The sequence below is a fragment of the Nannobrachium achirus genome (genome assembly GCF_963921795.1).
Source record: "Nannobrachium achirus genome assembly, chromosome: 5".
Taxonomy (NCBI): domain Eukaryota; kingdom Metazoa; phylum Chordata; class Actinopteri; order Myctophiformes; family Myctophidae; genus Nannobrachium; species Nannobrachium achirus.
Window position 1 is genome coordinate 14,607,769 of NC_137814.1, and position 60,281 is coordinate 14,668,049.

A 60,281-nucleotide genomic window follows, 5' to 3' on the forward strand; every position below is an offset into this window, starting at 1 on the left:
AAACCCATTGAAACTTCAACTCCATTTTAACCTTGAGAAAGTCATTGAAAACACCAGTTATTTTTCTGTTGACTCATACTGTCCTCCTAATATGTGAGCTGGCCGTGTTTTCTTTTCGATACCTTTTTTTTTCATTTATTTTTAATCATTTTGTATTGTATTACATTTTTTTCATATTCCCAAACACTGTTACAAATAAATGAAATAAGAAAAAAGAACAGGTGTTTCCAATGACATTATCATGGTTTAAATGGAGTTACAAGTTACAATGGGTTTGTATAGGAACTGATCCAGGATGTGGAGTGTCTGATAACATTTATATCAAATATCTAAATACTGACTGAAGCAAATTAAAATCTGTTCAGGGTGTTCACAAAAGCCTGATTAGACGATAAATGACCAAAAGTTGTTTAAATCTAGTTCAGAAAAAAAAGGCTGCCTAGTGCCTACAGCACTGCTTGATGTAGATTAAAGTAGTGATTTGTACTACATATACCCTAACCTTGACTGTTGCTTATACGTTTGTGCTTTCTACTCACTGCAGGTGTATCCATCAGAATAAGCAGAGAAGAGCTCATCTCTTGACGGAGTTGAACCCCTTGGTAAGTTCTTCATGGCAATTTATGTTTTCTAAGAAGAATCATGTTAAAACGTTTTCCTGTCAAGGACCCCAAAAATGTATATGTAATTGGCCATGGATCCCCAATTAAAACTATTTCATCCCCCCCAAAAAAAGATGAGATCTACAAGTTCACAACACGTTGCCTCACGTCATGTTATGAGCTTTTAGATCGTCTATTTTTGAGCAGACGATAAATAGGGCTTAAATGTTTAAACTGTTTACTTTAAATTGTTCCTCGTTTTGCTGGGGACCCCTAGAACCCTTTCAAGGACCCCTGGTGGTCCCCAGACCCTTTTTGAGGAGCCAATGCTTCTAATGTAATGGAATATTAGCAAAGTAAAATAAAAGTGAAGCAATTAGTTGACTGTAACCATTATTGTTTAGCAATGATCAAAATACTGAATGTTGCATTGAGATCTCACATGATGGAGAATATTATAAAGTCCTACATCTCTGTAACGTGTGCCTGTCAGTGCAACCATGGGGGATGCAGAGATGGCCGTGTTTGGCGGAGCTGCCTCGTACCTGAGGAAGTCCGACAAGGAGCGCATGGAGGCCTCAACGCGTTTCTTCGACATGAAGAAGGAAGTCTTCGTTCCCGACCCGGTGGAGGAGTTTGTCAAGGCATCCATCACCGGCCGAGAGGGAGGCAGGGTCACTGTGGAGACATATCATGGCAAGGTCAGTGATTTGTGATTCTGCTTAGGTCTATATGTTTTCGACATTGTATTTTAGGGCTGGGCCATATGGACTAAATGAACATTTTGGACAAATACTTTGATATTCATATTGTGATAATATTGTATTCAGGTAATGATATGAAATAAAATAAAAAGCTCTTCAGAGGTTCATTGAAATCTTGAAAAAAATAGTGCGAGCTACTGCAATTGGCTTTGTCCTTGTCAGTGATTAAAACAGGTCTTAAATGGCCTTTCTTAAATTAAAGTAATTTGCTGAGTGTGCTTACAAGAGGCAGCCAGCATTCCAGTCGTAAATGCGTTGCATCTCAGTTGGGGTCAGAGTTTATGTGTGAGTTCTCGTTTGGCTTCAGGTGTTGATCTCTGCTAAGCCGTGTATAAATTCAAGTCCGAGTCCTTGAGTGAGTGTGAATGACTGTCTATGTGGGACGGGAGGGGGGGATAGTTAGACGACTGAGTGATGAAGTGTGGCATCACAGACATGTGGCTATACTTTCTCTAGCAAGCTTTGGAAGCAGAGAGGCGCTGTTGACAAGGTTATTACACAAAGGCACATTGGACACCACATATATGCATTAGGCCTACTACACATATTTCTGGGTAATCACATTTCTAAAATTGCACACCTGACCTACAATAATAATACAATGTCAGCACTTTTTAACTGATTGCAGTGTGAGATTTTTATAACTTGTGAGACATTATGCATTTAATTACATTTTGATGTTAATATGTACTTTTACACAAGTTTATTTTTATTAAGACTTTTACTTTTAACATAGGGTTTCTCTACATTGCAGCATTGATTATTTTAGTTTTAAGTTAAACCCAAGTTTAAGACACTCTTGATGAAGGACCAAAACGTCTGTTATTTGAAATAAAAACGAGCAGCTGAGCAAGAGCAGAGTGTGGGATTTTTGTTCATGAAATAGTATTTCATGATTGCTTCAGTGTTAACTGTCCACCGCACCTGCATCCGAATCCAGTGGATGTGCGAATACTTCCTTTACATAGTTTTAAGTTAAAGAAAATTGTAAATGCCTATTGATATAATGCAGGGGTCTTCAACAGGGGGTCCGGGACCCCTAAGGGGTCCTCAGAGTTATTACAGGGGGTCCTCCAAATATTTGTTTGATAGAAACTTTTTTTCTTCTTTTTTTGGAGTGGTGAAAGCACTCCCAATAGACAGGTATGTCCGTGGGTGGGTGGGTGGCTGGGTGGCTGGCTGGCCGTGTCCGTAGCCTGGCAATACCTTGAGTGGCCACACACAACACACTAGTTAAAGGAGGGGCGCTGTTTTGTGCAGGCCAGGCACACTCAACACACACACACACATACACGCACGCACGCACGCACGCACGCACGTACGCACGTACGCACGCACGCTGCTCAGATTCACCACTCCACTTCGAACCGAGGTTTGATTTTTGGAGCTGTGGAACACAAGCTCCCAATAGACAGGTATGTCCGTGGGTATGTGGGTGGGTGGCTGGCTGGGTGGCTGGCTGGGTGGCTGGCCGTGTCCGTAGTCTGGCAATACCTTGAGTGGCCACACACAACACACTAGTTAAAGGAGGGGCGCTGTTTTGTGCAGGCCAGGCACACTCACCACTCACTCATAGGAACAGTTTACAGTTCACACACACACACACACACACACACACACACACACACACACACACACACACACACATAATTTATAGATCTAGAACACATAGAATTTATATATAGAACACTTAGAATTCATAGATCTAAAACACATAATCAAAAGCATAGATCTGGAACTGCTCAAATTCACAGCTCCACTTCGAACGAGGTTTGATTTTATATTAACCACTTGAACCATGTTGTCTTTATTCTGAGAACTTTAGCCAAAAATAGCAGATCTACAAGCTCACAATGCCTCGCAGCTTGTAGATCGGCTATTCTTTTGGCACAGAGCTTTGGTGTAGAGGGGGAAAAGAGCAGACTAAGTACAGAGTGAAAGGTGAAGTTTATTAAAGGGATATTACACTTTCAAAAAACTTTTGGTCATTGTATGGTCTAATCAGGCTTGTATGAACACCCTGAACAGTTTTTAATTTGCTTCATTCAGTATTTAGATATTTGATGTAAATGTTACCAGGCCCAACACGCCCAGGCCCTCTCCACATACACACCCATTGTAACTTCAAACTCCATTTTAACCATGATAGATTCATTAAAAACACACATTATTTTTTCTGGTGACTCATAATACCCTCCTAATACGTGAGCAGACCGTGTTTTTTCAATAACCTTTTTCTTTTATTTTTAATAATTCTTTGGGAAAATGGAAAACATTAAATACAATAATACTTTATTAAAAATAAATGAAAAAAGTTATTGAAAAAACACGGTCTGCTCACGTATTAGGAGGGTATTATGAGTCACCAGAAAAAATAATGGGTGTTTTTAATGAATCTATCATGGTTAAAATGGAGTTTGAAGTTACAATGGGTGTGTATGTGGAGAGGGCCTGGGCGTGTTGGAGCTGGTAACATTTACATCAAATATCTAAATACTGAATGAAGCAAATTAAAAACTGTTCAGGGTGTTCATACAAGCCTGATTAGACCATACAATGACCAAAAGTTTTTTGAAAGTGTAATATCCCTTTAAGTATTGACGGTTCACATGGTTAAATATCTGAAAACACACATTGACATGAATCCAAAATACACTGATGATCGATTGTGCTGTCAAACAATAAAACTACATGGAATCTATGAAAAGGTTGTGGGGGTCCCTGCTTCATCTCTCTCTCAGCTAAGGGGTCCTTGGCCTGAATACGCTGAAGACCCCTGATATAATGTGTTCTTATCGACAGGCTGTCACCTGCAAAGAGGTCGACGTTCTGCAGCAGAATCCTCCAAAGTTCGACAAAATTGAGGACATGGCCATGTTGACCTTCCTGCATGAGCCGGCCGTGCTGTTCAACCTCAAAGAGCGTTACGCGGCATGGATGATTTACGTGAGTAGAAAATAAAAGAACAATTGAATTTGATGCAAATTGATTTGATTGAATACTTAATTAGCAGTTCGAAGAAATAAAAGCACAGGAAGGTACAGTATAATACAAGATCTGCTAATAGGATTTAAACCCAATAAAGCACTATGGCTTCTTTCCAATGGGGTCCTTTTTACTCAATTCATTGAAAGTTGGGGGTAAGGGGAGAGCGGGGCTAGTTGTAAAACTGGATATACAGTATATCCAAAACTATCTGAACTGAACATAAAAAAATAAAAAGCTGTATGAGCTCACTCAAACGCAGCTATGGCAGGTTCCCAGTGGTCCCGTCAGCTCAAACCCTGTCAAAATATTTGAAAATGTTCCCCAGCATTTACCCATCCTAATTATTAGGAGAAGCTGCAATGAGTTAGTTGTACGTTACTGTAAGTGTATTGCTCAGAGACACTTTGACGCATAGACAGGGTGGCTTTGGGGGCGATCCAGGGAATTACTGATTTCCCGATGGCCTCTATCTACCCATTCAGCTAATTACATTTTCTATGGGCGCTCGGTGACTTGTGGTTAGAGACAGGGAGGTCAAATGGTCAAATCCCAGTCGGATCATAACAAAGACCCTGAAAAATGGGCCTCATGGGCATGGCTCGGCTAGGCTTACTTACTATGGGCGCCCGGGTGGCGCAGTGGTAAAGTAGCTGCCCACCCCGAAGGCTTCACATCCTCCCGGTGGGAGCTCCTCACTGGTAGGCGAGTCAGTAGAGGATACAACTGACAACAACACAGTAATGTGTGTGGGGAGGAATCAATTGGCGTAAGGACTTGAATTGTGGAGAGAAAGCGGTAAAAAAGCAACCAAAAATAATTAAAAACAGTGGATTGCGATCTCTGGGAAATCCAAAATAGTAATAGTGCATGTTATGTGTGTTTCTCAGACCTACTCTGGGCTGTTCTGTGTGACTGTCAACCCCTACAAGTGGCTGCCAGTCTACGATTCATCCGTGGTGCTGGCTTACAGAGGAAAGAAGAGGGCTGAAGCGCCTCCTCACATCTTCTCTATTTCTGACAACGCGTACCAGTACATGTTGGCAGGTATCTATAGTACATCTAATACAACTACAAAGTCCCACTATACTTTAGCTGTGTGTCGGTGTCACCCGCCCGAAAACAGCAGATCTACAAGCTCACAAGCATCGCATTTGTGAGCTATTTTCGACTCATAGCAGATCTACAAGCTCTCACGGTTGTTTTCTGCATGTGACACCCACGTGCAACTAAATGTAAATCAAGCTTAAACATGAATTGATTAAACATCTTGCACTGTATATATCTCATGTATTTATAAAGCCATCTGCTATTCTTGTCTGTCTAGACCGTGAAAACCAGTCAATCCTGATCACGTATGTAAACTATTATATCCACATACTGTACATCCAATACTGCATTCTTGAAATGAAGTTTGTATGTCATGTCCTCACTGTCAGGCAGAAACCTTGTATCTCCAGGTTTCAAATAAATGTGTATGTTTTTTAGAGCCCTGCTTCATCATACAAGACACACAAGACAAGGAAACAGCAGATCTACAAGCACACAACGCCTCAAGGTGCGAGGCGTTGTGTGCTTGTAGATCAGCTATTTTCACTAGTTTTAATCATTTTTAAAATGATAAACAGTCGATTTTGGACATACAAGGTTTCCACCAGACAACAGAGATGTTATGGTATGCTGTGCTATGTTGTGCAGTGTAAGCAACTATAGGCTACTGTATTTTAGAAAAAACTGTAACAAACAAAACAAAAAACAATGTGTGATTGCAGTGGAGAATCCGGTGCTGGGAAGACTGTCAACACAAAGCGAGTCATCCAGTACTTTGCAAGCATTGCAGCTGGAGGTGTTAAAAAAGATGCAAAGGTAATTTCTGTACTTTGGGAAAAGCAAATACCCTGACTCCCCAGATGGTGGCAGCATTGAGTTCACAAGTTAAGTTCAGAAGACTGTATTGTGAACAAATTAAAAAGCATGCCCAGGGGTCATCAATACTAAGCAGTGATGTACATTTACTTAAGTAGTGTACTGTACTTAAGTACAATTTCGACTGTGTGCTTTAATCGAATATTTCCAAATTCCAATACTTTTACTTCAACTCCACTACATCTGGGATCCAACTATTGTACTTTTACTCCACTATTTACTTTGCAGATATCAAGTATAATATTAAAAAACATACATAAACCACTTTAGCCTATATGTTATACCTTGGATATTTGAAAATAGACAATCTACAAGGTCACAACACGTCGTATTGCGACGCGTTGTGAGCTTGTAGATCTGCTATTTTCAAACTTTTGGTACTTTAAATATATTTTTATGCCAATACTTTCGTAATTGTACTTTTACTTGTAACAGAGTATTTCTACATTGCAGTATTAATACTTTTACTTGAGTAAAAAAAGTAGTACATTTTCCACCACTGTCAATAAGTCTGTACACGGTCAAATGTGTGGCAAAGACTTGCCCTTGTCCATGGCAAATTGAGATTTTCTGTTTTATAGGAGCCTACTATTTTTTTTTCTTTTTTTTTTACAGGGTACCCTGGAGGATCAAATCATCCAGGCTAACCCTGCTCTGGAGGCTTTTGGTAACGCCAAGACCATCAGGAATGACAACTCCTCCAGATTTGTGAGTAACTAATCAGAATATAAAACAGATATTCTGTAGCCCACTCATGAATACATTCAAATTGAACAAAGATGTAAAGAGATTTATTTTCTCAGGGTAAATTCATCCGAATTCATTTTGACACAAGAGGGAAATTGGCCTCCGCTGATATTGAGACATGTAAGTATAGGCCTACGTCCATTTGTTATATTTAATGGGATATTTCACTTTCACAAACAATTTGGGTCATTTTATCGTCTACTCAGGCTTTTGGGAGCACCCCTGACTTTTTTTTTTAAATGTGAAATATCTAACTTTTTTTGTTCTTTTTTTACAACAAGGGTTCATATTTTAGATTGTAATTAGAGAGAATAAAACATGAGTTTTAAAATGTTTTCATTTACATCTTTCTATTGTTTTAGAGATTTTAATGACCTTTGGGTTGGGGGCATGTGTGCAAGTGGCTAAACACAATAAGCCCATTCCCAAGATGCACCAAAATCTTTCATGGGCAGATGTGATTTATGAGGGCTAGTATAAAGAAATTGCTGTTGTATTGTGTCTAAAAAAGCACATTTAGGCACTTGCACGCATGCCCCCATGCACTGAAATCAAAGTCATTAAAATCGCTAAAACAATAGAAAGCAGTAAATGAAAACATTTTAACACTCATCTTTTCTTTTGTTGTAAAAAAACAAAGATGTCCTTTAGGAATCAAATTTACATTAAAGCCACAAATCATAGGCATGCAGTTTAACTCAAAGCAATGTTTTGGCTCTCTGTGAATCGTTTCAGATCTTCTGGAGAAGTCTCGGGTGACCTTTCAGCTCAAGGCTGAGAGAGATTACCACATCTTCTACCAGATTCTGTCCAATCAGAAGCCAGAACTCCTGGGTCAGTACAGGGGGGTCCTCAGAGTTACTATAGGGGGTCCTCCAAATCTTTGAGTGATATAGCATCCATATTCTAAGAACTACAGCCAAAGATAGCAGATCTACAAGCTCACAACGCTGCGAGGCGTTGTGAGCCATATGTAGATCAGATATTATTGGCAAAGAGCTTTGGTGTAGAGGGGGAAAAGAGCAGACTAAGTACAGAGTGAAAGGTCAAGTTTATTAAGTATTGACAGTTCAAGTGGTTAAATATCTGAAAACACACATTGACTTGAATCCAAAATACACTGATGATCGTGCTGTCAAACAATGAAACTATATGGAATCTATGAAAAGGATGTGGGGGTCCCTGCTTCATCTCTCTCAACTAAGGGGTCCTTGGCCTGAAAACGTTGAAGACCCCTGCTCTGTAGGATATTGGTGGGCCCCCACAGATACAGAACTGCTGAACATGTCACTTGGGTCTATAATGCATTTATAAGGCATTACAGTGCACTTGTAAGGCATTATAAGACTCATTACACATGTTTATAAACATGTATGACAACTTATAACGTTTAAAGTGCTGGTCATAATGCATTATAATAAGCTCAGTGGAACAGCCCATTAACTACCGCAATTTAGTTCGTTGTAAATTGTTTGTATTGAGTTTTAGGCATAATTAAAAATAACAAGTCTTAAAATGAGTGCATTATATGATGGATTATAAATGTGATTATAACGTAGACCGACCTTTAATTTAAAGTCTTAACAAATTATGTCAAAGTATATCCAAATTCCTCTCAAAAGTAAGAAGTACAAGAACAGAGCTTAGAAAATCCGCTTTCACTCTAATCGAATGACTGGTCAAACTGGAGATTATCTTCAACTGTTATAACTTTGCCTAAGCATGCCATGCTATGTTACAGTAAGCCCCTCTGCTTTGTACCGACTGTCCATCTGTCTAACCCTGTCTCTCCCCCGTCTCCGTTCTGCAGAGATGCTACTGGTCAGCAATAATCCCTACGATTACCCATTCATCTCCCAGGGGGAAACACAAGTGCAGTCCATTGACGATTCCGAAGAACTGATGGCAACAGATGTGAGCTTCTTTAACATTGTTCTCTTTTCAAGTTGTCCTTTAGTGTATAGTTAACTATGGACATACTGTACTAATGACTGTGTGTCAGCATGGCAGACAAAGACTGTGCACGTGTTTAAAGTCCAGACACTCACATATAGTAATACACCACTGTAATGGGAACCATTTGTGAGTCACAGACCATTTTTTGTTATGCGTCACGACTCAAGTAAAATCCCCCATTTTCTTTTCCTACATTAAAAATGATACAAAAAAATATACATGTTATGCATTTTAAAACAAAAAAATAAACAAATGTAAGAAATTCCATGAATAAAAAATCTGATTTGCAAGCTCACACTGTGCTTGTAGATCTGCTATTTTCACTAGTTTGAGTCCCAGGGCAAATTTCTAATTTATCTTTTGGGTCGCAAGCTAAAAAGGTTTGGGAACCACTAGAATACAATACATACAGTGTTATTACTAGTATCATGAGTGATCAAATCAATCAAATCAATCCCACCCAATAGAGTGCCTTCGACGTGCTGGGCTTCACTCAAGAAGAGAAGAACAGCATCTACAAGCTGACCGGTGCCATCATGCATCACGGGAACATGAAGTTCAAACAGAAGCAGCGAGAAGAGCAGGCAGAGGCTGATGGCACTGAAGGTGAGGCAGATGCCCTATTGCCAGTGGTGTAAAGTAACTAAGTGCATTTACTTAAGTACTGCACTTAACCCTGCAAGGCCCGAATTAATCTCTACTGGCCAAAAAAAAGGGAAAAAAATCTGATGGTGTTGTAGGAGTCCTAATCAGAGAAAAAAAAGGTTTTTGTAAGGTTTTATAGCCATTATTCATAAATCATAAACCATGCTCTAATTTACATGTTGGGGATATTTTTCACAATAATAACATATGTACATGTTCTAGACACTCTATGATCACCAACAAAAAAATATTACAGGCATTTTACTTATGTTTTAGTGAGGAATAGCTTCAGTGAAAAAGTGAGATGTTGTTCGTCCAGACTCTGGACTCCAGAGATCTTGAAGTTGTGTGAATGTCAGCCTCTGTGGGGGATATTCATATGCAAATATCGTGGCCAATGGCATTGTAATACTAAACAATAGGATCCAGTGGTGATGTTAATGTGAAAAAAGAACAGGAAAACAAATTATTTAAACTCTTTTTTTTTATATAAAATAAAAATGTGTCCAAAAAGCCACAGTGGGCCTTGCAGGGTTAAGCACAATTTTGAGGTGTTTGTACTTTTACTTCTACCGTATTGTACTTCTACCCAACTAAAAGTATTTGAACACTGTAGTTACTAGTTACTTTGTAGATTTACATTATTGTTGCAAAACAGTATACTGTGTATAGCTGGGCCTGTTGGCTTTTAACCTCTCTCTCTTAATCTTCTCTCTCAGATGCTGACAAAATTTCGTACCTGCAGGGTCTGAACTCTGCTGACCTCGTCAAGGGTCTCGCTCACCCAAGAGTCAAAGTGGGAAATGAGATGGTAACTAAGGGACAGACTGTTGACCAGGTTAGTGGGGTTCTGTTAACATGCCTATTTGAATGACCCCCTTCCTTAAATAAAGAACTATTTTGAATCACAACAAAATACAGATATTTATGATAAATAACAAATTGCACAACTAAACATCTTTCATGATGGGGGACATTTTTCTTCCAGTTTGCTTACGTTAAGAGTATGTTAATGTAGTATAACTTGTACAATTGGGACGGTTATAGCATACTTGTATTTAGTCTCCCTGGATTTCAATTGATACATTTAGATCCAGTGACTCGTTTGACAACCTTTGACACAATCCTGTTTCTGGCTTGAAAAAACATATCGACCTGAAGTTACAGTACATTTCTCCCATGATCAAGCAGGAATACACTGTTAGCTCAGTGGTAAAAAATGTCAGCACTCGTAGGAGACCAAGGTTCAAATATGTGGTAGGACAGGAAAGTTGAATATACTGTAGTGCACCTTTACAGTAACTTTAAAATACCAGTATTCATAGTTCCAGACAAAGAATGTATATAAAAATAATTTGGCATCCATATTATATCATATGGTGGTTTAATTTGATCACTGTGGTACAGGTGAACCATCTTCGCTCAACTCAAGGACAGTCTGGAGTAGTTCATGAAGATACAGGGTGCAGAGTCAGATAATACGTATTAAGAAGATACAACAACAACTGGCCCGTGTACCGAAACGTTCATGTTTGCTATACTGCTGCTGCGGATCATAAACATTATTGAAAAAGACTCCTAAGACTCCTACAAAGAGTGCTGATTGTACTGTATCTTCTTTATACAGGTGAACTATGCCATCGGAGCCCTATCCAAGGCTGTCTATGAGAGGATGTTCCTGTGGATGGTGGTGAGAATCAACGAGACGCTGGAGACCAAGCAGCCCCGTCAGTACTTCATTGGTGTGCTGGACATTGCTGGGTTTGAGATCTTTGATGTGCGTGTGCTATACAGAGTGAAATCAAATCAGTTGCTTTGGATTTTAATGGCATAATAAGGCCAAATCACACAAAAGGAATAGCACTATAGTACAGTATAATAGCATGCATGACCTTGAGTGTGAAATTGTTGTTTTTTTATCAAACCAGTTTACTCTATTATTAATGAGAGAACAGTGATTGTGTCATTTATTTACAAATAAATGTAATTTAATTCAAATATGAAGGCCTATACCGTATATTTAGGCAGCATATTTTAAAAAATGTAACAAGAAAAGTTAGCTTCATAATGTAATCTCTGCCTCCCTTCCAGGGCCTTCTGACTTGGCAAAGATTTAATAATAATGTAAACTATTAGAACAAATGGAGGACAAATGTCCTCTAGTTAAACAATTGGACAAATAAATGTTAATGTGGAAAATGTGGAAAGAACTAATTAAAAAATCACTATCTGACGCCATCTAGTTGACTTGGGCAAGGATGAGATTTTTTTTTCCTTCTTTTTTCCCATGATTATCTGTCTGTATTTATATCTGCCTCTACCTGCCTCAAATTCTACTCCCATAGCACTGCTGATTCATTCTGCCTTACTGCCTATGTTTGCAGCCTATTAGATTGCTTGTTATGTTCAAAATAATGTCTGTCAAGTCAATTAGTTGACTTAAATGCACATGCTTTTGAAGTAATTTTGTAATAGGCTGAGGACATAATAGGCAACAAGGCACACGAAACAGCTGTGTTAGGTGAGTAGAGTTAGGCAGAAATGTCAAAACATCGGCAATTATGCTATGGGACTAACGATATACAATTGGGCATTTTTACCTTTTGCAGTTCAACACCTTTGAGCAACTGTGCATCAACTTCACCAACGAGAAGCTGCAACAGTTTTTCAACCACCACATGTTTGTGCTGGAGCAGGAGGAGTACAAGAAGGAGGGCATTGAATGGACTTTTATTGACTTTGGCATGGACTTACAGGCTTGCATTGACCTGATTGAAAAGGTGAGAACTTGAAATATACTGTTTGTGGATAAGTAAAAGCCTTGTTGAAAGAAAACAAATATCATTGTGTTTCTCCAAACGTATATTCTTCTCCTCAGCCCATGGGTATCATGTCCATCCTTGAAGAGGAGTGCATGTTCCCCAAGGCCAGTGACATGACCTTTAAAACTAAGCTCTATGACAACCACCTGGGGAAGTCTGGCAACTTCCAGAAGCCCAGGGTTGTCAAAGGGAAACCAGAGGCTCATTTCTCCCTGGTTCACTATGCTGGTACTGTGGATTATAACATCATCAACTGGCTGGTGAAGAACAAGGACCCTTTGAATGAGACGGTTGTCGGACTTTACCAGAAGTCCTCCCTAAAGTTGCTTTCCGTTCTGTTTGCCAACTATGCTGGGGCAGACTCAGGTACTCGCTGATGTTTTGTAAAGCATATCATTATGATATTTAGAAGAAAATAATATACTCTGGTTAATATTGTCTGGTTCTGAGTTTGTGTAATTCTTCCTTAGCTGCGGCAGATGCTAAAGGAAAAAAAAAGAAGGGATCAACTTTCCAAACAGTGTCTTGCCTTCATCGGGTATGAATGTTCCTATGTAGCGTATTCTAGACACTGCAATCCAAAACAAAGGGTAAATGTATGTATGTTTTGCTGTATACTGTAACAGGAGAACCTGAACAAGCTGATGACCACCCTGAGGTGTACCCACCCTCACTTTGTGCGCTGCATCATCCCCAATGAGACCAAGACTCCTGGGGCCATGGAGAACCCTCTGGTGATGCACCAGCTGCGCTGTAACGGTGTGCTGGAAGGCATCAGGATCTGCAGGAAGGGCTTCCCCAACAGGATCCTCTATGGAGATTTCAGACAGAGGTAGCATTTAAAAAAAATATATATATATATATATATATATATATATATATATATATATATATATATATACAATCTAATAATCTAATAACATCCAAATCTTACTGTCTCAAATTTCATTTTCAAATATTTATTTTGAAGATATCGCATCCTGAATCCTGCTGCAATCCCAGACGGTCAGTTCATTGACAGCAGGAAAGGAGCTGAAAAACTTCTTGCCTCACTGGATATTGATCATAATCAATACAAGTTTGGACATACCAAGGTATAGTTTAAGGTTACACAGAGGTTGCGAAAATACAGTATGATGGCTCTACTGCACATTCATTATGTCAAAGAAGTGTAAAATGTAACACTTGCTGTTGCTAGGTGTTCTTCAAGGCTGGTTTACTGGGTCACCTGGAAGAAATGAGAGATGAGCGCCTCTCCAAAATCATAACTCATATCCAGGCCAGATCCCGCGGGCTATTATCTCGTGTTGAGTATCTGAGGATGGTGGAACGCAGGTATCCATTTGTTCCACCTTTAAATAGACACAAATGAATACATTGTTTTGTGTAATGTGTACATTTAGAATAAAAACGTCTTTTGACTTTCTAACTTTTCTTCCAGGGATGCATTGCTGGTGATCCAGTGGAATGTCCGCTCCTTCATGTCGGTCAAGAATTGGCCCTGGATGAAGCTGTTCTTCAAGATCAAACCTCTCCTGAGATCTGCAGAAACAGAGAAGGAGATGGCCAACATGAAGGAGGAATTCCTCAAGTTGAAAGAGGCTTTTGCGAAATCCGAGGCTTGTAAAAAAGAACTTGAGGAGAAAATGGTCTCTCTTCTCCAAGAGAAGAATGACCTGCAACTCCAAGTCCAGTCAGTGAGTATGCATTCCTGAGCTTATATGACACCAGATGTTTCTGATGAACACTTCATTGGTAAAATGTTAGTTAGGCTACTTTCCATCCTCACTTTGGTATCAGGTGTTAATAATATTTCTACCACTTTTTGTGGTCAAATGTTCAGATACTGGATTCTGATTGGCTTAAAACAGTGGTAAATCAGTCAACAACCTTGAGTTGGCTCATGGACCCCGCCCAGCGGCGCCCACTGTTGTGTTGCAGTTGTATAACTAAATAACCTTGCAAGTTACAGCTGTGTTTAACTTTTCTTTCATTTATGGTAGAAGTGGTAGAAAAGCAATTTACCATTCGAGGGTCGTGGGTTGTCAGGGTTATAGCACTCGGCTTCGCCTCGTGCCACAACCCTGAAACAGTAGTAAATCAGCCAACAACCCACTCCCTCTCATGGTAAATGGCTTACATATTCTTTGGCAGGACCAAGATAATCTCTGTGATGCAGAAGAAAGATGTGAGGGACTGATCAAGAACAAGATTCAGATGGAAGCAAAAGCCAAAGAGTTGTCAGAGAGGTTGGAGGATGAAGAGGAGGTCAATGCAGAACTGACTACTAAGAAGAGGAAACTTGAGGATGAGTGTTCTGAGTTGAAGAAGGATATTGATGACTTGGAACTAACTCTGGCGAAAGTGGAGAAAGAGAAGCATGCTACCGAGAACAAGGTAGGCCACAGTATATCAAAATAAATACACTCACTGCCATCTTTTGTGAAATATTTCAACTGATTAATGAGGCATGTAGTAATACCACCATTATTCTCAAATTGTAGGTGAAGAACATGACTGAGGAAATGGCTTCTCTGGATGAAATCATCGCCAAGCTGACCAAGGAGAAAAAGTGCTTACAAGAGGCTCTTCAGCAATCACTGGATGACCTGCAATCAGAGGAGGACAAAGTCAACTCCCTGACCAAGATGAAGATCAAGTTAGAGCAGCAAGTGGACGATGTGAGAATCCCAATAAAGTTTGGCGACCTTATCCCCATATGGTTGAGCGGAGCAGGGACATGCAGAGAATGTTAGAGAGGCAGGGGCTAACATTTCTAAAAGGGCCTTTTGGTGGGATATCGAAAATAGCAGACCCCCAAGCTCACAACGCGAGATGTGGCATAATGGCATGGATTTCTTCACATAGAGGGCAATTCTTTCAACATAAGATGCTGCATTCAAGTTCAGGAGAGTTTGGACAAGGCAATTCACTTGAATTCTTTCACCATAGTAAAAACTGCATTCATGGTCTGGAGAGGGCACTTTTTACAGATGGATAAAAGGGCAGGGGCTCAAGCCCTCTTTGATGTCTATGTGTGCACATGCCTGGAGCGGAGTCCCACAGGGCTCTATGCTTTAGTGTATTTTCTCTTTTCTGTCATTGTGGCGAAAGCTTTTGCTGAAAATAGCAGATCGACAAGCTTACAATGTGTCGCAGCGTGACGCGTTGCCACTGAAAGGCAGCAAAATGATTATTTTAGCCAGTAGATGCCGATGAACTTTAGGCCCAGAGCATTTCCTGTCTATAGGGTCTTTGGACAGGACTACAATTATCTATAATAATTCACAAATATATTGTGATTGCTTGAATTTGCAGCTCGAAGGGTCACTTGAGCAAGAGAAGAAGACTCGAATGGACCTAGAAAGAGCAAAGAGAAAGTTGGAGGGAGACTTAAAGTTGACCCAGGAGTGTATAATGGACCTTGAGAATGAAAAGCAACAGCAAGAGGAACGCCTGAAAAAGTATGATTTCACATCATTTGACGTCACACAATTATAATTATACTGGGTTCAAACATGTGTCTGGACCTGTATTGCTTGTTACCTCTCTTATTTTATTTCTCTCTCAGACTCTAATCATTTTATAATAAATACTTATGCAGGAAGGACTTTGAGATCAGTCAGCTCAACAGCAAGATTGAAGATGAGCAGGTCATGAACGTTCACCTTCAGAAGAAGCTGAAGGAACTGCTGGTAAGAATAGGCATCCGAGTTGTTTGTTTGTTTGTTTGTTTGTTTGTTTTTTGGGGGGGGCAAAGCTTGACAAAAATGTTGTATTCTGGTGCTTTAGGCCCGTATAGAGGAACTTGAAGAAGAGCTTGAGGCAGAGCGAGCTGCTCGAGCCAAGGTAGAGAAGCAGAGATCTGATTTAAGCAGAGAGCTGGAGGAAATCAGTGAGAGGCTGGAGGAGGCTGGTGGAGCAACAGTTTCCCAGATAGAGATGAACAAGAAGAGGGAGGCAGAGTTCCAGAAGATCCGCAGAGACCTTGAAGAGGCCACTCTGCAGCATGAGGCCACCACTGCCACACTGAGGAAGAAACAAGCTGACAGTGTGGCTGAACTAGGAGAGCAGATTGACAACCTGCAGAGAGTCAAACAGAAACTCGAGAAGGAGAAAAGCGAACTCAGACTGGAGTTGGATGATGTGGCCTCCAGCATGGGGCATATTGTGAAGAACAAGGTACTTTATTGTATTTGAAGTTAAGCCTGGTGCAAAGTATTTTTCTTCCCGCATAATATAAATGCTACTACGTAATCTTTAAACAATTCTGACAATGACCTGTGAACTACACTCTCTTGAAGACCACCTTGGAGAAAACCAGCAGAACTATGGAGGATCAAATGAATGAATACAGGAACAAGAGTGATGAATACCAAAGATCCATCAATGACTACTCCACCCAGAGGGCCAAGCTTCAAGCTGAAAATGGTCAGAATAGTGTATTCTTTTCAAATGTAATAATTAAGTGAATGTACTGTATGTTGTTCTTTATTTTTACCATAACCCTTGACTATTTTCAGGTGAGCTTTCAAGACAACTCGAAGAGAAAGAGTCTCTAGTATCTCAGCTAACCAGAGGAAAGAATTCATACAATCAACAACTTGAAGACCTGAGAAGACAACTAGAGGAGGAGGTCAAGGTATGGAAGTCATTGTGGTAGTTCACATAATTTCCCTCTGTACAATAGAGGCCAAGCTATAACGAACATTCCCCATTTGTGTTTTTTTTTTTACCAGGCAAAGAATGCATTAGCCCATGCACTGCAGTCTGCTCGCCACGACACCGACCTGCTGAGGGAGCAGTATGAAGAGGAGCAGGAAGCCAAATCTGAACTGCAGCGAGGCATGTCCAAGGCAAACGTTGAGGTGGCTCAGTGGAGGACCAAGTACGAGACTGATGCCATCCAGAGGACTGAAGAGCTAGAGGAGGCCAAGTGAGTACCAAATCTTCTGTTATTTTGTATGCTAATAATAGGCTACACTGTCTAAAGTTCCTGAATTAATAGTTTGTTGAGTTTAATCTGGGAGGATTTGGTTGCGCTTTGGTTATTCATTTGGTGTACATGCATTTAAAATATAATCACTTTTAAAACTTTCTCTAAATCCGTCACAATCCAGGAAGAAGCTGGCTCAGCGTCTTCAGGATGCTGAGGAGGCTGTTGAGGCTGTTAATGCTAAATGTTCCTCACTGGAGAAGACAAAGCACAGACTGCAGAATGAGATTGAAGATCTCATGGTGGACGTGGAGAGGTCTAATGCTGTTGCTGCTGTCCTGGACAAGAAGCAGAGGAACTTTGACAAAGTAAAAAGTTTTTAGTGAATGCGCTTTTGTGTGTTTCCTTTATTTCTAAATGTTGACATTGTTGGTAGCTTGTTATTGGTCATATTCTAGCCAAACAATTACATTTCCATCAGGATTAATAAAGTACCTACCTACCTTACAACATAGAAGTGCAATCATAATGGCCATTGTATAAAAGCTGCTTCATTTGTTGAACCCTGCTAACCTATCAACTTTATGCACAACTAGGTCATGGCTGAATGGAAGCAGAAGTATGAGGAGTCTCAAGCAGAGTTGGAGGCCTCCCAGAAGGAGGCCAGGTCTCTGAGCACTGAGCTCTTCAAACTGAAGAACTCCTATGAGGAATCTCTGGACCAGCTGGAGACCCTGAAGAGAGAGAACAAGAATCTACAGGGTAATATATCAGCATACATTTGGTGGCAGGGAATTCATGTGCTGTAATGGATAAGTGCCAACATGTCTATCTAAATGCAGTTGCTTCTGTTATTTCTTAATAGACGAGATTTCTGACCTTACTGAGCAACTCGGTGAGGGAGGAAAGACGATTCACGAGTTGGAGAAGCTCCGTAAACAGCAGGAGCAGGAAAAGTCTGAGATTCAAGCTGCTCTAGAGGAAGCAGAGGTAACAATGAAGCCTCAAAGCCTCCCTGAATAAACAGAATGAGGTACAGTATGCTGAACATATGACTTGGAAAACACTAGTAATTACTCTGTTCCACCACAGGGCACCCTGGAGCACGAGGAGGGCAAAATTCTGAGAGCCCAGCTCGAGTTCAATCAGGTTAAGGCTGACATTGAGCGTAAGCTATCTGAGAAAGATGAAGAGATGGAGCAAGGTAAGAGGAACATGCAGAGGACCATTGACACCCTGCATGCTGCTGTGGAGGCTGAGTGTCGCAGCAGGAATGAGGCCCTCCGCTTGAAGAAGAAGATGGATGGAGACCTCAATGAGATGGAGATCCAGCTCAGCCAGGCCAACAGGCAGGCAGCTGAGGCTCAGAAACAGCTCAAGTCTGTTCATGCTCATCTGAAGGTAAAAGGAAAACAATTGCTGTTGTCAGGTGTGATCTGATTTAACAATGACTGTACGCTCAACAATGTGTTCTTCTTTACGTTACAAGGACGCCCAACTCCAGCTTGATGATTCTCTTCGAGGCAATGACGATCTGAAGGAGAACATTGCCATCGTTGAGAGACGCAACAACCTCATGCAGGCCGAACTGGAGGAATTGAGAGCAGCTCTGGAGCAGACCGAGAGAGGCCGCAAGCTGGCTGATCAAGAGCTGTTGGATGTCAGCGAGAGAGTGCAGCTACTGCATTCACAGGTATTATATTTATTCTAATCATTATTATTATATGGATTGTACTTTATTAGATGCAATGTAACTTTACTACATTACCATTTATGTGAAATCAGAACACCAGCTTGATAAATCAGAAGAAGAAGCTTGAGGGTGATACGTCTCAGCTTCAGTCAGAGGTGGATGAAAAAATACAGGAGTGCAGGAATGCTGAAGAAAAGGCCAAGAAGGCAATTACTGATGCTGCCATGATGGCAGAGGAGCTGAAGAAAGAGCAGGACACCAGCGCTCACCTGGAGCGCATGAAGAAGAACATGGAACAAACCATCAAGGACCTGCAACACCGCCTGGACGAGGCAGAAATGATCGCCTTGAAGGGAGGCAAGAAGCAGATGCAAAAGTTGGAAACCAGGGTAAGCATTTTAATGTAGTGATTCATTTGCCATTTGAAATGGCAAAAATGCTACTGTAGAAATGCTTCATATTCTTCATGCGTGTGGTGCAGCACAACAAAAATAGCAGCTCACACGCACCCCGCAGTGCAAGCTTGTAGATAGAGGTATTGCTGGTGCGTAATACTTCATGCAATGAAGTATATCAACTCCTTTAGGCTGTTAAAGACCGTAAACATGAAGTAGCCTACCCTAGGGCAGTATGAGTAACCTCACCTACCAGGCTTTCTCCCGGGAGAGAGCCTGGTGTTCGTTCACAACAGACCGTTTGGTTTCCGCCTAAAGCGCGGAAACCACTAGAAGAAGCGGCGTCGCTTTGATTTGGTTCCCCCCGTTTGTTTCCCCAATCCCTTTTAAAATGCCTACGTAGTCTTGCCAGTCGCTACGAGTTGGATTAAAAGATGCACATACCAAACAAATTTTTCGAAAGCAAAACTACGCCTCATCAAGGTGTTTATTAGGTCGGCCCTAAAAGTATGTCCTTGGGTGCAGGGGAATATTTTGGGTTAAAACTGAATCCGGTTGATAGTTCCGGCCAAAGTGTAGTCCGTCTAGGACTACAACATGACGTAAAGTGGTTTCCTCTCCCGACCGGATCAAACCTCTATATAATTTTTTTGTCAGACCACAGAATAATGTTATAATGAACCACCTAGCCAAATTAGAATGATTTTGAAAAAAAAAGAAAAAAAAAAAAAAAAAAAAGCTGTAGCCTAGTTTTTCTGCTAATGACTGTGTGTATAGGGTCAGAACACGGCATAGTCAGGAATTAGGTTATCAGTGACTCTGATGACAACACTGGAACTTACCTGAGCATGTCATCAGGTGAGGTGTTTAGCCTTGCCCAGAATAGAAAAAAACTCTCTCAGCTGGAAATGCCCAAAACTCACACATGACTCATTTACTGATTGTTCTCATTAACAGGTTCGGGAGCTGGAAAGTGAAATTGAAATGGAACAGAAGAGAAGTGGTGAAGCTGTGAAGGGCGTCCGTAAGTACGAGCGTCGCATCAAGGAGCTTACCTATCAGGTTTGTTAGCCCATAGCTTTTTCGTTCAGAATGAAAATGTTCAATTCTTTCAATAAGAGAATAACAGTTTCTTACATTTACAGACTGAGGAGGACCGCAAGAACATTGCCCGTATCCAAGATCTGGTGGACAAGCTGCAGCTGAAAGTCAAATCCTACAAGAGGGCTGCAGAGGAGGCTGTAAGTGTACAAGAACACTTGATAAGTAGCCCTGGTGCCACGGTGCGAGCTTGTAGATGTTTTTTGATGTGCTTGCAGATCTTTTAAGCGAACATTTGTAACTCAAATTCTGCTTCTGGGGGGGGGGGGGGGGGGGGGGTCCCTGAAACTAAATATTTTTAGATCTATTTTGAGTCTAAATGGGTTTAACCCCCTCTCGCCTATGAAGAACATTCATGGGGGGCCCGCAGTGAATCCTTGTACCCAGGGCCCAGAATTTGGTGCGACACCCCTGCTGATCAGTACAGTTAGTTTTCTCTCGTTCTGTGCACTGTATCTTTGACGTGTTGCACTTTGACAGGAGGAACAGTCCAATGTTCACCTGGGCAAGTTCCGTAAGCTGCAGCATGAGCTGGATGAGGCCTCCGAGAGAGCCGACATCGCTGAGTCTCAGGTCAACAAGCTGCGTGCCAAGAGCCGTGATGCAGGCCCAAAGGTTGGTAGCACCAATAGAAGGTTCACACAGCATATCTGACCCTATCTGACACATCCTGCCCTCTGCTGCCCCCCTGTGGTGTTCTCTTGGAGCTGCTCTGCTGTATAAAGCTAGTTCAAGGGTATTCAACAGGGGGTCCAGGACCCCTAGGGGGTCCTCAGGGATACTACAAGGGGTCCTCCAAATCTTTATGTGATATAGAAACTTTTTTCTCCTTTTTTATCTTAACCACTTGAACCCTAGCGTCCATATTCTGAGAACTTAGCCAAAAATAACAGCTCTACAAGCTCACAACGCCTCACGCTGCCGCTGCGAGGCGTTGTGAGCTTGTAGATCAGCTATTTTTGGCAAAGACGTTTGGTGTAGAGGGGAAAAGAGCAGACTAAGTACAGAGTGAAATGTCAAGTTATGTATTGACGGTTCAAGTGGTTAAATACGTATCTGAAAGCACAAACTGACATGAATCCAAAATACACTGATGATTGTGCTGTCAAACAATGAAACTATATGGAATCTATAAGGTTGTGGGGGTCCCTGCTTCATCTCTCTCTCGACTAAGGGGTCCTTGGCCTGAAAATGTTGAAGACCCCTGAGCTAGTTGAATAGATCTGTGCTGATCTCTCCCACCAGCATAATAACTGTTTATGAATACTTTGATCGGCGATTCTAAACAGTTGAAACAACACTATGACACCATACCATCTGATAACTTAACAGCTGTTTCTGTCTTTCTTTGTCATCACAGAAAGGGTTTGATGAGGAGTGAAGCTCTGGACCCTTGAGACAATCATTTGTCATGCATGTCCACATCATGCAGCGTGTACAGTAGAGTCCCCTCCAGTGTCACTGTTCACCTCCTGTATAGTGCTTTAAATAAAAATCACATCAAGCTTTCTCACAATACTGTATCATGGCATTTTTCTTAACACTAATCGAAAGAATAAGCTCTGTGTACAGCAGCCACATCGGAAAGAAATCGGACCTCTTCCTTACTTCCTTCACAGGTGATACCAATGATATTAATGAAAGCTCTGTTCCATTCTGGTCAGGAGGGTGCTGATATGTGCATGTTGGCTCACTGCTATGGGGTCCAGGGACCCTCATGGTTCCTTGAGGGGGGTTCCCTTACGGGTGTGTAACTCAGTGTACAAATGGATCCAAATTGACCTGGTTCCATTTAATCCTAGAGTTTGATTGATTGATTGAATACTTTATTAGAAGTATAGGTAAAAGGAAAAGGTACAGTTTCATGACAGTACAGATCACTGGTACAAGGTCACCTAAAAGGAGATCCTTGTAAGCTTTTCAGCTTATTTACACAGGAAACCTTTATGTATCTCATATAACATTGAATTACAGACGGATAGAACACAGTGCTATGCAGTACAGATCCTCAGAAAAAAACAGTGCAAAAGAAATATAGATACTGTATTTACAATAGAAGGGTCAGGGGGAGGGTAAGGCTATAGGCTAGGTTTAATTTTGACCAGTTACGAGCGGCTGCCGCCTGTAATTGGTTTATCAGGGCGATTTTAAAATATGTTAGGGATTTACACTCCTTTAAGGCCTTCGGTAAGGCGTTCCACATTTTGGTGGTAGCCTATAGCAGGAGAACAAGTTTGACCCCTTTGTTCTGGTGTTTTAATTGTGGACATCATAACGTTTTTAAAGTATTTTATTTTGTCAGTGTCTTAGTGGTATCAGGTATCTTAGGCGTATCTTGTACACCAGGCCCATTGCACGATGCTGTACTCTGTCATTTACTCTGAGCCACCCCACGCTTGACTGATGAGTAGCGGTGAGGTGAGCCTGATAAGGAAGGTTAAGCAGGACCCTAATTAGTTTGTTTTGGGCAGTATGGAGCCTTGTTTTTAGGCTTTTGGGGCGCTGTGGTACCATACGTGGACTCCGTAGTCAAAGAGGGGCTGAATGATTGCACCAGTGTTATGGGGGGGTCCTTGAAATTAAACACTTTGAGAACCACGCATGCTACACTAAATGGAACAGAGCCTCCATTCGCATCATTGGTAACACCTGTGAAGAAACTAAGGAAGAGGCCCAATGTATTTCCAACATGGCTGCTGTACATAGAGCCTATTGGGAGTGAATCTTAGAGTTTTGTTGTGTGTCTAATGTTAAAGCTATGTGAGGTGATCTGAGGTATGCACTCTGGCGTGATGACAGAGACAGATTGAAGCGGCAGAGGGGGCCAGGCCTGGACGAGAGACCCTCAATGAGCTGCGGACGGAGAGGGGTGGCAAATGGGTTGAAGAACGGGAAAGGCAATGTCTGGATGGCTTAAAGAGAGAGAGAGAGAGAGAGGGCTACAGCAAATGCTTTTGTTCTCAAAATAGAGGCTTAAAGAATGCAGAGGAGACAGGGCCTCAAGGTTAACAATGAACCAGTGCTCATATTCAAGCTTCTCATAATGCCGTGCCTAATCACTTGCAGCTGGTCATCATGAATCCATGTCCAAGTTGAAGTCTGTTCTGTTCCTCCAAAGAGCTGGGCTGGATTAGACTGAGTGAAGTGTTAAGGAAAAACAAAACTAAAATTAGAATTTCAAGTCAACTCTGATGTAATCAGCAAAAAATGTTGGATGGGATACAACTTACCACTGTATCACTATTTTACACACTATTTTACACACACACACACACACACACACACACACACACACACACACACACACACACACACACACACACATACTGAGCCAATGCCGCCCCTAAATATAAATAGACGATTTCCTGGGTGCTCCCCTGTAGAGATTGCTGCCAACATTTCTGCGGTGTAAGCCGCTGCCAGTGGTGGAGTAGAAGTAAAATGATTGAAAATTGGAAATACTCAAGTAAAGTACAAATACTCAAAATTGTACTACAGTACTAGTAAACAAGTAAGTAAATGTAGGTTACACGTTACTTTACAATGCTGTTTACACCGCAGAAATGGCGGGCGGCGCCAGGGACGTGCTGGCCATTGGGAAAAGCGGGACAACTCACGAACGGCCTGTTCATTCCCAGCCGGTCCAGGCCGGCCATTAGGAAAAGATTAAAAATAAAATGTCGGCCTTCGTTCCATTTTGGGGGCTGGGCGGCCAACAACGTAAATCGTCACTGTCGGGCAGAAACCTTGTATCTCCAAGTTTCAAATGTGTACATTTCTTCGCAAAGCAAAGCCCTGCTTCATCATACAAGGCCGTCGCACAAAAGCAGATCTACAAGCAGATCTACAGGCGTTGTGTGCTTGTAGATCGGCTGTTTTCACTAGTTTAAATCATTTTTAAAATGATAAACGCAAAACGAACGGTTTTGGATATACAAGGTTTTCACCCGACAACGATGACACGTGTCTGTTTTCTGTGTGTTTCCTTAATTTTTAGTTATAAAATCATTGTCTTAACATCCAAAAGTCAGTTTTAGCTTGTGGCCCTTGGACTTTTTGTATTTTGCTGAGTGGCCCCTGAGCTATCTTAAAGGTGTATTCAGTGATAATGAAAGTGGCCGGGGGTCATCTTGTCCCTTACTGGCCTTACAACGTGGAAATGTTTAGTTTTTTATAGATCTTTTTACACCATTATAATGTTCTCGTTTTGACCATTAGACCCAATCACTGAATATCGGTAGGCCTACATCTCCAGCTTCAGGATATGTATGATAATGATTTACTACGAGACTGTGGCATTTTATGAGTTCAGTAGTTTACAATCTTGGCATTTAGCAGACGTTCTTAATTCAGAGCGACTGTGGTTCTCAAAACTTTTATTTTGACCATCATGACTAAACATCATAACTACGGCCATACTCTACCCTGATTGGTCGAGGACTGGCTGGCCACCTCTGAAAACAGAATCTAGCTATGCTCGTAACACGGGCCATGGTGGAAGTCCTTATATGGTCAGCACACGTTCTAGTGAGGAGAATGAATGGAAAATCTACCAATTATATTTTTATTTGAATGAAATACAATCACTGAATATACCTTTAAGTTGAGTAGCCTGCTATAGACAGACACAAAGGTATCATGGTTTTGCTGTCAGGCAGGCAGTGTTGTTGCTACTGTTGAAATGAGGTGAGAGGGGGGGCAGCACACTAATGAAAACCCCAACATTGCCTTGGTGTGAATGCCAGGAGTCCTGCATGTATGTTCTCTTATTACATGTCAGCCATCCTAACCTCCCTCGGCATAGGCATGTAACATGTAATATGACGAGTTGACAAGCTGAGACACTCCAACACATTTACAAGTGAGTTTAAAGAGGTCGAGTGCATACGTGTTGAGGATTATCTGCCTAATTAAATGCACATCTGACAGGAATGGTCACGTGGCACGCATGATCAGCACATGTCACAACTTCACTGGATACTGTAACTAGATTATCGTTAATGTTTAACAGTAACATCCTCATCCATTAATGTGGCTTGAAGGGTTTTACTGTCTGTGTAGGTAGGGGCCTATAGGGTGTTTATTGAGCTCATATGGTGGCCTATAAAGTAGTAGGAGATCAGGAGAGGAGCACATTAGACATGGCATTTAATAATAAAGAGTCTGATGTTCAGCTGTGAAGGGCTTCTAGTAACAGCTTAACCCAAAGGGTCTTCAACAGGGGGTCCGGGACCCCTAGGGGGTCCTCAGAGTTACTACAGGGGGTCCTCCAAATCTATGTGTGATAGAAAAATTTTTATATTAACCACCTGAACCCTAGTGTATATTCTGAGAACTGTAGCCAAAAATAGCAGATCTACAAGCTTGTAGATAGGCTATTTTCAGCAAAGAGGTATTATGTAGAGGCCTAGAGGGGAAAAGAGCAGACCAAGTACTGAGTGAAAGGTCAAGTTTATTAAGTATTGACAGTTAAATATCTGAAAACACAAATTGACATGAATCCAAAATACACTGATGATTGTGCTGTCAAACGATGAAACTATGGAATCCATGAAAAGGTTGTGGGAGGGGTCCCTGCTTCATCTATCTCTCTCTAAGGGGTCCTTGGCCTGAAAACATTGAAGACCCCTGGCTTAACCACTTTAGCCCTATTTAACAAAAAAAGGGTGAAAAAAAGATTTACAAGCTTTAAGCACACACCAATGTGATTTGTTGCTATTTCTGAAAATGTCTGAAAAAAATATTTTTGACATGCCCAAAATAGAGACGCCAGCTTGAAAGTTGAAAGTGGTTAAAATATCAAGCAAGTATTGGATCAAATTTCTAATGCACTTCTCTATGATCTCTCGAGCCTTTTAAAACTTGTTTCTGGCTCCCTTTTATAAATGGAGGATGAACATGTAGCAGAATGGTAGGGCGGGTCTTTAACGAGACATGGCATCTCTCACTTTGACACCCTGCCTCCAGCTGTCAACCATAGGGCTGTTTACGTTATCAGAATGGAAATAATCTTAACACTTGTCAGCAGTTGTTGACCTTCCCCTTTATCTCTTAACCTTTGGAGGGGCTGTGATTATTAATGGAAGTGAAAGTGACTGCAGAGTATATTCTCCAACATCACATTATAATCGTTCGTAATACTGCTAATAATGGTGTAAGTAATTTGAAATAATGTACTTTAGGGGTTGATATTCTTATAAATGTGATAGTATAGGCCTAGTGTAAAGGGAAAAATGATATGCATCAATTTGTTTATTTGTTGTTGCATTTGGTAGGGTAGAGCTAGGGTTAGTAGTTAGGTAGTGGCAGGTTTTTGTGCTTGTTTTGAATGAAGAAATCTGAGACTGTTTACTGTGTTTAAAGAGCAGGGGTTTTCAAAGTGGGTGACGTGACGGCAGTCCAGGGGTGCCGTGAGACAATTTGACAATATTTTGAATTTATTTGGACACTGGAAAAAATATTTAGTATCATTTTAAACTTGAAGTACAAAATTATATTCAGTTCTAACCAAAATGGCTATTATCTCAACGCTTTCCTCGCAACATAATCACTAAAATATCGTCACTGTCGGGCAGAAACCTTGTATCTCCAAGTTTCAAATGTGTACGTCTTTTGGTAAAGCAAAGCCCTGCTTCATCATACAAGACTGTCGCACAGTGAAAACAGCCGATCTACAGGCGTTGTGTGCTTGTAGATCCGCTGTTTTCACTTTAGTACATTTTATATACAAAACGAACAGTTTTGGACATACAAGGTTTCCACCCGACAACGACGATATGCTATAAATATAAGGTGCCGGGAGTGAAAATTATAATGTAGGGTTGCCTCGGATTAAAAAAAAAATATTGATGGGGTGCCCTGAGACAAAAATGTTTGGGAACCCCTATTAAAGAGGCCCCGCTAACGTTAAGACTCCACACTAGATATGTCACTTAAACAGTACATTACGTTTCATGGGCCACTGAATCTATCTGTCACCCTTTGTTGATTTATTTGTGAAAAACACACACAAACGCCTGCTATAGCTGTTCATTTGCAACAGTTGGTCCCATGGCATGTGGACAATGGCTGGTCCACAAGTCAGTGAGGGCGTCTCTGTAGGAATTTCACAGGGTTATCTTTGTCCCCCAAAGACACAATGCCATGTCAACAAGCCTGCAGTCTAGCTGAGAGGCCATTGCAGCTTTCACTGGCTGCTGGCCGGGTGATAATATAGAAGGCTTCCGAAGTGACCTTGGTGCCTCAATGGACGCTGTCATACAGACACAACTCTCCACCAGTGTTGCCAGGTTTTGTGACATAAATAAGCAACTAGTGACATGAAAACAAGTCCAAAATAAGTGACTATAGGCCACATGAGCATCGGATATTTGAAAATAGTCGATCTACAAGCTTGTAGATTTTTTCCTCCTTTTTTTCAATCTTGAAATTGTTATTTTTGTAATTTTTTATATATATTTTAACACATCTAGTATAGAGGTCACAAGATACTTTTAAATGAGGGGTCCGTGGACAAAAACATATTCATTTGGGGGTCCTAGACAGGAAAATGTTTGAGAACCACTGGTTTACACAACATTAGGATACAAGCCCAAATAACCAACAACTATACCAGTATCTGCAAGTGACTTTACAGAAAAAAACAAGCCCAAGGTCACTTATAATAAGCAGAAATGGCAACGCTGCACTCCACTGCTGCAGCATCATTATTGCCTTTAAGCAGATGTAAAACACACAGACCTATGACTGTGAGGGCCTGACACTTGCCGCCTAGCTAATCTCGCTGGCTAATGTTCCTTATTTAGAACGGCCCTTTGGTATCTGATAGCTGTTTAGTTACTGCTCAAAGTTCCAGCATAAGTGAATACAGTATGTTACCAATGTCACGCATTAACTCCACTTAAATCCCTCTGGGTAATTGAGAACCTGGCATGATGACAGGCTCTTCTAAAATAACAATGCAGAAATATGTAATGTTTATACCTTTTGTGTTTATACAACAAATGCCAGTATAGCTAACGTTAGTGAAATGCTGTGCTATAATGCTGACGCAAACTATCTGAGTTAAATTATGCCCTTTATTCTGGTACCGCACAGAACATAATTGATGTAGGCCTACTGCATTTAACTTATTGTTTGTTTCCAGGTTACTCAATTATGTTACCTCTTTTATTCAAATATTAATTCAACTAAAACCTGTAAAATTCAGATTATGTTTAACTGACAAAGCAATTAGAAATTCCGCTAATAATTCATTTGTGTTTCTGCCTGGTTGAATACAATAAATGAATAAATAAATACATAAATAAGCAAGCAAGTGTGTAAAAGAACTGAATAAAAATAAAATAGGTTGACATGTTTAAATGTATCACGCTAGTATGATCTTGGTAATATTTGCTAAATGAAACCAAATCATTTTACTCTCATATAAGATATAACTAACTGAATCTTGAAAAATTACATGGATTCAACTCAGAAGACTTATATTCAAGTGTGAGCTCTTTAGAAAATTGATGTCCTGAAAGTTTAGGGCATCAATTATCTAACACTTCAATGTATATTTCTTTGAGCAGACGTACACTCTGACGGTGCCAATGGAATTCCTCCCTTGTCTATTTAAAGATGAATACTTGAAGATAGTTCAGTGATTAATCACAGCACTGTATAGACCGCCTAATATGGTCCACCGTCAAGTCACTGATAAGACTCTGACCTGCTGGTTTCTATATTGCTTTCCTCCACTTATTAGCCCCCCTCCCAAGCGCCCCCAACTCAGCAGAGACACAATAACATTCCTAGCCCCTTAAATGCACGTCCATATTTGGCTGAGGGACTTCATTTATAAAGAGGAGCACATGCCAGGGACCCCCAATAGGTCGTCATTCTATCTCAAGGTAGGATGCTGTACATCAGCCAACTAACTGTGAATACTGAAGCTTTGACCGTGTTTGTATGATCTACCTGTCTCACTGGTTTGTGTCATTTATATCTCCAGGACCTTCACACCTCCAGTCTTCTCATTAGGGGTTGATAAGGTAAGGTAGGAGCATGTCTGACTTGAACAAGTTGCGCTGGAGCTGTACAAGAAATTTAAAAAAGGAATAAAAAAGAGAAAAATATATAATTGAATAGCTAATTAAAATTATGTTACAAAAGGTTATGTTACTGCTTGCTTGGTAAAACATATTCATATCATGGTGATAAATGCATTGAAATGGTTTAATTATAATGAACCTTTGTTCTGCAGAGTGGCTGAACACAATGGGTGACGCCGCCATGGCAGAGTTCGGGCCGGCTGCTCCGTTTCTGAGGAAGTCGGACAAGGAGCGCCTGGAGGCCCAGACGCGTCCCTTTGACATGAAGAAGGAATGCTTCGTCCCTGACACGGACGAGGAATACGTCAAGGCATCCATCACCAGCCGGGAGGGGAACAAAGTCACCGCTGAGACCGAGAAGGGGAAGGTAACCGCCAACATCTGCTGTCAGTCATGGATGTGACTGGCTTCCGATCTAGCATCATCACGCCTGGAGGTGATATAAGGGATCATAGAGGATGAGAGAGGATGGGATTCCATTCATTGTCTGAATCACAGCGCATAAGGCTAACAGTATTGTTAATTTTATCAGCATGATCATTTTACATGATTTATTTTTTATTTAATGTCAGTCTTAGTCCAGTTTCAATCACCTTTGTTAGTTTTTATCACATTTAGTCAACCTCATCCTGTCTTTATTTAGTCAAGTTTTAGTCGACTAGAAGTCAAGCCTTTTAGTCTTATCATTTTAGTTAGTCTCGTTTTAGTTGACATTTTTGACAAAAACTGTTGACATTTTAGTATAGTTTTAGTCAGGACAATTATTTTACCCCTTTAAATCTTTTGTCAGCTAGAACATATTATCCATCTTATCTAAAAGAAATTACCCACATATCATTTTTCTCTCATCCTTTTGATGAAAAACACAATTTTAAGGAATACAGTACAATAATACCACACCCAGTTATACAGTGGAACCAATGATTCTAGTTCAACCAACCCAGCACAGTAGGCTACAATAAGACACAGTACATTTAGTCATAGTTTTATTCATCAGCTTAGCTTTTATCTTGTTTTTTATTTAGTTTTCGTCAGTGAAAAAAAGTCGACTAACATTTTTAGTCTTAGTTTTTGTCAACGAAATTAACACTAGCAAACCGTTTACAGCTTATGGCTTATTTTATACGTCATCCTCTGAAGGTGTTGCACAAGCTCGTGAAGTTGCATGCACCACGTTGTGAGCTTGCAGATCTGCTATTTTGGTAAATGTTTGAAAATGATTCTCTTAACACCAGGAAAGTGGTTAAAATTCATTTAATAGAAAGAAAATACCACTGAAAACAATGTACTGGTTATTATGCACTGTAAATGTACATAATCATAGAAATGCATGTATAAAGATATTTATACACGCATACTGCACAGTGCGCACATACACATATGGGTAATATTTTGAAGTATAGGAGGACGCATGCACACACATCACCTTCAAGCACCTCAAGTGTACTGTGACCAATGTATGGACATTGAACAATGAATGACCGATGAATGTGCATAGCTTCATTATTCATACTACTGCTGCAAATGAAATTGTTTTACTATACCTGCTACAAAGCCAAAACCCAATACTTTTATTTGTAAAACATATTGAGTAACCCCTTTCAATGTGATAATAAGACACCTGCATCATGGAAGATGGATTGTTGATTTGGAGTGCATGTAGGCCTACTGTACACCTACGGTACCATCACCCAGGCCTATGAGTAGTTACCTTGTCTATCACTGTATTGATGGCTACTATTTGTGTTTGCAGACCGTGACCGTGAAAGAGGACGATGTCCATCCTCAGAACCCGCCGAAGTTTGATAAAATTGAAGACATGGCGATGTTCACCTTCCTGCATGAGCCGGCCGTGCTGTTTAACCTCAAAGAGCGTTATGCTGCATGGATGATCTATGTAAGACTACAGCATCATTACAATTCTCCTTCAATCAATGATTTAAAAAGGAGTCACGCATGCATTGCTCTCCACTAATCCTTTCAAAGTGGGTGACGGGGCACCCCGGGGTGCCGTGACGGCAGTCCAGGGGTGCCGCGAGATAATTTGATCATATTTGGAATTTATCTGGACACTTGAAAAAATGTTTGCTATCATTTTAAACTTGAAGTACAAAGTTATTTTCAGTCAGTTCTAACCAAAATGGCTATTATCTCAACGTTTTCCTCGCAACATAAACATCATAATTCATCATACAAGACTGTCGCACAAAACTAGTGAAAACAGCCGATCTACAAGCACACAACGCCTCGCGATGCGAGGCGTTGTGTGCTTGTAGATCTGCTGTTTTCAACGGTTTTGGACATACAAGGTTTCCACCCGACAACGATGATATGCTATAAATATAAGGTGCTGGGAGTGAAAATTATAATGTTAGGGGTGCCTCGGATTAAAACAATATTTATGGGGTGCCCTGAGACAAAAAAGTTTGGGAACCCCCGCACTAATCCATCCCATTATCTCGTAGACCTACTCTGGGCTGTTCTGTGTGACTGTCAACCCCTACAAGTGGCTGCCAGTCTACAACCAAGAGGTGGTTGCTGCTTACAGAGGCAAAAAGAGGAGTGAAGCTCCTCCTCATATCTTCTCCATCTCTGATAACGCCTATCAGTACATGCTGGCAGGTAAATTAAACATTGCATGATTGTTACATTGTGTTCACACAACAAAACTATACAAATTAAAGTGGATCAGTGCTAAAGAAGCCTGGTAACTACAGATGAAGTCCAGTTGTCATTATAATTATCTTATCTTTTTCAGACAGGGAAAACCAATCCATTCTCATCACGTGAGTTCTATTTTCCATTCACTGTGCAGATGTGTTTGCCTATAGCAAATGAGTGTCTGTCCTGAGTTTCAATGTAACAAAGGCAATTTACATGATATATTACATACTACTATCGTGTTTTCGTGAATTCTTTCCTAATTATGTTTATCTTAAAGGGATATTTCACTTAAAAAACATAAAAAAAAACATTTTTGTCCACTCATACTTTTGAGAGCACCCAGGACAGTTTTTTTTTTTAAGTTAAGTTTTTTAACTTGATTCAGTATTTAGATATTTGATATTAATTTTTATCAGACACGCCCCCTTCCTATACAAACCCATTGTAACTTCAAACTCCAATTTAACCATGTTAGATTCATCAAAAACACCGTCCTTGGTTCTGGTGAATTATTTGCTGCACTCCTAATACTGCCCTCCCAAAGAAGTATTAAAAAAAAAGAAATAAGAATTAAAAAGGTTAATGAAAAAACATGGCCGTATTGGGACGGCAGTATGAGTCACCAGAACCATCGACGGGTGTTTTTTGATGAATCTACCATGGTTAATGGAGTTTAAAGTTATAATGGGATTGTATACGAAGGGGGCTGATAAAATTAATATCAAATAGTGAAATATCCCTTTAATGTATTTATCAGAATATTTGATTCATGGTGGGTATAAAGTGATATTCTGGTACAGGATACACAGACATGTAAATGATTACAATAAAGTAAATACAATTTATAATGGTGATGATAATGATGATGATGATTGAATTGATTATGAATGTAAGGACATTGTTGCACATACATACACAACTAACTTAAAGTCTAACTCAGTCTAACTAGGTTTAATCATGGAATAATTGCAGTATTTGTCAAACTTGTGTTGATGTGTGCCAACATTGCTAGCTGTACCTTATGTAACTGTGTGTCTTCTTTAGTGGAGAATCCGGTGCTGGGAAAACTGTCAACACTAAGAGAGTCATCCAGTACTTTGCCAGCATTGCAGCTGGTAGTTCCAAGAATAAGGAAGGAAGCAATGACAAAAAGGTTATTACTCTGAATAGTCATTAACCATTCTGTAAATTGTTAAATTGTTGTTTATTACTATAATAATCCAGTATTTCAATCTTTCAGGGTACCTTGGAGGATCAAATCATCCAAGCTAACCCTGCGCTGGAGGCCTTTGGTAACGCCAAGACCATCAGGAATGACAACTCCTCCAGATTTGTGAGTGTTTGTTGTAATTCCATTTGACAGCTAATCAAATCTAAACAAATCACCCCCCCCCCCCCCCCCCCCTCCCCCCATGTTATGCAATACCCCAGAGTACAACAGTACCCATTATCATTGATCTTGGAGCACACTCTTCAGTACTATGACAACATATTGGTGACAGGAATCTCCAGACAGGCAGACGAAAGAAAGAAAGAAAGAAAGATAGAAAGAAAGAAAGAAAGAAAGAAAGAAAGGTTTATACTGTAGATGTTTCAGGACAACCATTGATTCGCACAGTTCCCCTCAGTGTCTTGGGTCCTCTGCCCCAGAGTACAACAGTACCCATTATCATTGATCTTGGAGCACACTCTATGACTTCAGTACTATGACAACGTAATTTGATGACAGGAATCTCCAGACAGACAGACAGACAGACAGACAGACAGACAGACAGACAGACAGACAGACAGACAGACAGACAGACAGACAGAAAGAAAGAAAGAAAGAAAGAAAGAAAGAAAGAAAGATTTATACTGTAGGTATTTCTGGACAACCATTGATTAGCACAGTTCCCCTCAGTATCTTGGGTCTTCCACAATACCAATACACAGCATGTGAAGTTTGATGTAGGTTGGGTGGGTCTCAAGATGCAGAGGATACATAGTCACACAGACACACTTTGCATTAATGGATTTAATTGAATCTTTTTTACAATGTATATGATTTTGCTATTTTCTTTCTTTCTTTCTTTCTTTCTTTCTTTCTTTCTGTTTGTCTTTCTTTCTGTCTGTCTTAGGGAAAATTCATCCGTATTCACTTTGCTGCCAGTGGAAAGCTGGCCTCTGCTGATATTGAGACATGTAAGCACTCGCATATCATCCACTCAATCAAGTTTGGAGTTACTAAATCTATTTATCTGTTAGTGTTTTTCTAGCGCAGCTAATCCCTTTGAGCGGCAGTCGGTCGCAGAAGCAGTCGCCACAACAATATTTACTATTCTGTCCCCTTGGTTTACACATTCTAACGGCACTGATTTGGCTCGTGCGACCTTCGCTCTACTACACGGCAACTCGCTCGCTACCGCTCGTTCGGCGGTGTCTCACGTGTCTCAAGGTCGATACCAAAATCATAACACCATCAAAACAGATAAACATTACATTAATAATGATAGTAATAAGATAAAAAATAATGATAAAACTAAATACACTCATAGGCTTTACAGCAGGAATCGCTTTTCTAACACCTTCTTGGGCCCTGTCCTCATATCAGTCCGCCTGATAATATATAAGGAATATGTTTGTTCACAGATCTGTTGGAAAAGTCCCGTGTCACCTTCCAGCTCAAGGCTGAGAGAGATTACCATATCTTCTACCAGATTCTCTCTCAGAAGAAACCTGAGCTTCTAGGTACAGTACATAAAACGATGCATCACACTTAGCAGCTGAAACAGTGTGCCTCAGTTGAATACCTAACTTGACATCTACAATTCTCGCAGAGATGATGCTCATCACCAACAATCCGTATGACTACTCCTTCATCTCGCAAGGAGAGACGACAGTAACCTCTATCGATGATAGTGAGGAGCTGATCGCAACTGATGTGAGTCGAAACCTTATAATTCCGATTCAAGTAGCCTGCTAGCCAAGATTTAAAATAGCCCTGAACCATAAACTGAATGTCTGAAAGACAAACTGATTTAAATGTAATCAGCTTTTGTGTTTTCGCCAAATGTTTGCCCCAGAACAGGGATTCTAAAGGGTTCAAGTGGTTAATTGCGACCGTCAGGTCGCAGTTTAGTATCAAACCTCCACCGGCCGTCCGTCCGTCGGTCGGTCACACGTCACACGTCACACCTTTGCCCTGCTCATATCTCCGCATCAGTATGACATCACACTGCTGACATCAGTATGACATCACACCGTAATGACCCTTATATAAGACCGGCATTATCTACCGACAGATTAGTAACAAGATGTCAAAATCGTCTAGGAAGGATGGTGTGAGTCATGCTGGCACCCTTCGCGGCAGGAGGAAGCTGGTGCAATCGACCCCTTGGCTTGTCGGGACCCCTGCCTACTAACGGGGTGGCAGGCTATCACCTCAGACTAGAACCCGTACGGGGTGGCCGACACCAGCCCATTGACAAGAGAGAGGCCTTGATGTCCCTTTACTCTTTGATGGGGTGGCCAGTTGACTAAGAGTTTCCGTTCGGGCCTTCTCGATATTGTACAGATTTCCACGGGAAATCTGGGGGTGGCTGTTACAAAGACCCTCACTCACCTTCACGTCATGTGGCTAGTCGTTAGGTAGCCATAGTTACACGCTGAAGGTTGAATCTCCAGATATGGAGATAACCAACACATCCCTCCATATATGGAGATAACCGACGAATCTCACTAAGTCTGACCTCACAAGCCCCATATTTGGACACAACATATAACTCCATATATAGAGACATAGCTGCTGACATCAGTATGACATCACACTGCTGACATCAGTATGACATCACACCGTACACAAATGACCCTTATATAAGACCGGCATTATCTACCGACAGATTGTGGAGATAAGCGGCCAACGGTCGCTTATCTCCCGATTAGGGAGTCTTACTGGTACAGTGTATGTGTCATCATACAAGCATAAATGCAGTTGATTTAATTGTTAACATCGCTCTCCCATTAACCATGGCATTGTGGGAACTCCTGGCAGCTCAGTGGAGGCATGGCTTATTGTGAGAATTATAGGGTACACAACCCTTGCTGTATGGGAGAGTGTTTTCTGCTGGTGATTCAGTCCGAGTGTATCAAAGGATGCGTTCGTAAATGCACACCGGGTGTGGTTAGGGTTAGGGGTTATGGTTAGGTTTAGGCATAGTTTTACTGAGGTTACGGTTAGGGTTAGGGTTAGGCATAGTTTTACTGAGGTTAGGGTTAGGGTTAGGGTTAGGTTTAGGCACTCACTACTTTGAGCACACACCCGGTGCGCATTTCCGAACGCAGTCTTTGATACACTCGGACTGAAACACCAGAGGAAAACACCATCCCCTTGCTGTATACAACACCAACCTATCTTCAATCAGTCTTTCTCACCTTTCTGCAGGATGCTTTTGATGTACTGGGTTTTACCCAAGAGGAGAAGAACGGCATTTACAAGCTGACCGGTGCCATCATGCACTATGGTAACATGAAGTTCAAACAGAAGCAGCGAGAAGAGCAGGCTGAAGCCGATGGCACTGAAGGTGAGACTGAGAAGAAACAAAACAACCAGGAGTAAGATGGTACATGATGACAAGACAGTCAGGACACTGTTCCTGTGAGGCATATTTAATTTAAACGATGACTTCCCCCATTTTCAACCTATATTAGTTCAATTGGTCCTCACAAATGCTCGCAGATCAACAAGCTCAAAAGCGTGCCGCTTTTCGAGCTAGCACATCTGGTACTTTTGATACGTTTGTGTGACGATATAGAATGATCAAGTATAGGGCATTCATTTACCAAAAAAACACAAAAAGTTAAAGTGTGGAGATAAGAGTTTTCTGCATGACAGCAACGATATACTTTATATAAAATCACTTATTACCTTTAATTAACATTATTTTCCTCAGATGCTGACAAAGTTGCGTATCTGATGGGCATAAATTCCTCTGACCTCATTAAGGGTCTCTGTCACCCAAGGGTGAAAGTTGGAAATGAGTGGGTCACCAAGGGACAAAGTGTTGACCAGGTAGGGGCTATATTAAGGAATTATGTATACTGAGCTTTTGTTGGTCTTTGCCCTTTCTTTCCCCCCTGTAAGATTATATGCATGAATGATAGTTGGCACAATAATTGAAAAAAAGGATATGTTTTGTTGAGAGAGAATAAGAGATTATGATAGATTGTGAGGTCACTTTACATGACAAATAATTGTATAACATATTTGATAAAAGTTATTGCCAGACCCATGAAATGGGTAGGCCTACATAAGCAAATGTCGGTCCGGGTTTTCTATATAAAGGGTATATATGATGATGACATGATGATGACATGCCTACAAAAGGCATGATGTCATAAATGATGATGACAGACAGGGGGTCTGGCACAACCAGGTTGACCTGGTCTAGTTTATTTGGGCTTCCATTCTAGGTGAACTACTCGATCGGTGCACTGTCCAAGTCAGTGTACGAGAAAATGTTCCTGTGGATGGTGGTGAGAATCAACCAATCACTGGACACCAAGCAGCCCCGCCAGTACTTCATTGGTGTGCTGGACATCGCTGGGTTTGAGATATTTGATGTGAGTTATGACAATTTATACTTGACAATAAGGACTTTGTGTTATTAGCTTGTCACTTTGAGTTAAAGAAAAAAAGAAACATAAAAGGCATGTAAAGACAGCCTGGGCTAATGTTTTGTATGTTGTCCTTTTATAGTTCAACACCTTTGAGCAACTCTGCATCAACTTCACCAACGAGAAGCTGCAACAGTTTTTCAACCACCACATGTTTGTGCTGGAGCAGGAGGAGTACAAGAAAGAAGGCATTGAATGGGTTTTCATTGACTTTGGCATGGACTTACAGGCTTGTATTGACCTGATTGAAAAGGTGAGAGCTTGATACTGTGTTCATGGATCAATAACAAACGATGCCTCTATCTAGCGAGTTCTTTTTTGTTCTTCAATGTACATTATTTCCTTCTCCTCAGCCCATGGGTATCATGTCCATCCTCGAAGAGGAGTGCATGTTTCCCAAGGCCAGTGACACCACCTTTAAGGCTAAGCTGTATGACAACCACCTGGGGAAGTCCAACAACTTCCAGAAGCCAAGGCCTTCCAAGACGAAAGCAGAGGCTCATTTCTCCCTGGTTCACTATGCTGGTACTGTGGATTATAACATCAACAACTGGCTGGTGAAGAACAAAGACCCTTTGAATGAGACGGTTGTTGGACTTTTCCAGAAGTCTAGTCTGAAGATGTTGTCCTTGCTCTTTGCAAGTTATGCTGGAGCAGAGTCAGGTAAATCTTAATTGTTTAAACCATGTAAACGCCCATGGGGAATATCAATGCTGCCAACTAATTTGACCACAGATCTATGACTTTGCAAAGAAATTTAATTCTGACTGTTATTTCAGCCGACGGAGGTGGAGGTGGTAAGAAGAAGAAGGGCTCTTCCTTCCAGACGGTATCAGCCTTGCACAGAGTGAGTAAGATTAGATACTGTAGCTTTTTTTTTTTTTTTTTTTTATAATGGTGAATCACACACAGGTTTTCCTTAATTCCACAGGAGAACCTGAACAAGCTGATGACCAACCTGAGGTCTACTCACCCTCACTTTGTGCGCTGCCTCATCCCCAATGAGACCAAGACTCCTGGGGCCATGGAGAACCCTCTGGTGATGCACCAGCTGCGCTGTAACGGTGTGCTGGAGGGCATCAGGATCTGCAGGAAGGGCTTCCCCAACAGGATCCTCTATGGAGATTTCAAACAGAGGTAGCACTGCGCACATTGCTAAAATACTATTGCATGTAAAAACTAAAGATGGACTACAAAGTTCTAGCACTTATTTTGCAGATATCGCATCCTGAATCCTGCTGCAATCCCCGATGGCCAGTTCATTGATAGCAAGAAAGGAGCTGAAAAACTACTTGGCTCTCTGGACATTGATCATAACCAATACAAATTTGGACACACAAAGGTAAACTATAGTATTGATTGATTGATTGATTGATTGATTGATTGATTGGTTGATTGATTGATTGATTGATTGAAGAATTTATTAGAAGTTTGCAATAGAAAAAAGTACAGTTTCATGACAGTACAAATCACTGGTACAAGGTCAACTAAAAGGAGATCCTAGAAAGCCGAGGCTTATTTCCACAGGAACCACACTTTAAGTATCTCATATAACATTGAAAGACAGACGGATAGAACATAGTACTTTATCTAGGATAATATCAGTTTTAACAGCATAACATCAAATACAAAGGGGGGGAGCATGGGGGCTTAGTCTATTTACAAGTCACGGGTAGCAGCTGTCTGAAGGTGACTTTTCATACCAATTTTGAAGGAGGCTAGGGATTTGCTCTCCTTTAGGGCTTGTGGAAGGGCGTTCCACATGTTGATGGTGTAGCAGGAGAACGAGTTAGAGCCTTGTTTAGTGTTAAATCTACGTTGATGATGATTAGTGGAGCTGCCTCTGGTGTTGTGATCGTGAACATCCTTGACCTTTAAGAAGTAGTTTGTCAGGTACATGGGAATCTTGGAGGTGTAGTGTATCTTGTACACCAGGCCCATTGCAAGATGCTATACTCTGTCAGCTACTTTGAGCCACCCCACGCTTTCGTGGTGATGCTCGGTAAGGTAACAAAGTCTGTTCTGAATCTATTCTTTTCAATAACAACACATCTTGGAAATAAAGAAATTGTTTAATTGCATTGCTCCTTATATCTTAAAGGTGTTCTTCAAGGCTGGCCTCCTAGGAACACTAGAGGAGATGAGAGATGATCGTTTGTCACTCATCATCACTGGAATACAGGCTAAATCACGAGGTCTGCTGTCAAGAGCAGAATTCCTGAAGATGGTTGAACGAAGGTCAGAAACAGCCTATGCAGTGTTCAAATTACTGAGACGATTATCCTTTCCTGTTATTTCTAATCTAATATTTCTCTTTATTGCTTGAATGTAGTAGTAAAACTTTCAGCATTGGCTTGGTATTTGACTTAGTTTCTCAAACACCCTTGTTTATTAACAATCATCATCCAATCACCATTTTTGATGAGTAATATTTTTTGCAGGGAGTCATTGAGAATATATATATATTTTTTTTAATTCACAGGGATGCACTGCTGGTGATCCAGTGGAACATCCGTGCCTTCATGGGTGTCAAGAATTGGCCCTGGATGAAGCTGTTCTTCAAGATCAAACCTCTCTTGAGATCTGCTGAAGCAGAGAAGGAGATGGCCAACATGAAGGATGAATTCGTCAAGTTGAAAGAGGCCTTTGCAAAATCTGAGGCTCGTAGGAAGGAACTAGAGGAGAAAATGGTCTCGCTTCTACAAGAGAAGAATGACCTGCAACTCCAAGTCCAGGCTGTAAGTTGGAATGTTATGTAAATTAAAGCCCTAATTCATCAAACAAGAGTGTCGCAAAAAAGTAGTGAAAATAGCCTACAAGCACATCGCGAGGCGTTGTGTGCTCGTAGATCTGCCATTTTCACTACTTTAACTTGTTTTAAAGATAATAAAAAAAGAACGGTTTTGGACAAACAAGATTTCCACCCGTCACCCGACATCGACAATATATAGTGTTTATAACAAGTAACTTGATACTTGAACAGGAGCAAGATAATCTTGGTGATGCCGAAGAGAGATGTGAGGGCCTGATCAAGAACAAGATTCAGATGGAAGCAAAAGCCAAAGAGTTGTCAGAGAGGTTGGAGGATGAGGAGGAGCTGAATGCAGAACTGACTGCTAAGAAGAGGAAACTTGAGGATGAGTGTTCTGAGTTGAAGAAGGATATTGATGACTTGGAACTAACTCTGGCGAAAGTGGAGAAAGAGAAGCATGCCACCGAAAACAAGGTATATCATATTAACTGCCATCTTTTTTTGTGTTGCTTATGTGAACAATTTATTGGGCCACCATTTACATGTTACAATACTACTTAAACCATCATTGCTTCCTAAAGGTGAAGAACTTGGTTGAGGAAATGGCTTCTCAGGATGACATCATCGCCAAGCTGACCAAGGAGAAAAAGGCCTTACAAGAGGCTCACCAGCAAACACTGGATGACCTGCAGTCAGAGGAGGACAAAGTCAACTCCCTGACCAAGGCCAAAGCAAAGCTGGAACAGCAAGTGGACGATGTAAGTAGGCAGCTGAGCTCCCTCTGGTGCTGTGCCCGTGGGCGTTTATCACTCTTTTGAAGTAGTTTGACAATGTCACAGTTGATTTAATCTTTATGATGTTCTCCAGCTTGAGGGTTCTTTAGAACAAGAGAAAAAGCTTCGAATGGATCTGGAAAGATCAAAGAGAAAGCTCGAGGGAGACTTGAAGCTGACCCAAGAGAGCCAAATGGACCTGGAGAATGACAAGCAACAACTTGAAGAACGTCTTAAAAAGTAAAATAAATTAAATTATATAGACATTCTTAAAAATGTATTTTAAGTACGTTTGTTCTGACTCCTATTCCTTCACCGCAGGAAGGACTTTGAAGTCAGTCAACTCACCAGCAAAATAGAAGATGAACAGGCAATGTCCATTCAGCTTCAAAAGAAAATAAAGGAGCTCCAGGTATGTAATGTTACTTGGTATATACTGTAATTACACAAATATTATAAAAGAAATGTGTGACATTTAACAATTCTCTCTTCTAAGGCTCGTATTGAGGAACTCGAAGAAGAGCTTGAGGCAGAGCGAGCTGCTCGAGCCAAGGTAGAGAAGCAGAGATCTGACTTGGCCAGAGAGCTGGAGGAAATCAGTGAGAGGCTGGAGGAGGCTGGTGGAGCAACAGTTGCCCAGATAGAGATGAACAAGAAGAGAGAGGCAGAGTTCCAGAAACTCCGCAGAGACCTTGAAGAGGCCACTCTGCAGCATGAAGCCACCACTGCCACCCTGAGGAAGAAACAAGCTGACAGTGTGGCTGACCTGGGAGAGCAGATTGACAACCTCCAGAGAGTCAAGCAGAAACTCGAGAAGGAGAAGAGTGAAGTCAGACTGGAGTTGGATGATGTGGTCTCCAGCATGGAACATATTGTCAAGACAAAGGTTGGAGAAATTGCTATATTCAGGCATGTGTTCTGTTTGTTTGGACAAAGCCCACATTATCTGGAACCATCCACAAGGAATATTGCGTCAATGCTCTCTGTCATTCAATTTATTTTCAGACAAACCTTGAGAAGATGTGCAGGACTTTAGAAGATCAGGCGAACGAGTACAAGGCAAAATATGAAGAGGCTCACCGTAGCATCAATGACTTCAATATGCAAAAAGCAAAGCTGCAAACAGAAAATGGTATATTTATTCCCCTTCATGCAAATAATAATGAACATATGTAAACATATAGAAACACACACACACACGCACGCACGCACGCACGCACGCACGCACGCACGCACGCACACACAGGACAATAATGATTGTATTAATCCATATACTAGGTGAATTCGGAAGACAGCTGGAGGAGAAGGACTCTCTGGTGTCTCAACTGACAAGAGGAAAATTGTCCTATACTCAACAGATGGAGGACCTTAAAAGACAACTAGAAGAGGAGACAAAGGTGAAGTTACATAATAATCTGGCCATCACAAATGGTACATTCTAAAACGGCTAGTTCCATTCCTTGATTCTGATTGTCTGGTTTCCCTTTAATTGCTGTCGTATATGAGACTATAATCCACACCTTGAATCAGTTTAAATCAAACCCAGGCGCATTGTTTCTTTCCACAGTGTTCCACAGTGCTCCATTTATCTGCACCTGTGTTGTTGGCAAAAAAAAAATGGGAACTACTTTCTTGTAGCTGGGAACTACTTTCTTGCCAACCTTGTAGTGAATTATTAGTGAAATAGAACAGTTTTAATTGGTACATGTCTATGATTTTTCATGTTGCCATATTGTAACCGTTTTAGAAAAGCAATAAGCCATGCGAGGCATGGTTACCTGTATTTATAACTGCTGAGAGGGTTGGAGACACTCAGCTTCGCCTTGTGTCTCACCACGCCTCTCAGTCGTTATAAAATACCAGGTAACCACATGCCTCGTGTGGATTCAGTAGATCATGCCGGAGTTACACTCATACATCATTATACAATATGCATGAAAATATTTCACCAGGCCAAGAATGCATTAGCCCATGCACTGCAGTCTGCTCGCCACGACTCTGACCTGCTGAGGGAGCAGTATGAAGAGGAGCAGGAAGCCAAAGCTGAACTGCAGCGAGGCATGTCCAAGGCTAACTCTGAGGTGGCTCAGTGGAGGACCAAGTACGAGACTGATGCCATCCAGAGGACTGAAGAGCTGGAGGAGGCCAAGTAAGATACGGCAGCATAGGAATCAAGCTGACTGCTTACTAACCCTAGCCTGGGATCCCTTTACTTTTCTGGGTTTGATCCGGTCGGGAGCGGAAACCACTCTACGTCATGTTGTAGTCCTTAAAGGTCTACACTTTGGCCGGAACTATCAAACCGGAAACAGTTTTAACCCAAAATAATTCCCCTGCGCTCAAGGACATACTGTTAGGGCCTACCTAATAAACCCCTTGATGCAGCCTTTTGCTTTTGAAAAAAAATGTTTGGAATATTCATCTCTTAGTCCAACTCGTAGCAACTGGCAAGACTACTCTAGGCTATACTCGAGCATTTTAATAGGGATTGGGGAAACAGCGACGTGGCTTCTTCTGCTTGTGGTTTAAGACTAGACCGGATCAAACGGCCCGTTGTAAACAAATACCAGGCTTTCCCCCCAGGAAGCCTGGTGACGCAAGGTTATACTAACCCTAACCCTATAATCACATTTCCTACACAAGCCATATTTTACTTTGTCTAGCAGACCGGCTTTTTGTTTGTGTTATGTTATTTTTTTTTTATGTAAGACGAACACAAAGTTTGTCTGTTAGATGACTAAGCAGCTACTCTTTCTTGATAGGGCAAACTATTGCAGTTAATGTGCACCCATCTTTACTACCATATGAAGAACGGAAAGACAGATTTTGTTCGGCGGTTCCCGACATTCGGTCGTGTTTGAAGTCACCTGTGGATGGATGGATGTGGATGGATGGATGGATGGATGGATGTGGATGGATGGATGTGGATGGATGGATGTGGATGGATGGATGGATGGATGGATGTGGATGGATGGATGGATGTGGATGGATGGATGGATGGATGGATGGATGTGGATGGATGGATGGATGGATGTGGATGGATGGATGGATGGATGTGGATGGATGTGGATAGATGGATGGATGGATGGATGTGGATGGATGGATGTGGATGGATGGATGGATGTGGATGGATGGATGGATGTGGATGGATGGATGGATGTGGATGGATGGATGGATGGATGCATGGATGTGGTGTGTGTGGATGGATGGATGGATGGATGTGGATGGATGGATGTGGATGGATGGATGGATGGATGGATGGATGTGGATGGATGGATGTGGATGGATGGATGGATGGATGGATGTGGATGGATGGATGTGGATGGATGGATGGATGGATGTGGATGGATGGATGTGGATGGATGTGGATGGATGGATGGATGTGGATGGATGGATGGATGAATGGATGGATGGATGGATGTGGATGGACGGATGGATGGATGTGGATGGATGGATGTGGATGGATGTGGATGGATGTGGATGGATGGGTGGATGGATGTGGATGGATGGATGGATGTGGATGGATGCATGTATGTGGATGGATGGATGGATGGATGGATGGATGGATGGATGTGGATGGATGGATGTGGATGGATGGATGGATGGATGGATGTGGATGGATGGATGGATGGATGTGGATGGACGGATGGATGGATGTGGATGGGTGGATGGATGTGGATGGATGGATGGATGGATGTGGATGGATGGATGTGGATGGATGGATGGATGGATGGATGTGGATGGATGCATGTATGTGGATGGATGGATGGATGGATGGATGTGGATGGATGGATGGATGGATGGATGTGGATGGATGGATGGATGTGGATGGACGGATGGATGGATGTGGATGGGTGGATGGATGTGGATGGATGGATGTGGATGGATGGATGTGGATGGATGGATGGATGGATGTGGATGGATGGATGTGGATGGATGGATGTGGATGGATGGATGGATGGATGTGGATGGATGGATGTGGATGGATGGATGGATGGATGGATGTGGATGGATGGATGTGGATGGATGGATGGATGGATGGATGTGGATGGATGGATGGATGGATGGATGCGTGGATGGATGGATGTGGATGGATGGATGTGGATGGATGGATGTGGATGGATGGATGGATGGATGGATGTGGATGGATGGATGTGGATGGATGGATGTGGATGGATGGATGGATGGATGTGGATGGATGGATGTGGATGGATGGATGGATGGATGGATGTGGATGGATGGATGGATGGATGGATGGATGCGTGGATGGATGGATGTGGATGGATGGATGGATGGATGTGGATGGATGGATGGATGGATGGATGCGGATGGATGGATGTGGGTGGGTGGGTGGATCACTGCTGCAACGTAGCTGTGAGCGCCTGCAAAGCAGGCGCGATCTCTAGATGTGAGCGGCCCGAAGGGCCGCGAACCTCTAGTTGCACCAATTGAGCAAAAACAAAAACATTTGTTTATTTAATCGTTTGATATCTGAAGGAAGAAGCTGGCTCAGCGTCTTCAGGATGCTGAGGAGGCTGTTGAGGCTGTTAATGCTAAATGTGCCTCACTGGAAAAGACCAAACACAGGCTGCAGAATGAGATTGAAGATCTCATGGTGGACGTGGAGAGGTCTAATGCTGCTGCTGCTGCCCTGGACAAGAAGCAAAGGAACTTTGACAAGGTGACGTGTTTTGGGAGAAATATTAGTTGAGTTCTAACTATATCCTATAGTCCAATTTGGAATGCTTTAGATATTAACATGATATGGATTGAAAGCCTTACAGTATATAAGGTAATAATAGTTAACCACATAAATCAGTAGTATAGGCCCCTGGGGGGAAGTATACAGTACAGTAGGGTTTAAGTTAGGAACCATTAGTGAATGCATACAAATGTATGAATGCATCTTTCAGAAAGTCCATGGATAATTGCCATGCTGAGGCGATATCTAATATTGTTACTTACACCCCTAGCCTTGTCAGTGTCTGCATTCAGTTGATACAGTTATTAATTATGTTTCCATTCATACGAATGCCTTTCTGTCTATCCACTCTATAGGTACTGGCAGAGTGGAAGCAGAAATATGAGGAGTCCCAATGTGAGCTGGAGAGCTCCGGGAAGGAGGCCAGGTCTCTGAGCACTGAGCTCTTCAAACTGAAGAACTCTTATGAAGAATCTCTGGACCACCTGGAGAGCCTGAAGAGAGAGAACAAGATTCTACAAGGTAAGCTTTAAAGTTTCCATGGTGGGAAAATACCAGGAGCCGAAAAACAAGGAAGTGGTGAGGAACACATTGTTTAGGTAGGTTCATAAATGTGTGACACATTTGTTTCAAAACCGATTACAATTATATTCACAGAGGAGATTTCTGACCTCACTGAGCAACTTGGTGAGGGAGGAAAGAACGTCCACGAACTGGAGAAACAGAGAAAACAATTGGAGCAGGAGAAGAGTGAGATTCAATCTGCCCTTGAGGAAGCTGAGGTAACAGGCCCTTTGTGTTTAATGCCACTTTTATTGTAGTCAAAACAAATTCACACCTCCAAGTTGGTCTTGAATTTAATCACTTATGCTTTGCCATGCAGAGCAGTGTCTGGCAATCTGTTCTTCATTAATTAAAATGTCAAATACCAGTATGCAGTGCATACAATGATCTTTGTTGTCTATACCAGGCTTCCTTGGAGCATGAAGAGGGTAAGATTCTGAGAGCCCAGCTTGAGTTCAACCAGATCAAAGCTGACATTGAGCGTAAGCTAGCTGAGAAGGACGAGGAGTCTGAGCAGTGCAAGAGGAACATGCAGAGGACCATTGACACCCTGCAGGCCTCCCTGGATGCCGAGTGTCGCAGCAGGAATGAGGCCATGCGCCTCAAGAAGAAGATGGAGGGAGACCTCAATGAGATGGAGATCCAGCTCAGCCAGGCCAACAGGCAGGCATCTGAGGCTCAGAAACAACTCAAGTCTGTTCATGCTCATCTGAAGGTAAAAGAACAATTACTGTTGCCGGGTGTTGCTGATTCAACAATGTCTGTATACACTCATCAATGTGTTTGTCTTCTTTCCATTACAAGGACGCCCAACTCCAACTTGATGATTCTCTTCGAAGCAATGACGATCTGAAGGAGAACATTGCCATCGTTGAGAGACGCAACAACCTCATGCAGGCCGAACTGGAGGAATTGAGAGCAGCTCTGGAGCAGACCGAGAGAGGCCGCAAGCTGGCTGAGCAAGAGCTGTTGGATGTCAGCGAGAGAGTGCAGCTACTGCATTCACAGGTATTAGTAGTAGTAGTATTATCCATAATACCTCCACATCGATGGAGGAAGATTGAAACCTTTATTTATTCTCGAAAAGAGCATTGAGGTTCACCCTCATTTGCAATGCTGACGAGATTACATACAAAAAGATCAACAATTAGCATACAAATATATAAAAAACAAAAAAAGATGCCTTCTGGTTTAAATTTGTGCTCCGCTAAGGGCCCCCTTGTTAATCAACTACAGTTATTAATACTGTACATGTTTGTTTTATCCACAATGTAACTTTACATTATCATTTATGTGAAATCAGAATACCAGCCTGATAAACCAGAAGAAAAAGCTTGAGGGCGATACGGCCCAGCTTCAGTCAGAGGTGGATGAAGCAATACAGGAGTGCAGGAATGCTGAAGAAAAGGCCAAGAAGGCAATTACTGATGCTGCCATGATGGCAGAGGAGCTGAAGAAAGAGCAGGACACCAGCGCTCACCTGGAGCGCATGAAGAAGAACATGGAACAAACCATCAAGGACCTGCAACACCGTCTGGACGAGGCGGAACAGATTGCCATGAAGGGAGGCAAGAAGCAGGTGCAGAAGTTGGAGGCCAGGGTGAGTGCTACCATTCGCTAAATTGTTTTTGTACAGTATCTGTAGAACTGATATCAAAACTGCATTGATTGTTTCTGTGTAAAGGGATATACTTTAATCCAGGGGTAGGCAACCTTAGGCACGGGTGCCAACATTGGCACAGGGTGATCACTGGCACACTGGCAGAAGTGTGAGAGAGGACTTTTATTTTTAAATCAAATATTGTTTTAAACGTGGTCAGTTAAATTAAGTCTCCTAATTTGTACAAATTACATCCTGCACATAATTCTACATTCATTAAAACCATGAACTTTGACTGGGGAGGGAGTCAGGGAGATAAGTGGGTTATTGTTTGAGTTTAATGATAATTACTGTATAACAATGTCCTGACAATCAAAATATGTTTATGGGGTGTCATTCAAATTCATGTTGACATGCCACACTGACTATCTAGAAAATAAAAACATGGCACTTCATTTCAAAAAGGTTGCTGACCCCTGCTGTAATCACAAACGAACCACTTATTATGTTCTCCTTATCTTTTGGATCAGTGAATAATGAATGCCATGATGTTGCCAGGTAAGAGATTTGGAGAATGAGGTGGATGCTGAACAGAAGAAGGGCAGCGAGGCCATCAAGGGAATCCGTAAATATGAGCGACGCATCAAAGAATTAACATACCAGGTAATTCATTTTATGTGTCTTACCTAAATGCCTAAATCTCAACTTCAGTATTGGCAAAAATGTTTACATGCATTCAGCATTCTAAATAATACCTCATTATATGCTGGTTACGGTTTTATTCAACATAGGTTCTATATTGGTAGAAACACAACCTGTTCACATACTGTATGACGTGAGGAAGCAGCATCGTTGCATCGTACTTTCGTAATTGTCGTCATCACAAGAAGATATAATTATCAACAATTTCTTCATCATTAATTTTGAGATAACAGAATTGTCTTCTAGACCAGTGGTTCTCAACCTGTGGGTCGGGACCTCTAGGCAGACAGTATAACCACAAGAATAACTGAGCTGGTTTGACATACTCAGAGCTGGTTTGACATACTCAGACTGTATAAGCCAGTCACTATTCATGGTTGTTGAAAACGGGTCAAAAGCAGAATACTCCATACTGAATACATAACTGTTGCTCTTTCCTATTATTGTCTTCTTCATAGACGGAGGAGGATCGTAAAAATATGGTGCGTCTTCAGGATTTGGTGGACAAGCTCCAGATGAAAGTCAAAGCCTACAAGAGGGCTGCTGAGGAGTCTGTGAGTGCAAACTTCCACAAAAACAATCAATAACTGGGTTGTCTTTAGCCAGACGATCTAAATTCAATGTAGTGGACAAACGTTTGTTAGCAGAGCTTTTCTCTGCTGTTTTCTACCCCTACAGTACATTGAATCTAGATTTACTAAGACATATCAGATGGTGGAGATCGTGTGTGGCTACATGAGTCTAGGGTGAATGGAACTATAGCTATATCGCTGATAATAGGTCAGATAACAATGAGATAATTTCTACTTTAGAATTTTGGTTGACAAAACATATTTTGTGTCGAGTGACTCTTAAGACAATATCTTGTGGCCGGTCTGTTACAGCAGGTTGTTGTGTGAACATTGTATGTTGTCTTCTTTAATGCTGTAGGAGGAACAGGCCAACAATCATCTGGGCAAGTTCCGTAAGCTGCAGCATGAACTGGACGAGGCTGAGGAGAGAGCTGACATCGCTGAGTCTCAGGTCAACAAACTACGTGCCAAAAGCCGTGATGTGGGATCCAAGGTAACAAATCCCCTCTTAATGAATTATACGAAACAGTGGGTCAAGACCCATGTTTGAGATCTGTTTCAGTAGATAACTGATCTTTTTCATAAAATGTGCTTCATCAAAGAAACCAGACGAAAATAAATCAGACCAGACCAGTTTATATACATGGATTGTATTTAACAGTGAAGTTAAAGGAGTAGTTCACCCCCAAAATGACTTTGTTTCTATTGATTACTCACGCCATGGAGACTTGAGTAATGCATTTCTTTGGCATTATAAGATGGCACAATTTCCGTATACTCACTCTGTGCCTCATTGGTGTTGGGCTAAGGATATTTCAGAAACCTATCTAGCAATGACATCATCGATGGGGATTGCAAGCTAAATGAAACTACAGCCTTTCTCTTTCTGGAAAGTTGGCTGGCTGAACTTGAGGCCAGTGATCTTTCTTAATAATAATAATAATACTAATAACAATAATAAAAATTAAAAAGTTTGAAATCTTGTTTAAAATGACCAAACCTGCCTACCCTGATGTCACTGGTAGGCAGGACTGTACACATCCCTGAGCAACAGAGAGTGAGTAGACAGAACTGGTAATAATAATAATAAACATTATAATAAACATAACTGAGGACCAATTGCACAAAGAAAAGTGTAAAAATAAATTAGCATATTATCTAGATTCTACATAATATGCTAATTAATTTTACACTAGATTATAGATTAAGTAGGTGTGATCTCTGAAGCATGGTTTAGAGATGGATTCAGTGTATAGGATAAGGATAAGGATATCCCATGTCTATGGCTAATCTATGTATTTACCCAGGTGTAATAGAGCAGATAAGCAATGCAAATATTGGTAATGATCATCATTAATATTAAAAATGATAAAGAAAGGCCTCAGCCAGGTGAAGGCCAGTCCGGTGCGCCACAGGAGCAGGACACAACAAGAACACACTGGCAGGTGCTTAGTATAGTATAAGGCTTCCCAAACCAAGAGTCAGGACCCCAGATGATTAGCTTAATGAGCAATATCGTTTTCTCACTCAACAGTAAACAAACTAACAAGGAGCAATGAAGCATAAGTGTACACACAGGGTATCTACCTGTACACATTTCTAAAGTGAAGATTTAATGACTTTTAAGACCTTTATAATACCAAAATGGCCAATGTGTCAAATACTTTGTAAGAAAGTGGAAAATAGCCGATCTACAAGCTTACAACGAGGTGTTGTGACCTTGTAGTTTGTCTATTTTCAGACAATTTTTTGAACTGGGGGGGGTCCCCAGTTCAAATAATGATTATTTTGGGGGCCTGAAAAGTTTGTATAAGTTGCTTTTACTTAGCACCTTGATAAAAAGGCTTATAATTGTCCGAGCTGCTCCAGTGATGTGTTCTTCTTCCGATTAATGATTGCAATGTGAATTAGCCAGGCAGGGGTGTCGCACCAAATTCTGGGCCCTGGCCTGGGTACTTTAACTATTGAAAAATTGCAATTTTTTTTGGAAAACCTATGTTTCTATGTCAGTGGTGCTTAAACCTTTTCATGTGAAGGACCCCCACAATGATATGTATTTGGCCACGGACCCCCATCTCAAAATATTTAGTTCCAGGGACCCCCCAGAAGCAAGTTAGAAATGTTCGCTTAAAAAATACATATATTCAAAGATTTGCACACATTTTCAAGACTTTTCAAAAATAGCAGATCTACAAGCTTGCAGCGCAGCACTCGGTGCCGCGCTGTGAGCTTGTATATCTGCTATTTTTCAATAGCTAAAGTATAAAATAATTAAGGCCCCTCCACCTTGGGCCCTAGTAACTCAGTCCCCCCCCCCCTTGTGACGCCCTTGACAAATCTGTTCAATTTCCATTTTGCAACACTTGTGTCTCTTTTCAACAATCTTCTCTTATTAATTGTGTTTTTCTCTCTGCTGTCCTTCCTCACAGAAAGGACTCGATGAGGAATGAAACAACACAGATGACCTTCGGAGACCCTTGACATCGTCTACTGTATGGTTTAGCTGGTTTCTCCCCCTCGGTATCCAAAGAAACTGTAGAATAAAGTAAAAGTTCATTCAAATAAACATGTGTACAGTCATTCATTTCATGGATTAAGAAACTATAGATCAAATTGCACTTTTACTCTCAGCAGATCTGTACACAGATCAAACTCCCAGTGGTATTTAAAATTAAACAATTATTGTGTGTAATAATAATAATGAAGTGTATTATTGTTTTAATCATAATTTTTATTAGTATTAGTATTATTAAGAGATTATTAAAAAGAAAAGCTTATTCAGATCAGAACAACAACGCAAGTCACTATGTGGGAGCGGAGCGATATTACATTGTCACATTTGTTCGACGTCCCATTCGTTTGACAGTGGTGAATGCTAACCTGCTGAAATGCTAACATGCCAATGCTGGTGAATGCTAACCTGGTGAATGTTAACCTGGTGAATGCTAATATGCCTAAACCTAACCCTAACCTCAGTAAAACCATGCCTAAACCTAACCCTAAAACCTAACCCTAACCCTCGGACTAATCGAAATATTGAGATTTCACCCACTATGTAACGTTTTAGTTTTGTAGAGAATGTTAATGCGATATAACTTATACAATTGAGTTGGTTGTATTTTGACTCACTGCTCTTCTATTGAGACATTTAGATTGTGTCAAAGGTCATGTCTCACATGAATTATGATGGTCAGATTCAATTTATCCCCAGAGCAAGCAGGAGCCTAATGCTCAATGGTAAAAACATTCAGCACTTGCACAGGAAACCAGGTTCAAATTTGGGGTAGAAGAGGGAGGTTACAAAGTGCTGCTTTTTATTTATTCTTAAATGTTGCAAGAAAATGCCAAATACGACAGAAAATGTGCACATGCTGTGCAAAATGTGCAAATTGGGAGATTGTTAATGGTAAGTTAATTTGTGCAATAATGTGAAAAAAGTCTAGTGTTGACTCAGAACTAAAATCAACAATAAGAATAGTGGCAAAATTGTCTGTGATAAATCTAGGTGTTGGAGAAGGGAATGAATGAGGCATGCCACAGCATCCTCTGCCCCCCCTTGAGCCTGTATAGCTGGGAGGGAATTCGTAAATATTGGGCACTTGGTGACAAGTTTTAGATTTTTGGCATGGTGTTAGGTATGGTTATAAGGTTTATAAAAACCATCGCAAACAAGTTGGGCTCGCCCCCAAGTGGTCTGTTTGCGATGAATCAAATATTAAATAGGTCCCTTTGATGTTAACTCTCCCGCCGCTTCGAACGTTCACGTTCGCCCCATTTTTTACAGAACCTCGATGCCAATACGGCGCTCGTTCGGTTCGTTCGTCTGATGACTGTAAGCTGATGAGGCGTCGCGCGGCCGTCTACTGTAAACACATTTTCCGCGGTGATGGTGTAAAAAATCCATTATGCGTTAACATCAACGGAGAACAATTCACTTCCTTGTTGATTTTCTCTGGCTCTGAGGCTCTGTGGCCAGTGACTGGTCTTCTTCTTCTTCAACACATAACAGGCAAATTCACATTCATTCTCGCATGACGCCGCCCTCTGCTGCCTGGCAGACCAAAGTGCACTATTGCACAACCAAAAAAAATAAAAAAAATAAAATAAATGTCTGTCTGTCTATCTACTATAACGTCGCAAAGGTAAGCCGCTTTTTGATGGCGCCAGACCCAATAAATAAATAAATAATCTGGCAGTAGGAGAGTTAATATGTGTGCACGTGCCTGATGATGTTCAGTATCAGTCTTCCCAGGAGTTTCGTCGTTATGTTAGTGCAACAGGTCTACAGTGGTTAGGTTCTGAGGGGCGGGTTGCTTGGGTATACTGGTAGGATTCCCAGAAGATGGAATGAAGGATGGGGGAGAGCTCACAGCGCGGCACCGAGTGCCGCGCTGCAAGCTTGTAGATCTGCTAGTTTTGAAAAGTCATGCAAATCTTTGAATATATAGATATTTTTTTAAGCAAACATTTGTAACTCAAATTTCAGTTCTTCATTTGCCCATCAATTATCTTGAGGAAACCCTCTCATCCAGGTCGACGTCCCAGTCCGTGCATGCCAGTGAGCCCTGCTGTGCAATTGTGTCCTCCAACCATTCTGAGCTTGTAGTGCGGAAGCAGAAAGACTGATGTTATGATCTGAGCTAACCCCTGAGCCTCCGAGTGTAGAATGCACCCTAACACCAAAAGCGATGTCAATATTTCCATAACACACATTAATTCTGTTCTTTCCTCGTGGGAACGTCCACATATTGATGGAAAGAGGGCAATGCCCCCTTGAGTCTACATCTGTTGTAGTCTCCCATGAAGAACGCCAGGGCTTCGGGGTACCTAGCCAACAGAGAATTAGATGTGTTCGCTACCTGCTCTGCTGCTATTCTACAGTTGGCTTTGGGATGAATGGAAACACACCCGATGACCACCGTTGGGAATTCTCTTGGTATAGTGGCCGCCTGGGAAATTCTAGGCTCCCCCTGAGTATAGAAGTGACCTTGTACAAAGCACTAACTGGTCTCAATGAGCACGTTGGTGACTTGCATGGTTTCCTCTGCCATTGATGTTATGTGTCTGTCTGTCTGTCTGTCTGTCTGTGCGTGCGTGCGTGTTTGTGTGTGTTCATGTATTGTAATGTGCATTGTAAAGTGCTTTGGATAAAATGTGTAATACATTTATTTTTGTCCATATAGATGATCTGTGTAACTGGCCAAAATGATATGTTTTGAATGTTTCATCACGGGATAAAGGTGATCACCCAGAATAACTTAAAAATATGTATTTGCAATGACCCAAGGGAATAATTGTACCCACACAATGGAAAATGCCCCCCACGGCATAACAGCTACCAGACCCACACACTGAAGGGGTGCAAGCATTCAGGCCCAGAATACTGCCCAAAATACTGTCCAGGGCTGCTGTAATAGCGCCAAATTGGTGTCGATGAACCAATCAGACAGACAGACAAACAGATAGATGTGTATGATACAAGCCCGCCTGTCACATTTGAAGCAACAGAAAGCTCCTGTTGTACCTATGTACCTGTTGTGCCGCGCTGTGAGCTTGTAGATCTGCTATTTTTCAACAGCTAAAGTATAAAATAATTAAGGGCCCTCCACCTTGGGCCCTAGTAACTCAGTCCCACTTTTCCTCCCTTGTGACGCCCCTGGCCAAACCCATTATTTTCAATGAACCTACCCACACCGGCTGCGTCAGACGTGCGTGCTCACGCCTTGCCCCGCCCGCCGCTCCGATACGCCAGTGGTTCTCAACCTGTGGATCGGGACCCCCAGGGAGGTCCCCAAATTATTTTGGGGGGTCCCCAGATGATTAACTTAATGTGCAACATTGTTTTCTCACTCAACAGTAAACAAACCAATAACCTAAAGTTTAAGAGTATAGAGGGTATATGCACATTTCTAAAGTGACAATTTAAGGACTATTTAATACCTCTAAAATTAAACATTGGTAAAATTGTCAAATATTAGAGGCAGAAAATAGCAGATCTACATGCTCTCAACGCAAGGTGTGTAGACATCGGCTATTTTCACAATAGAACCGTGTTATGAAAAATGTAATGGGGGGGGGGGGGGGTGTCCCCAGTTAAAATATGATTATTTTGGGGGTCGCGGCTTGAAAAGGTTGAGAACCACTGCGATACGCCACTGTTCTATTTCCAGGCGTTGCCGCACTGTGAAAAATGTGCGCAGACTGTCCTCAGCCGGTCTGTGTTCCCCTTGAGTATAGGGTGCTGGGAGGCCTGGTTATAGCTTATTATAACTATAGTGTATTAATGTGAGCTTAAACCCCACAGGCATCAGATTTAAAAAGCTATAACCATCAGGCACTGCATGCACACATAGACATCAAAGGGGCCCCATCATCCCCTGCCCTTTACCCGTCTGTAGTGCCCTCTCCAGACCATAAATGCAGCATTTACTAAGATAAAAGACACTCAAATGCGCCCTCTCTATGCTGTACCCTTATACAGATATACCATTGGTGCCTGTTGCGATTGGCAAATTTTCTGGGGCAACCTGCCAAGATCACACATGTCACACGTGTTGTCTTCTTCTTCTTTTGTTTTTTACTCTCAAAAACGAGCCTGCAATATAGTGCATTTTCTACATTGCAGTGCACATCATGGGGTGATCACTGCTTGCCTCCCGTGAATTGTTTTATTTGTATTTTGGTTTATTTTATTTTTATTTCGTTGCTGAGTGAGGTCAGCAGACAAAGTGATGAGTGAGATGAAAAAATAAATAAATAAATAACTGGGTGAAACCTGCCAATCTCAATAAGCACTAACGGTAGTCATTAACCATAGTCAGTAGGCTATACCATAGTCATTAACCCTAGTCAGCACCAAAGTCATTAACCATAGTCAGCGCCATAGAATCATAGTCATGGACGAAATACATAAATAAATAAATAAGTAAACAGGGAAATAAATCAATTGGGAAATAAATACATTTGGAAATAAATTAATACAAAAATAATGAATTGATCACACACATAAATACATGTATTTATTCATTTACTTGTCTATTTCTGTGCATATTTATTTATTTTCAAATTAAACTGCAGTTTTGAAAAAAAAATAAAGGGTCTGGAGTGCTTGGGAAATGTTATTATGAAGGTGCTCTTTGAAAGGGAACTCAAAACATGCAACAAAGGAGGGAAAATGTAAAACTTTTTAACTTCACATTCTGTCATTATCATCATAAACATGTCTTTGCCTTTCGAATAAGATGTTAAAATGTATCATCTTGCCAACCCCATTTTGTCACTGACCCATAAACAAACAGAGCAACAATTAACATGGATTTACACAACACTGGTGATAGTGCCGCCAGTCAGACAGGTCTATGAAGCCATCTATGCAATCTATGAAAGTCTGCAACACAAATGTAGTGGGCGTCCCTGCTTCATCTCTCTCTCTCTCTCTCTCTCTCTCAGCTAAGGGGTCCTCGGCCTGAAAAACACTGGAGACCCCTTCTGTAGACCATAACATGACAGGTTCAAATGCATTCATCGTTAACCAAATTCGTCCAACTAGCATTCAGTTGAGAACTGTACATTGGACAAACTACTGTACACCTTAATACACATCACTTCTCCTGCAGCTAAAACAAATCAGTTGATTCAGGTTTAAATCATTCAACTGACTGAAATCCTCACATGTGGGGCTGCAATTATACATTACTTTCTTAGTGGTTATTCTGTCAATTACTTTTAAATGAATCGGATAATCAAGAAGCACTTTTTCTTTTATCAACAAATCAATGGAAAAAATAAATTGATTGCTTTATACTAAATGTAATATGACCGTGTTGTGTAAAAATAGCTAACATAGCCGATCTAAAACTTTTGAGATTGCAGAACTGCTACATTTTTGAAACTTTTGGAAACTGACGTCAGGTCAAAAGTGGTTAAGTTAACACAATAAAAGCAAAACCCACGAATTGATTATTTTATTAAAATTAATTATTTTGTAACATCCAATTAAATTAAATCAGTTCAATTCAATCTTTGCACACACAATCCCATGCTTACCTTTACCTCAAGTGTTTTAAACAGTGGAGCAGCTGATGTTGAGAAGAGGGTCTGACAATCCTTTGTGTTTCTGCCAGTAAGAGGAACAGGAACGGGGCGATGTAACCTTGGTACCCGTCCATCCGTACGTCCGTACGTCCATCAGTTCATGCATGGTCTTCTTGTTCTCATATGTGATCTGTTGAGAGACATGAATATAAATAAAGATGTTACAGTACATTGATCGCGTGCGTGCGTGCGTGCGTGCGTGCGTGCGTGCGTGTTAATGAGAACATCAAAGACAGAGTGTGTAGACAGTGTCATGTTATTTCTCCATCTGACCCGATCGACCCTTTAACAAGCCTAACAAGCCTGACAAGCCATCGACATCATTGTCGGTGTGCCTTGGATTTCTTTGCGTCAACTACTGCAAATCCTTCATAGTTGCTTTTCCACTCACTGTGGGATTTAAGGGGCAGTTGCCACCAACAAAAGCATATCAAGGTCACACCATTTGTTATTTCTTTGTCAACCAAGACATAAAACATCCAATAATAGGCCTTCTCTCAGAGGAGTCAGATTACTACTCACTGCTCATACAATGACATTTAAAAGGATGACAGACAGACAGGCAGGCAGGCGACAATAAGCAGATGACAGATGAATTCCCAACCCATGCCCTTAACGCTAAGAATAGACAGAATAAAATAACTTGGATGTGTTTGTGGTCAGAAGGTGGGCAGAGTGTCAAAGGAAATCCAACAATCAGTTTGAGTGAATTCATTAATTTAACCACTTTAAACCATGTCATTATAGGTGAAAATGTTTGAAATTCTTTTTGAGACACATACCCCATTTCCTTTTTTTTTCACTTCAAGGAATTCATATTGGGAGTTTTCCTCACCTGACTGAGGGGTCAGGGTGTCGGTGTGTGCTGTTTCTGTTAACCCATTTAGACCTTTTATGCCAATGAGTTAGGTCATTCAAATGTGTTTTTTTACTGGTAGATGAAAACTCAGTCATGAAAACTAGGATGTAGCCTACTTGACACCATTGCTTCTAGCAAGGCCACTGCTTTTACAAAAATGGACATTTGTTACGTTTTTGACATTATATGTTCTCCACATGAACTTCCCTGACATCCTGTTTTATTTTGGTACAGCATATCATACAGTATATCCATCGCCATTAAATAAGAACAATTGCGCATCTGTTATGTCTCTTCACATCACAAGAGCCAGGAGACTGGAGTTCAGATATATCAGCACCCTCACAAGCTGCCCTCCTCAATCAGAGAAAGAAATCCAGACAAGAATTTGACAGGGTTATCTTTGTCGGCAAGGCAAGGAAACAATGCCATGTCAGTAAGTTGAGACCAAGTATGAAGATCTACAATAACTGGGCACAGGGGTGTCACACCAAACTCTGGGCCCTGCCTGGGTACAAGGATTCACTGTGGGCCCCCCATGAATGTTCTTCATAGGGGGAGGGGGTTTAACCCATTTGGACTGGGAACGTATTATGTTGTGCTTTAACTATTGACAAATAGCAGATATACAAGCTCACAGTGTGAGCTGCTTTTGCTAAAATCGTGATCGTGAATTATTCTAAGGTTTATTGAAACACCTATGTTTCTATATCAGTGGTGCTCAAACCCTTTCATGTGAAGGACCCCCAAAATGATATGTATTTGGCCACGGACCTCCATCTAAACATGTTTAGTTCTAGGTACCCCCCCCCCCCAAATCAAAATTTGAGTTACAAAAGCTTAAAAAATACATATATTAAAAGATTTGCACACATTTTGACGACTTTTCAAAAATAGCAGATAATAGCTCGCAGCGCGGCACTCGGTGCTGCGCTGTGAGCTTATCTGTTATTTTTCAATAGCTAAAGAATAAAATACCTAATTGGGCCCTGGTAACTGGTAACCCCCCCTTGTGACGCCCCTGATAACTGGGTAGAATAGTAGTGAGTGATAAGTCCTCCGACCTTAACTCTAGTAGACAACAGCTGCAATTCTTTATTGTCTCGGGAACCCCTCTACATATGCGCTTCGCACAACAACACATGCTAGAGCTTCACTGAGCGGTTTATCTTCGTTTGTAATTCAGGATATTTACATCCACGGCCAGAGCATGTTCTTTGACAGCAATATAGTGGAGGTCATATTTGTGTTGGAATTTTGGAAACCAGATTCTCTGCTTCAAATGCCTTTTTTTCTGTCATCATATATGATTAGAAAGTGAGGTTGAGCCAAGGACAGGATTTCTTTTTTTAAAGAAAACAAAAAAGAATGTATCCCATGTCATGTGGCTCAGGTGAGGTCATTTTGCCTGTTTGCCTAAAATTAAGCCCCAAAGACATGGCCATCTACATACAGAGAAAGCAGGATGGATTGAAGAATATTTCAGAATAAAATAGGGACAATCTCAACTCAGTTATAACATTTATTTACAGCAGATGGTATCATTTGATATCGAGTAGCCTCATCTCTGATCTCCCATCTACTGCCCTCCCCTTACTTTGCTGTGTACCATTCAGTGTCCTCCATTTGTTTGTCACAAGGTGAAAGCAACAAATAGAAACACTAGCAACAATAGTCCAG

General features: G+C 41.3%; 2 protein-coding genes across 2 annotated transcripts; both read left to right on the forward strand.

Annotated features, from left to right (window-relative positions):
* Positions 1 to 1,102: 1,102 nt before the first annotated feature.
* On the forward strand, positions 1,103 to 21,969 carry LOC308284841 (myosin-7-like; the record flags this gene model as incomplete). The annotated part of the gene is made up of 37 exons (XM_080725568.1): positions 1,103 to 1,303; positions 4,169 to 4,312; positions 5,242 to 5,398; positions 5,679 to 5,706; positions 6,124 to 6,217; positions 6,893 to 6,985; positions 7,081 to 7,144; positions 7,760 to 7,858; positions 8,835 to 8,938; positions 9,448 to 9,586; positions 10,345 to 10,463; positions 11,253 to 11,402; positions 12,235 to 12,405; positions 12,504 to 12,813; positions 12,918 to 12,985; positions 13,074 to 13,279; positions 13,418 to 13,541; positions 13,646 to 13,782; positions 13,889 to 14,144; positions 14,602 to 14,844; positions 14,952 to 15,128; positions 15,766 to 15,911; positions 16,052 to 16,142; positions 16,240 to 16,629; positions 16,752 to 16,878; positions 16,971 to 17,089; positions 17,187 to 17,383; positions 17,568 to 17,751; positions 17,980 to 18,145; positions 18,249 to 18,373; positions 18,476 to 18,784; positions 18,873 to 19,076; positions 19,169 to 19,465; positions 20,429 to 20,533; positions 20,617 to 20,712; positions 21,053 to 21,207; positions 21,933 to 21,969. The coding sequence occupies 37 exons, from the start codon at positions 1,103 to 1,105 to the stop codon at positions 21,967 to 21,969; spliced, it is 5,832 nt and encodes a 1,943-aa protein (XP_080581694.1).
* A 7,864-nt stretch (positions 21,970 to 29,833) lies between these two features.
* On the forward strand, positions 29,834 to 52,098 carry LOC308284715 (myosin-7-like; the record flags this gene model as incomplete). The annotated part of the gene is made up of 37 exons (XM_080725435.1): positions 29,834 to 30,034; positions 31,421 to 31,564; positions 32,133 to 32,289; positions 32,426 to 32,453; positions 33,376 to 33,484; positions 33,572 to 33,664; positions 34,449 to 34,512; positions 34,960 to 35,058; positions 35,148 to 35,251; positions 36,752 to 36,890; positions 37,260 to 37,378; positions 37,780 to 37,929; positions 38,066 to 38,236; positions 38,337 to 38,646; positions 38,763 to 38,830; positions 38,915 to 39,120; positions 39,202 to 39,325; positions 40,085 to 40,221; positions 40,466 to 40,721; positions 40,967 to 41,209; positions 41,317 to 41,493; positions 41,603 to 41,748; positions 41,830 to 41,920; positions 42,005 to 42,394; positions 42,514 to 42,640; positions 42,787 to 42,905; positions 43,461 to 43,657; positions 46,006 to 46,189; positions 46,567 to 46,732; positions 46,868 to 46,992; positions 47,181 to 47,489; positions 47,579 to 47,782; positions 48,078 to 48,374; positions 48,933 to 49,037; positions 49,535 to 49,630; positions 50,007 to 50,141; positions 52,078 to 52,098. 37 exons carry the CDS (start codon positions 29,834 to 29,836, stop codon positions 52,096 to 52,098), a joined length of 5,811 nt encoding a protein of 1,936 aa, XP_080581561.1.
* Between the last annotated feature and the right edge of the window lie 8,183 nt (positions 52,099 to 60,281).